We start from the raw sequence: 60,948 nt of genomic DNA on the forward strand, positions 1-60,948 counted from the left end.
CGGGCACCAACTAAATGGCACAGTCACAGTCCCGGTGTGGGGGCAGAGAATCAGATTCCTGGTCATTAAATACATCACGGAAATAAGACAAGAAGGCCGGAACATCAACTGCCTGAGCAGACGTGGAGGACATGGAAAGGTCCTGATGCACACCTTGACAACCCCAACTAGCTACCTTCAAGGATCTCCAGTCAAGAACCGGATTATGGGTCTGCAACCACGGAAATCCCAGAACCAAGGTATCCTGTAGATTATGCAATACAAAAAATGTACAAGTCCCCTGATGCGCTGGTGCAACTCTCATAGGCACCTGGGTCCAAAATTGTGGTTTATTTTCTGCCAAAGGGGTAGCATCAATGCCCCGTAAAGGAATGAGTTTGCAAAGGAACCATGGGGAAACCACAATCCCTAGCAAACCCAAAATCCATCAAATTGAGCGCTGCCCCTGAGTCCACAAAGGCCAATGCAGAAAAGGAAGACAATGAGCAAATCAATGTGACAGACAAAAGAAACTTTGGTTGCAAAGAACCCACAGTAAAAGTGGTGTCACACATAGTGACGACGACAACGACGTCGCTGCTAAGTCGCCATTTTCTGTGACGTTGCAGCGACGTCCCGTCGCTGTCGCTGTGTGTGACATCCAGCAACGACCTGGCCCCTGCTGTGAGGTCGCCGGTCGTTGCTGAATGTCCTGCTTAATTTTTTGGACGTTGCTCTTGTGGCGCCCTGGACAAGCCAGGGGCCACAGAGCACAACACCCACAACACCCCACACTCCCAGCAGGCACACCGAGGTCAGACACAAAACCCTTGTTGCCTTCCTCCAGGGGCTGATGATCACACCAGGGGGTGGGCCAGGTGGTTGGTCCCGCCCACCGAGGAGTTCACAGTCCTGGAGGCGGGAAAACCAGGCAGATTAGTTGTGGAGGTTGAAGTGGAAGGAGGAAAGTGGTAAAAGAGCAGCCTGAAGTTGGTCCGGGTGTGTGGCCCAGACAGATCAGCAAGGTTGGCAGACGGTGGTGACCGTCTGCAGGAGTGGCCTATCCGAGTTACCGTAAGGACCGTGGACGGGCGGTGGCACGGCGGTACTGGACCGGTACACAAAGAGAAGCCAGCACCATCTGGCAGTGGCTTTTCGGACCCCGGCAAGGCTAGGAGTCGCCGTGAATTTGCCGAATCCGTTAGTGAAGGGGACTTCCTGGGTTTCCAAACAGTCAAGTCCCGACAGAAGGCAACAGTCCAACCAACAGAGGGAGACACCGCCACCGCCAAGGCAACCGTTTCTCAGGGCCAGCGCCTGCAGGCAAAGAGGGGCTCCTTCAGCCCATAACCAAGCTGGGGAGCGGGTTACCGGTGGGAACCCATCGGAACCATCAACCGTACTTAGGTGCAGGGAAAGGCAGTCACCATCAACCTGCCGGGAGAAACAACACCGCAGCCATCTGTGGGACCCGTCCATCCAGCCGAGTGTTTTACCGAGAACTGTGTCTTCATCATTGGGCTGAGTGAGTACCACCGTGCCGTGCGGCACAGCGCTGCCCCTGCGACCCTGCACATCGCCAGGCCCCGTAACCCGCCTGACATCCATCCCTACCCCATCACCGGGCCCCGGGACAACCAACCCCTTACCCACGGAGGGGAGAAATAACAACCAGGCTGCTCCCTGTCATCGCTCCCGGGATCCCCGCCCAGAGCAGCGGTGGTGTCACCATTATCACCACAACCGTGGGTGGCGTCACGGACAATAAATCCCCACAATCAAATCCCCTTTTTACTCACGGGCGAGGAACTCCGCTCGAGTCCCCCCCGGGATCCGGCCCACCGCTCGAGCCACCACCGAGCAGCAGCGGCAGCCGCAGAGCAGCAGCACCAGCGGCCGGACCCGAGCAGTGGGAGAGCGCAGCGTCCCCTCCTCCGCTCGCGACACTCTCCCGCTGTGAAACACACATCGCTGTGTGTGACAGCGAGAAAGCGACGAACTGAAGCGAGTAGGGAGCAGGAGCCGGCGTCTGGCAGCCTGCGGTAAGCTGTAACCACGTTAAACATCGGGTAACCAAGAAGCCCTTTCCTTGGTTACCCGATATTTACCTTAGTTACTTACTTACAGCAAGATGGAATTGCAGCTGTATATTGCTCAGGCCAAAAGACTACTGCTACTCCAGCAGGATACAGCTAAACCCCCACTAAGTGGAGGCAACACAGGTGCAGGTGGAGCCATTCACACTCACTTCCAAATACGGAGGAGGTGATGGCTGGATGGTAAAACTGCACACTGGTGGCTTGCATAGAGCACTGTTCACACTAGCAGACGCACAGTCACAAACCCGCAGCCTATTAGGTGACGCCCATACTATTAGATCAGGCGGGCTGCCAAGCCGTACCCCCACTGCACGCTACGTAGGGACAGAAGCTCTGATAGCAAGGCCTAACAAAAAGGGGCCTGGCTGTATCCTGTACAAAAAAGTTTTTGAGGTTTTTTGTTAGTGTTATGGCCATAAGACGTAAGCCTACAACCCTCGTCACGGGAACCACGGGATATTTACCTTAGTTACTAGCGTCCGCCGCTCTCACGCTGCCAGTGCCGGCTCCCTGGTCCCTGCACACGTAGCTGGAGTACACATCGGGTAATTAACCCGATGTGTACTCTGGCTAGCAGTGCAGGGAACAGGGAGCCGGCACTGGCAGCGTGAGAGCGGCGGACGCTAGTAACTAAGGTAAATATCGGGTAACCAAGAGAAGTGCTTTCCTTTGTTACCCGATATTTACCTTAGTTATGCTTACACGCGTCGCTGCTGGCTGAGGGCTGGTCACTGATCGCTGGTGAGATCTGCCTGTTTGACAGCTCACCAGCGACCATGTAACGACGCAGCAGCGATCCTGATAAGGTCAGATCGCTGGTCGTGATCGCTGCTGCGTTGCTGTGTGTGACACCACCTTAACAGAAATAGCCAATCTCCTTTCACGTTTAGGGCAGACAGAGATGTTATGAGAAGCGTCTCCACAATAGAAGCACAGTCTATTCTTCCGTCTGAACCCCTGCCGACTAGCATTAGAAAGGACCCTATCACACTCCATAGGCTCCAAAGGCTGTTCCACAGGCACAAAACCAGCAGGAATCTTCCTGCGCTCACGTAAACGCCTATCAATCTGAATGGCCAAGGTCATAGAGGCATCAAGACCAGAAAGGATGGGAAATCCCACCATTACATCCTTCACAGCATCCGCAATACCCTTCCGAAAAAGAGCCGCAAGCGCGTCATCATTCCATTTGGTAAGGACCGCCCACTTTCGAAATTTCAGACAAAACGTTTCTGCAGAATCCAAACCCTGAGTTAAGGACAACAAGACCTTTTCTGATTGGTCCACAATATTGGGTTCGTCATATAATAATCCCAAGGCCTGAAAAAAGGAGTCCACATCACTGAGAATCGGATCATCAGACGCTAAAGAGAAGGCCCAGTCCTGAGGGTCACCACGCAGCAAGGAGATGACAATCTTAACCTGCTGTACGGGATTCCCTGAGGACTTAGGGCGCAGGTCAAAAAATAATTTACAATTATTTTTGAAGCTCAAAAATCTCGACCTATCTCCCGAAAAAAAATCAGGAACAGGAATCTTAGGCTCTGCAAGGGGAGTCAGTGCAAGATAAGACTCTATATGACGAACCTTAGCATCAAGATGAGCAACACGCTCACCCAATTCATCCATGCTAGACGAAAGGAATCTTCCACGGAACCCAAAGAAAAAGAGGAAAAAATTTAAAAAAAAAATAAAAATTCAGCAGACTTTTTTATTTTTTTTCTCTTTCCTTCTTAAGAGTACCCTTTAAATTTTAGGCCGGTTATACTGTTATGATCCGGAACCATGGAAGACCACCATAACTCATTGGTAAAAAAGGTGACAAGAGCATTGGCAACTAATCTGGCCGCCATCCCCTTACTAACCATCACAACTAGAAGTAGCCGAGGGGTGAACTAACATCCTGTGCACCGCGAACCCAGCCGGAGAACTAACTATCCTAAAGGTAGGAAAGATGAATAACTCTCTGCCTCAGAAAATAGACAAGAATAGCAAGCCCCCCACATTCAAAGACTGCGGTGATATAGGAAAAACACAATACACAGGTAGATGACAGGATTAACAAAAGGTGAGGCCCTACTGACTAAATAGGACAGGACAGGAAAGGGACTGATGATGGCCAGAGAAAAACCCTGCAAAATTCCAAAAACCTGATAGTACAAAAAGCCCTCAGATCGCTCGATCTGAACTCCGTCCTATACCAGGCGCTCTTGTCATACCAATAAACAGAAAGCAGGAACCATTACACATTCAAGAAGCAACAAACACATGGACTTATAGGAGCAATACTCCAAACACAGCTGTAGGGAGCTTCCCAGCTAAGCAACAGAGAGGGAAGATTCCTGCATGCAAATGAACTGACAATAACTACAGTAAATGACAAACCCAGAAAAGAACAAAAAGAACAGAACAACATAAGAAAGAACAAAACACTTATCTGGGGAATATGTGGTCTGGAGCAAGATGAGAAGGCTGGTAAACTAAAGAACAAATGACAACCGGCTCAGACTGCCAGCAGACCAAGGTTTAAATAGGCAGAGAGTTAGCAATGGAAACGCCCATTGCTCCAGCACACCTGGTCTCTGTCCAAACCATTCCTGGCCACAAGCAGCGAAAGCATAACTGACATTCACAACAGACAGGGCAGAAGTGAAATGGAAACACACATAAAGACAGACAAGGGTAAACCAAAACTCTGACACACTGCACACACAGGAATAGACAAAGAGAGACTCAGGAGAAAAACAAGAGCAAAAGGGTGACATAAAAAAGGCAACATGGGTTAACTCCACAACCGCACAAAGCAACAGGTATCACAGCAGATAGTCTGTCTGGGGAGGTGTGCTGATCCAGACTAAGATAAGCTATAGCTGGCATAGATGGAAAGATCAAGCCAGCATATATAGGAGGGGTGCAGTTGTGATTGGCTCCCCCACAGCAGGTGATCAAAGGACACTAACAAGCCGACTAGCAGACATTAACTCCTGCTAGCCTGATTCTGAATTAGCATTCAGCAGGTTGACGCCCGAGTCTGCCTGTGTAGATCACAGACACTAGAGAGAATATGTAGTCTGAACAGAACCCATCTCCACCAGGACAGTTGGAGAAGTTTATAAAAATGTCTGTGTGACAATAACATATCGTCAACTGTAACAGTGTGTTACCCCATTCAGTCTCCATTAGAATTCTCTGTCCTGCATCTGGTGAGGACTTCTGTGCACTATTCCTCTCTGCAGGAGGTTTCCTGACACACAGCCATGCAGACCGAGGTTTCCCTGACACACAGACATGCAGACCGAGGTTTCCCTGACACACAGACATGCAGACCGAGGTTTCCCTGACACACAGCCATGCAGACTGAGGTTTCCCTGACACACAGCCATGCAGACTGAGGTTTCCCTGACACACAGCCATGCAGACTGAGGTTTCCCTGACACACAGCCATGCAGACCGAGGTTTCCTGACACACAGACATGTAGACCGAGGTTTCCCTGACACACAGCCATGCAAACCGAGGTTTCCCTGACACACAGCCATGCAGACTGAGGTTTCCCTGACACACAGCCATGCAGACTGAGGTTTCCCTGACACACAGCCATGCAGACTGAGGTTTCCCTGACACACAGCCATGCAGACCGAGGTTTCCCTGACACACAGACATGCAGACCGAGGTTTCCCTGACACACAGCCATGCAGACTGAGGTTTCCCTGACACACAGCCATGCAGACCGAGGTTTCCCTGACACACAGCCATGCAGGCTGAGGTTTCCCTGACACACAGACATGCAGACCGAGGTTTCCCTGACACACAGCCATGCAGACTGAGGTTTCCCTGACACACAACCATGCAGACCGAGGTTTCCCTGACACACAGACATGCAGACCGAGGTTTCCTGACACACAGCCATGCAGACTGAGGTTTCCCTGACACACAACCATGCAGACCGAGGTTTCCCTGACACACAGACATGCAGACTGAGGTTTCCCTGACACACAGACATGCAGACCGAGGTTTCCCTGACACACAGCCATGCGGACCGAGGTTTCCCTGACACACAGACATGCAGACCGAGGTTTCCCTGACACACAGACATGCAGACCGAGGTTTCCTGACACACAGCCATGCAGACCGAGGTTTCCTGACACACAGCCATGCAGACCGAGGTTTCCCTGACACACAGCCATGCAGACTGAGGTTTCCCTGACACACAGACATGCAGACTGAGGTTTCCCTGACACATAGCCATGCAGACTGAGGTTTCCCTGACACACAGCCATGCAGACTGAGGTTTCCCTGACACACAGACATGCAGACTGAGGTTTCCCTGACACACAGCCATGCAGACTGAGGTTTCCCTGACACACAGCCATGCAGACTGAGGTTTCCCTGACACACAGCCATGCAGACTGAGGTTTCCCTGACACACAGACATGCATACTGAGGTTTCCCTGACACACAGACATGCAGACTGAGGTTTCCCTAACACACAGACATGCAGACTGAGGTTTCCCTGACACACAGACATGCAGACTGAGGTTTCCCTGACACACAGACATGCAGACTGAGGTTTCCCTGACACACAGCCATGCAGACTGAGGTTTCCCTGACACACAGCCATACAGACTGAGGTTTCCTGACACACTAACATGCAGACTGAGGTTTCCCTGACACACAGCCATGCAGACTGAGGTTTCCCTGACACACAGCCATGCAGACTGAGGTTTCCCTGACACACAGCCATGCAGACTGAGGTTTCCCTGACACACAGCCATGCAGACTGAGGTTTCCCTGACACACAGCCATGCAGACTGAGGTTTCCCTGACACACAGCCATGCAGACTGAGGTTTCCCTGACACACAGCCATGCAGACTGAGGTTTCCCTGACACACAGCCATGCAGACTGAGGTTTCCCTGACACACAGCCATGCAGACTGAGGTTTCCCTGACACACAGCCATACAGACCGAGGTTTCCCTGACACACAGCCATGCAGACTGAGGTTTCCCCGACACACAGCCATGCAGACTGAGGTTTCCCTGACACACAGACATGCATACTGAGGTTTCCCTGACACACAGCCATGCAGACTGAGGTTTCCCTGACACACAGCCATGCAGACTGAGGTTTCCCTGACACACAGCCATGCATACTGAGGTTTCCCTGACACACAGCCATGCAGACTGAGGTTTCCCTGACACACAGCCATGCAGACTGAGGTTTCCCTGACACACAGCCATGCAGACTGAGGTTTCCCTGACACACAACCATGCAGACCGAGGTTTCCCTGACACACAGACATGCAGACCGAGGTTTCCTGACACACAGCCATGCAGACTGAGGTTTCCCTGACACACAACCATGCAGACCGAGGTTTCCCTGACACACAGACATGCAGACTGAGGTTTCCCTGACACACAGACATGCAGACCGAGGTTTCCCTGACACACAGCCATGCGGACCGAGGTTTCCCTGACACACAGACATGCAGACCGAGGTTTCCCTGACACACAGACATGCAGACCGAGGTTTCCTGACACACAGCCATGCAGACCGAGGTTTCCTGACACACAGCCATGCAGACCGAGGTTTCCCTGACACACAGACATGCAGACTGAGGTTTCCCTGACACACAGACATGCAGACTGAGGTTTCCCTGACACATAGCCATGCAGACTGAGGTTTCCCTGACACACAGCCATGCAGACTGAGGTTTCCCTGACACACAGACATGCAGACTGAGGTTTCCCTGACACACAGCCATGCAGACTGAGGTTTCCCTGACACACAGCCATGCAGACTGAGGTTTCCCTGACACACAGCCATGCAGACTGAGGTTTCCCTGACACACAGACATGCATACTGAGGTTTCCCTGACACACAGACATGCAGACTGAGGTTTCCCTAACACACAGACATGCAGACTGAGGTTTCCCTGACACACAGACATGCAGACTGAGGTTTCCCTGACACACAGACATGCAGACTGAGGTTTCCCTGACACACAGCCATGCAGACTGAGGTTTCCCTGACACACAGCCATACAGACTGAGGTTTCCTGACACACTAACATGCAGACTGAGGTTTCCCTGACACACAGCCATGCAGACTGAGGTTTCCCTGACACACAGCCATGCAGACTGAGGTTTCCCTGACACACAGCCATGCAGACTGAGGTTTCCCTGACACACAGCCATGCAGACTGAGGTTTCCCTGACACACAGCCATGCAGACTGAGGTTTCCCTGACACACAGCCATGCAGACTGAGGTTTCCCTGACACACAGCCATGCAGACTGAGGTTTCCCTGACACACAGCCATGCAGACTGAGGTTTCCCTGACACACAGCCATACAGACCGAGGTTTCCCTGACACACAGCCATGCAGACTGAGGTTTCCCTGACACACAGCCATGCAGACTGAGGTTTCCCTGACACACAGACATGCATACTGAGGTTTCCCTGACACACAGCCATGCAGACTGAGGTTTCCCTGACACACAGCCATGCAGACTGAGGTTTCCCTGACACACAGCCATGCAGACTGAGGTTTCCCTGACACACAGCCATGCAGACTGAGGTTTCCCTGACACACAGCCATGCAGACCGAGGTTTCCTGACACACAGCCATGCAGACTGAGGTTTCCCTGACACACAGCCATGCAGACTGAGGTTTCCCTGACACACAGCCATGCAGACTGAGGTTTCCCTGACACACAGCCATGCAGACTGAGGTTTCCCTGACACACAGCCATGCAGACTGAGGTTTCCCTGACACACAGCCATGCAGACTGAGGTTTCCCTGACACACAGCCACGCAGACTGAGGTTTCCCTGACACACAGCCATGCAGACTGAGGTTTTCCTGACACACAGCCATGCAGACTGAGGTTTCCCTGACACACAGACATGCAGACCGAGGTTTCCCTGACACACAGACATGCAGACTGAGGTTTCCCTGACACACAGACATGCAGACCGAGGTTTCCCTGACACACAGCCATGCAGACTGAGGTTTCCCTGACACACAGCCATGCAGACTGAGGTTTCCCTGACACACAGCCATGCAGACTGAGGTTTCCCTGACACACAGCCACGCAGACTGAGGTTTCCCTGACACACAGCCATGCAGACTGAGGTTTCCCTGACACACAGCCATGCAGACTGAGGTTTCCCTGACACACAGCCATGCAGACTGAGGTTTCCCTGACACACAGCCATGCAGACTGAGGTTTCCCTGACACACAGACATGCAGACTGAGGTTTCCCTGACACACAGCCATGCAGACTGAGGTTTCCCTGACACACAGCCATGCAGACTGAGGTTTCCCTGACACACAGACATGCAGACTGAGGTTTCCCTGACACACAGCCATGCAGACTGAGGTTTCCCTGACACACAGCCATGCAGACTGAGGTTTCCCTGACACACAGCCATGCAGACTGAGGTTTCCCTGACACACAGCCATGCAGACTGAGGTTTCCCTGACACACAGCCATGCAGACTGAGGTTTCCCTGACACACAGCCATGCAGACTGAGGTTTCCCTGACACACAGCCATGCAGACTGAGGTTTCCCTGACACACAGACATACAGACTGAGGTTTCCCTGACACACAGACATGCAGACTGAGGTTTCCCTGACACACAGCCATGCAGACTGAGGTTTCCCTGACACACAGCCATGCAGACTGAGGTTTTCCTGACACACAGCCATGCAGACTGAGGTTTCCTGACACACAGCCATGCAGACTGAGGTTTCCCTGACACACAGACATGCAGACTGAGGTTTCCCTGACACACAGCCATGCAGACTGAGGTTTCCCTGACACACAGCCATGCAGACTGAGGTTTCCTGACACACAGCCATGCAGACTGAGGTTTCCCTGACACACAGCCATGCAGACCGAGGTTTCCCTGACACACAGACATGCAGACTGAGGTTTCCCTGACACACAGCCATGCAGACTGAGGTTTCCCTGACACACAGACATGCAGACTGAGGTTTCCCTGACACACAGACATGCAGACTGAGGTTTCACTGACACACAGCCATGCAGACTGAGGTTTCCCTGACACACAGCCATGCAGACTGAGGTTTCCCTGACACACAGCCATGCAGACTGAGGTTTCCTGACACACAGCCATGCAGACTGAGGTTTCCCTGACACACAGCCATGCAGACTGAGGTTTCCCTGACACACAGACATGCATACTGAGGTTTCCCTGACACACAGACATGCAGACTGAGGTTTCCCTAACACACAGACATGCAGACTGAGGTTTCCCTGACACACAGACATGCAGACTGAGGTTTCCCTGACACACAGACATGCAGACTGAGGTTTCCCTGACACACAGCCATGCAGACTGAGGTTTCCCTGACACACAGCCATACAGACTGAGGTTTCCTGACACACTAACATGCAGACTGAGGTTTCCCTGACACACAGCCATGCAGACTGAGGTTTCCCTGACACACAGCCATGCAGACTGAGGTTTCCCTGACACACAGCCATGCAGACTGAGGTTTCCCTGACACACAGCCATGCAGACTGAGGTTTCCCTGACACACAGCCATGCAGACTGAGGTTTCCCTGACACACAGCCATGCAGACTGAGGTTTCCCTGACACACAGCCATGCAGACTGAGGTTTCCCTGACACACAGCCATGCAGACTGAGGTTTCCCTGACACACAGCCATGCAGACTGAGGTTTCCCTGACACACAGCCATACAGACCGAGGTTTCCCTGACACACAGCCATGTAGACTGAGGTTTCCCTGACACACAGCCATGCAGACTGAGGTTTCCCTGACACACAGACATGCATACTGAGGTTTCCCTGACACACAGCCATGCAGACTGAGGTTTCCCTGACACACAGCCATGCAGACTGAGGTTTCCCTGACACACAGCCATGCAGACTGAGGTTTCCCTGACACACAGCCATGCAGACTGAGGTTTCCCTGACACACAGCCATGCAGACCGAGGTTTCCTGACACACAGCCATGCAGACTGAGGTTTCCCTGACACACAGCCATGCAGACTGAGGTTTCCCTGACACACAGCCATGCAGACTGAGGTTTCCCTGACACACAGCCATGCAGACTGAGGTTTCCCTGACACACAGCCATGCAGACTGAGGTTTCCCTGACACACAGCCATGCAGACTGAGGTTTCCCTGACACACAGCCACGCAGACTGAGGTTTCCCTGACACACAGCCATGCAGACTGAGGTTTTCCTGACACACAGCCATGCAGACTGAGGTTTCCCTGACACACAGACATGCAGACCGAGGTTTCCCTGACACACAGACATGCAGACTGAGGTTTCCCTGACACACAGACATGCAGACCGAGGTTTCCCTGACACACAGCCATGCAGACTGAGGTTTCCCTGACACACAGCCATGCAGACTGAGGTTTCCCTGACACACAGCCATGCAGACTGAGGTTTCCCTGACACACAGCCACGCAGACTGAGGTTTCCCTGACACACAGCCATGCAGACTGAGGTTTCCCTGACACACAGCCATGCAGACTGAGGTTTCCCTGACACACAGCCATGCAGACTGAGGTTTCCCTGACACACAGCCATGCAGACTGAGGTTTCCCTGACACACAGACATGCAGACTGAGGTTTCCCTGACACACAGCCATGCAGACTGAGGTTTCCCTGACACACAGCCATGCAGACTGAGGTTTCCCTGACACACAGACATGCAGACTGAGGTTTCCCTGACACACAGCCATGCAGACTGAGGTTTCCCTGACACACAGCCATGCAGACTGAGGTTTCCCTGACACACAGCCATGCAGACTGAGGTTTCCCTGACACACAGCCATGCAGACTGAGGTTTCCCTGACACACAGTCATGCAGACTGAGGTTTCCCTGACACACAGCCATGCAGACTGAGGTTTCCCTGACACACAGCCATGCAGACTGAGGTTTCCCTGACACACAGACATGCAGACTGAGGTTTCCCTGACACACAGACATGCAGACTGAGGTTTCCCTGACACACAGCCATGCAGACTGAGGTTTCCCTGACACACAGCCATGCAGACTGAGGTTTCCCTGACACACAGCCATGCAGACTGAGGTTTCCTGACACACAGCCATGCAGACTGAGGTTTCCCTGACACACAGACATGCAGACTGAGGTTTCCCTGACACACAGCCATGCAGACTGAGGTTTCCCTGACACACAGCCATGCAGACTGAGGTTTCCTGACACACAGCCATGCAGACTGAGGTTTCCCTGACACACAGCCATGCAGACCGAGGTTTCCCTGACACACAGACATGCAGACTGAGGTTTCCCTGACACACAGCCATGCAGACTGAGGTTTCCCTGACACACAGACATGCAGACTGAGGTTTCCCTGACACACAGACATGCAGACTGAGGTTTCCCTGACACACAGCCATGCAGACTGAGGTTTCCCTGACACACAGCCATGCAGACTGAGGTTTCCCTGACACACAGCCATGCAGACTGAGGTTTCCTGACACACAGCCATGCAGACTGAGGTTTCCCTGACACACAGCCATGCAGACTGAGGTTTCCCTGACACACAGACATGCAGACTGAGGTTTCCTGACACACAGCCATGCAGACTGAGGTTTCCTGACACACAGCCATGCAGACTGAGGTTTCCTGACACACAGCCATGCAGACTGAGGTTTCCTGACACACAGCCATACAGACTGAGGTTTCCTGACACACAGCCATGCAGACATGCAGACTGAGGTTTCCTGACACACAGCCATGCAGACTGAGGTTTCCTGACACACAGCCATACAGACTGAGGTTTCCCTGACACACAGCCATGCAGACTGAGGTTTCCTGACACACAGCCATACAGACTGAGGTTTCCTGACACACAGCCATACAGACCGAGGTTTCCCTGACACACAGACATGCAGACTGAGGTTTCCCTGACACACAGCCATGCAGACTGAGGTTTCCCTGACACACAGCCATGCAGACTGAGGTTTCCTGACACACAGCCATGCAGACTGAGGTTTCCTGACACACAGCCATGCAGACTGAGGTTTCCTGACACACAGCCATGCAGACTGAGGTTTCCCTGACACACAGCCATACAGACTGAGGTTTCCCTGACACACAGCCATGCAGACTGAGGTTTCCTGACACACAGCCATGCAGACCGAGGTTTCCTGACACACAGACATGCAGACTGAGGTTTCCTGACACACAGCCATACAGACTGAGGTTTCCTGACACACAGCCATGCAGACTGAGGTTTCCCTGACACACAGCCATGCAGACTGAGGTTTCCCTGACACACAGCCATGCAGACTGAGGTTTCCCTGACACACAGACATGCAGACTGAGGTTTCCCTGACACACAGCCATACAGACTGAGGTTTCCTGACACACAGCCATGCAGACTGAGGTTTCCTGACACACAGCCATGCAGACTGAGGTTTCCCTGACACACAGACATGCAGACTGAGGTTTCCCTGACACACAGCCATGCAGACTGAGGTTTCCCTGACACACAGCCATGCAGACTGAGGTTTCCTGACACACAGCCATGCAGACCGAGGTTTCCTGACACACAGACATGCAGACTGAGGTTTCCTGACACACAGCCATACAGACTGAGGTTTCCTGACACACAGCCATGCAGACTGAGGTTTCCCTGACACACAGACATGCAGACTGAGGTTTCCTGACACACAGCCATGCAGACTGAGGTTTCCCTGACACACAGCCATGCAGACTGAGGTTTCCCTGACACACAGCCATGCAGACTGAGGTTTCCCTGACACACAGACATGCAGACTGAGGTTTCCCTGACACACAGCCATGCAGACTGAGGTTTCCCTGACACACAGCCATGCAGACTGAGGTTTCCTGACACACAGCCATGCAGACTGAGGTTTCCCTGACACACAGCCATGCAGACTGAGGTTTCCTGACACACAGCCATGCAGACTGAGGTTTCCCTGACACACAGCCATGCAGACTGAGGTTTCCCTGACACACAGCCATGCAGACTGAGGTTTCCTGACACACAGCCATGCAGACTGAGGTTTTCCTGACACACAGCCATACAGACTGAGGTTTCCTGACACACAGCCATGCAGACTGAGGTTTCCTGACACACAGCCATGCAGACTGAGGTTTCCCTGACACACAGCCATGCAGACTGAGGTTTCCCTGACACACAGCCATGCAGACTGAGGTTTCCTGACACACAGCCATGCAGACTGAGGTTTCCCTGACACACAGCCATGCAGACTGAGGTTTCCTGACACACAGCCATGCAGACTGAGGTTTCCCTGACACACAGCCATACAGACTGAGGTTTCCTGACACACAGACATGCATACTGAGGTTTCCCTGACACACAGACATGCAGACTGAGGTTTCCCTGACACACAGCCATGCAGACTGAGGTTTCCCTGACACACAGCCATGCAGACTGAGGTTTCCTGACACACAGCCATGCAGACTGAGGTTTCCCTGACACACAGCCATGCAGACTGAGGTTTCCTGACACACAGCCATGCAGACTGAGGTTTCCCTGACACACAGCCATGCAGACTGAGGTTTCCCTGACACACAGCCATGCAGACTGAGGTTTCCTGACACACAGCCATGCAGACTGAGGTTTCCTGACACACAGCCATGCAGACTGAGGTTTCCTGACACACAGCCATGCAGACTGAGGTTTCCTGACACACAGCCATGCAGACTGAGGTTTCCTGACACACAGCCATGCAGACTGAGGTTTTCCTGACACACAGCCATACAGACTGAGGTTTCCTGACACACAGCCATGCAGACTGAGGTTTCCTGACACACAGCCATGCAGACTGAGGTTTCCCTGACACACAGCCATGCAGACTGAGGTTTCCCTGACACACAGCCATGCAGACTGAGGTTTCCTGACACACAGCCATGCAGACTGAGGTTTCCCTGACACACAGCCATGCAGACTGAGGTTTCCTGACACACAGCCATGCAGACTGAGGTTTCCCTGACACACAGACATGCAGACTGAGGTTTCCTGACACACAGACATGCAGACTGAGGTTTCCCTGACACACAGACATGCAGACTGAGGTTTCCTGACACACAGCCATGCAGACTGAGGTTTCCCTGACACACAGCCATGCAGGCTGAGGTTTCCCTGACACACAGCCATGCAGACTGAGGTTTCCCTGACACACAGCCATACAGACTGAGGTTTCCTGACACACAGACATGCATACTGAGGTTTCCCTGACACACAGACATGCAGACTGAGGTTTCCCTGACACACAGCCATGCAGACTGAGGTTTCCCTGACACACAGCCATGCAGACTGAGGTTTCCCTGACACACAGCCATGCAGACTGAGGTTTCCTGACACACAGCCATGCAGACTGAGGTTTCCCTGACACACAACCATGCAGACTGAGGTTTCCTGACACACAGCCATGCAGACTGAGGTTTCCCTGACACACAGACATGCAGACTGAGGTTTCCCTGACACACAGCCATGCAGACTGAGGTTTCCTGACACACAGCCATGCAGACTGAGGTTTCCCTGACACACAGCCATGCAGACTGAGGTTTCCTGACACACAGCCATGCAGACTGAGGTTTCCCTGACACACAGCCATGCAGACTGAGGTTTCCCTGACACACAGCCATGCAGACTGAGGTTTCCTGACACACAGCCATGCAGACTGAGGTTTCCCTGACACACAGACATGCAGACTGAGGTTTCCTGACACACAGCCATGCAGACTGAGGTTTCCTGACACACAGCCATGCAGACTGAGGTTTCCCTGACACACAGCCATGCAGACTGAGGTTTCCTGACACACAGCCATGCAGACTGCAGAAATTAGGAGTTCTAGGCTCCATAATCCTCCTCTGACCTGGTGACAGGGGTACACTTGACCAGACAGTGGCCATTGACTGGGCCCGGGGAGATAGATTGTAAGGAGTTTATGGAAACCCAAGCCACAGACCGGACCTTGAAGCTTATCTGTAGTGCGGCTGCCCAACCACGGGAAAGAAATGAGGGGTAGGTGTATAGATGGGAGAAAGGGGCTCAAATTGGGAAAAGCCTGCATCTTGCCCAAAGAAACCCTGGACTGGTGTCTATCAGCTTGTGGTTCTCCAGCAGTTCACTCCTCACCACTATGTCTGTGTAGCTGGGCACATGGGGCAAAAGACTAGGGTCTGTCTGCTGCAAGGAATACATGCTGGCCCTACAGGTAATTTTAGATGCGGCAATTGCTCATTTTGCCAATTTCATATAGTAGGCAGAGCATTTAAAATAGGTGGTCATTCACATTTGGTTAAAAATCTGATTACCTGTAGGTCCAAAATGGTTGTGTATGTAATATTCTGCCCGTGCCAATATTTTTATATTGGCAAAACCATGCGACATTTATTTGTGAGGTTTAGGGAGCATAGAAATTCCATTTCTAGCGGAGTCGGCGCAACAAGACTAATTAATCATATAAAAGGAGCCCATGATTCCGACCCTAATGTATTGTCATTTGCAGGCATTGATTTGGTTAAGATTCCGGCCAGAGGTGGGGATACGCACAAAATTTTACTCAGAAAGGAGGCAGAATATATTATGAAGTTTAATGCTTTAGGTCCATTAGGACTAAATGATAAAAATGAGCGTATTCCTAGGATAGTTTTCTATATTCTGGTTCTGTGTAATGTTACTGTATGTCCTTACATGTTGTACATGCTTATTTTGCACTCCGTTCAGTAGTAATACTGTAGTTTGATTTTAAACTTGTTTTAATCAGTTCTGACATCAGCCACTTGTATTACGTGGTTATAACGGATGTGATGTCAGTCCAACCCAGACCAGCTGAAGCACCAGACAGGTGCGAAACGGCCGCCGCCGTGGTTGGACGTGCATAGCGTCCGCTCCCTCCCTCCACCCCATGCACTTGTAACCTGCACGAATACAACAAGAAACCTGCACAAGCAACAACTGGTGAGTGCCTGAGGTTTTTTCTCTCAACTGCTCTGATGTTCATTTGCTCTAATACATCACGGCACCGCACAGCATGTGCATTTTTTTCGGTCTAATATAGGATGTTCTAAAATCTTTTGGTGTGGGGCAGTGCCCTGATTCCTCCTTTTTTGTATGAAAGACTAGGGTCTGTCTGCTGCAAGGAATACCGAGCCTCTTGTCTGGAGTGTCAATGGATAGGGAACCCCCCCCCCCAACCCCCCCCCCCCCCGTTGGGCCCTGCTCCAACCCATGCCCTTGATAGGAGATCCATTCCAGCTAGTTGCTATCTACTTAGGCCCCATAGCCAGTTTCAAAAGCAGTAAAATAAGGTTCAGCCTCACCCTGGTCAATTGTGACACTCACAACCTAGAGGTCGCTGTCCGGTCATACATGGATGCGTAAACGTGGCTGAAGATCTGCTTGACACCTTTAGGGGTGCTTCACACACAGCGAGATCGCTGCTGACATCGCTGCTGAGTCCCGGTTTTTGTGACCTCATTAGTGATCTCGCTGTGTGTGACACTGGATCTGGCCTCTGCTGTGAGATCGCTGCTGAGTCTCGTGTTTTGTGACCTCATTAGCGATCTCGCTGTGTGTGACACTGGATCTGGCCCCTGCTGTGAGATCGCTGCTGAGTCCCGGTTTTTGTGACCTCATTAGTGATCTCGCTGTGTGTGACACTGGATCTGGCCCCTGCTGTGAGATCGCTGCTGAGTCCCGGTTTTTGTGACCTCATTAGTGATCTCGCTGTGTGTGACACTGGATCTGGCCCCTGCTGTGAGATCGCTGCTGAGTCCCGGTTTTTGTGACCTCATTAGTGATCTCGCTGTGTGTGACACTGGATCTGGCCCCTGCTGTGAGATCGCTGCTGAGTCCCGGTTTTTGTGACCTCATTAGCGATCTCGCTGTGTGTGACACTGGATCTGGCCCCTGCTGTGAGATCGCTGCTGAGTCCCGGTTTTTGTGACCTCATTAGTGATCTCGCTGTGTGTGACACTGGATCTGGCCTCTGCTGTGAGATCGCTGCTGAGTCTCGTGTTTTGTGACCTCATTAGTGATCTCGCTGTGTGTGACACTGGATCTGGCCCCTGCTGTGAGATCGCTGCTGAGTCCCGGTTTTTGTGACCTCATTAGTGATCTCGCTGTGTGTGACACTGGATCTGGCCCCTGCTGTGACATCGCTGCTGAGTCCCGGTTTTTGTGACCTCATTAGTGATCTCGCTGTGTGTGACACTGGATCTGGCCTCTGCTGTGAGATCGCTGCTGAGTCTCGTGTTTTGTGACCTCATTAGTGATCTCGCTGTGTGTGACACAGGATCTGGCCCCTGCTGTGACATCGCTGCTGAGTCCCGGTTTTTGTGACCTCATTAGTGATCTCGCTGTGTGTGACACTGGATCTGGCCCCTGCTGTGAGATCGCTGCTGAGTCCCGGTTTTTGTGACCTCATTAGTGATCTCGCTGTGTGTGACACTGGATCTGGCCTCTGCTGTGAGATCGCTGCTGAGTCCCGGTTTTTGTGACCTCATTAGCGATCTCGCTGTGTGTGACACTGGATCTGGTCCCTGCTGTGAGATCGCTGCTGAGTGACGGTTTTGGTGACCTCATTAGTGATCTCGCTGTGTGTGACACTGGATCTGGCCCCTGCTGTGAGATCGCTGCTGAGTCCCGGTTTTTGTGACCTCATTAGTGATCTCGGTTGTGTGTGACACTGGATCTGGTCCCTGCTGTGAGATCGCTGCTGAGTCCCGGTTTTTGTGACCTCATTAGCGATCTCGCTGTGTGTGACACTGGATCTGGCCCCTGCTGTGAGATCGCTGCTGAGTCCCGGTTTTTGTGACCTCATTAGTGATCTCGCTGTGTGTGACACTGGATCTGGCCCCTGCTGTGAGATCGCTGCTGAGTGACGGTTTTTGTGACCTCATTAGTGATCTCGCTGTGTGTGACACTGGATCTGGCCCCTGCTGTGAGATCGCTGCTGAGTCACGTGTTTTGTGACCTCATTAGCGATCTCGCTGTGTGTGACACTGGATCTGGCCCCTGCTGTGAGATCGCTGCTGAGTCCCGGTTTTTGTGACCTCATTAGTGATCTCGCTGTGTGTGACACTGGATCTGGCCCCTGCTGTGACATCGCTGCTGAGTCACGTGTTTTGTGACCTCATTAGTGATCTCGCTGTGTGTGACACAGGATCTGGCCCCTGCTGTGAGATCGCTGCTGAGTCACGTGTTTTGTGACCTCATTAGCGATCTCGCTGTGTGTGACACTGGATCTGGCCTCTGCTGTGAGATCGCTGCTGAGTCTCGTGTTTTGTGACCTCATTAGCGATCTCGCTGTGTGTGACACTGGATCTGGCCCCTGCTGTGAGATCGCTGCTGAGTCACGTGTTTTGTGACCTCATTAGTGATCTCGCTGTGTGTGACACTGGATCTGGCCTCTGCTGTGAGATCGCTGCTGAGTCTCGTGTTTTGTGACCTCATTAGCGATCTCGCTGTGTGTGACACTGGATCTGGTCCCTGCTGTGAGATCGCTGCTGAGTCCCGGTTTTTGTGACCTCATTAGTGATCTCGCTGTGTGTGACACTGGATCTGGCCCCTGCTGTGAGATCGCTGCTGAGTCCCGGTTTTTGTGACCTCATTAGCGATCTCGCTGTGTGTGACACTGGATCTGGCCCCTGCTGTGAGATCGCTGCTGAGTCCCGGTTTTTGTGACCTCATTAGCGATCTCGGTTGTGTGTGACACTGGATCTGGCCCCTGCTGTGAGATCGCTGCTGAGTCCCGGTTTTTGTGACCTCATTAGCGATCTCGCTGTGTGTGACACTGGATCTGGCCCCTGCTGTGAGATCGCTGCTCGTTACACACAGCCCTGGTTCGTTTTTTTATTGTTGCTCTCCCGCTGATAAGCGCACATCGCTGTGTGTGACAGCGAGAGAGCAACAATCCTGAATGTGCAGGGAGCAGGAGCCGGCGTCTGACAGCCTGCGGTAAGCTGTAACCAAGGTGGTTACCCGATATTTACCTTCGTTACCAGCCTCCGCAGCGCTCACGCTGCCTGTGCCGGCTCCTGCTCCCTGCACACACAGCTAAGCGGTGTGCACTGGTAACTAAGGTAAACGTCGGGTAACCATACCCGATGTTTACCTTAGTTACCAGTGTCCGCAGCTTCCAGACACCGGCTCCGTGCAAGCGCAGCGTCGCTGCTGGCTGGGGGCTGGTCACTGGTCGCTGGTGAGATCTGCCTGTTTGACAGCTCACCAGCGACCATGTAGCGATGCAGCAGCGATCCTGACCAGGTCAGATCGCTGGTGGGATCGCTGCTGCATCGCTAAGGTGTGACGGTACCCTTAGTCAAGTAGGGTTTCCGCAGGATGTATTGAATGACCAGAAGGCCTAATTCCAAAGTGAGCTGATTGAGACCCTCTGGGAGAAACATGCAGCTCACCCCCTACCGCCCTGAAACTAACGGGTTGTATTAGTGCTTGAATTGAACACTCAAACAGCTCATTAGCCGGTATGTGGAGTCCAAGGGGGGAGACTGGGAGAACAACCCGCAGCAGTTCCTCTTCACATACCGGGAGGTGCGACAGGATTCTGCCGGATTCTCCACCTTCGAATTGCTGTACGGCCTAGGAGACAACAGCTTTGGTAACTAGAAAATGTGATGAAGTCATCCAGGAGCTTGTTCAACAAAACTGTCTTTTATTGTCCAAACACAAATAAAGCACTTCCCAACAGTCCTGGAAGGTCTTTCTGGATCGCAATCGGTTCTTACAAGTACAGTCCCATAGAAAGTCCGTTTACCTCTGAAATGAGGTAGGACCCTGTAGATGCAGGGGTCCCCTTGAGGTCTCCAAGGTTCACAATGCTGGCCTGTATTAACTCCACACAGCCAGCTGTTCCGGTACCTGCTGCTCTAGCAGCCTGGCTCCCACCTCAGACACACCTTGGTGTGCACTGCCACCTCAGACACACCTTGGTGTGCACTGCCACCTCAGACACACCTTGGTGTGCACTGCCACCTCAGACACACCTTGGTGTGCACTGCCACCTCAGACACACCTTGGTGTGCACTGCCACCTCAGACACACCTTGGTGTGCACTGCCACCTCAGACACACCTTGGTGTGCACTGCCACCTCAGACACACCTTGGTGTGCACTGCCACCTCAGACACACCTTGGTGTGCACTGCCACCTCAGACACACCTTGGTGTGCACTGCCACCTCAGACACACCTTGTTGTGCACTGCCACCTCAGACACACCTTGGTGTGCACTGCCACCTCAGACACACCTTGGTGTGCACTGCCACCTCAGACACACCTTGGTGTGCACTGCCACCTCAGACACACCTTGGTGTGCACTGCCACCTCAGACACACCTTGGTGTGCACTGCCACCTCAGACACACCTTGGTGTGCACTGCCACCTCAGACACACCTTGGTGTGCACTGCCACCTCAGACACACCTTGGTGTGCACTGCCACCTCAGACACACCTTGGTGTGCACTGCCACCTCAGACACACTTTGGTGTGCACTGCCACCTCAGACACACCTTGGTGTGCACTGCCACCTCAGACACACCTTGGTGTGCACTGCCACCTCAGACACACCTTGGTGTGCACTGCCACCTCAGACACACCTTGGTGTGCACTGCCACCTCAGACACACCTTGGTGTGCACTGCCACCTCAGACACACCTTGGTGTGCACTGCCACCTCAGACACACCTTGGTGTGCACTGCCACCTCAGACACACCTTGGTGTGCACTGCCACCTCAGACACACCTTGGTGACTGTGCACTGCCACCTCAGACACACCTTGGTGTGCACTGCCACCTCAGACACACCTTGGTGTGCACTGCCACCTCAGACACACCTTGGTGTGCACTGCCACCTCAGACACACCTTGGTGTGCACTGCCACCTCAGACACACCTTGGTGTGCACTGCCACCTCAGACACACCTTGGTGTGCACTGCCAGACTAAATGCAAGTCCTCGGAGAGGACAAGATCCTTCCCACTACCAGTTCTACAGATCTCTCCAAAAGTAAGAGCCACAATCAGTTTACCTAAACAAATGACTAAAGGCGGTGTTACACGCTACGATTTATCTGACGATATGTCGTCGGGGTCACGGATTCCGTGACGCACATCCGGCATCGTTAGCGACGTCGTTGCGTGTGACACCTACGAGCGACTCCGAACTATCGCAAATAGCTTAAAATCGTTAACCATTGACACGTCGTTCAGTTTCAAAATACTGTTCATCATTTGGAACGCAGCGGACATATTGGTACGTTTGATACCCTAACAACAACGAACAACATCCACACGACCGCCATGATCAAACAATATATCGCTGAACGATGTTGCGTCGTTTGTGAGATCGTTACGTGTGACCGCTAATAAACGACCTATGAGAGATCTCGGCAAATCGTAACTACGATCTGGGCGTGTCACATCGCTAACGAGATCGTCAGATAAATCGTAGCGTGTAAAGCGGCCTTTAGTCAAATAGATTGACCAAGTTCACACTCTTATTTTGTGTTGTACCCACTGCGGTGACTGTGAATACATCACACTCCAGCAGGTCTCACAAGGTCTCCAGGCACATTCTGGGGGAAACATGGCGACCTTCATATATGACACCACTCACTACCTCACAGGCTGAAAAGTACGAGGGCTTTTAGAAATGGTACGAGAGAGTTGAAAATGCACCTTCACCATAAACAAGCTCCCATTCAGAACTATGTCCACAAGGGAAAAGATGAGATACCTCATGGCCTTAGCCCACAGGAATATGGAAGAACCTCAGGAAAGGCGACAATGATGTCACCACCATACTGCCCGACTACGAGAATGTGTCTTTGGATAGAAGTTTCTAGTACAAGTACTGGAATGCAAAAGCAAACTGGAAGCCATGTGGGCGGGTCCATTCTCCATTAGCAGGGAATACGGGAAGACTGACTACACCATGGCTGGCTACTGGGAATACGGGAATACTGACTACACCATGGCCCTGGATTGAGCAGGAGTTCGTGAACGGATCTACCATGTCAACACTCTCAAAGCTTACGAGGAAAGGGAGGTCACCAACTTAGCAGTTTGTTGTCTCCTTTAGATGACCCAGAAAAGGTCCAGATCCTGGACTTACTGGTGGACACCAAAAGGGAAATTGGGGCATTGGATGTCTTGTTAGGGAAGCAGCAATGTCCATCACAGAAGCTTGGAACATATGGACCTGGGTTCACAAGTCATCCAGGTGGAACAACCCTGGTCCAGCATCACATCAACATAGTGGCAGCCACTGCACTCAGACAGCCCGCCTACCAAGTGAGTGCCTTTATGGTCAAGCTTCTTGTTTCTCCTGTCCAAAATGTGTTTTGCTTGACGTGTGCACCCCCATTTCATGGTCATTATCTGAATTCCTTGGCTGAACATTCTAAAGCTGTTGTTTTGTTTTTAGCCCGCCTACCAAGTGACACCTCCAATGTTGGCAATGATGACGGACGAGGAGCTTGTAGGAGTACACACTACAAACATCTCCTCTCCCGTCAGGCGTGTGTCAGTGCACACAGTACAGCCGTCTCCTCTCCTGTCAGGTGTGTGTCAGTGTACACAGTACAGCCGTCTCCTCTCCCGTCAGGTGTGTGTCAGTGTACACACTACAAACATCTCCTCTCCCGTCAGGCGTGTGTCAGTGTACACAGTACAGCCGTCTCCTCTCCCGTCAGGTGTGTGTCAGTGTACACAGTACAGCCGTCTCCTCTCCTGTCAGGCGTGTGTCAGTGTACACAGTACAGCCGTCTCCTCTCCTGTCAGGTGTGTGTCAGTGTACACAGTACAGCCGTCTCCTCTCCTGTCAGGTGTGTGTCAGTGTACACACTACAAACATCTCCTCTCCTGTCAGGTGTGTGTCAGTGTACACAGTACAGCCGTCTCCTCTCCTGTCAGGTGTGTGTCAGTGTACACAGTACAGCCGTCTCCTCTCCCGTCAGGTGTGTGTCAGTGTACACAGTACAGCCGTCTCCTCTCCTGTCAGGTATGTCAGTGTACACAGTACAGCCGTCTCCTCTCCCGTCAGGTGTGTGTCAGTGTACATAGTACAGCCGTCTCCTCTCCTGTCAGGTGTGTGTCAGTGTACACAGTACAGCCGTCTCCTCTCCTGTCAGGTGTATGTCAGTGTACACAGTGCAGCCGTCTCCTCTCCCGTCAGGTGTGTGTCAGTGTACACAGTACAGCCGTCTGCTCTCCTGTCAGGTGTGTGTCAGTGTACACAGTACAGCCGTCTCCTCTCCCGTCAGGTGTGTGTCAGTGTACATAGTACAGCCGTCTCCTCTCCCGTCAGGTGTGTGTCAGTGTACACAGTACAGCCGTCTCCTCTCCTGTCATGTGTGTGTCAGTGTACATAGTACAGCCGTCTCCTCTCCCGTCAGGTGTGTGTCAGTGTACACAGTACAGCCGTCTCCTCTCCCGTCAGGTGTGTGTCAGTGTACACAGTACAGCCGTCTCCTCTCCCGTCAGGTGTGTGTCAGTATACACAGTACAGCCGTCTCCTCTCCCGTCAGGTGTGTGTCAGTGTACACAGTACAGCCGTCTCCTCTCCCGTCAGGTGTGTGTCAGTGTACACAGTACAGCCGTCTCCTCTCCCGTCAGGTGTGTGTCAGTATACACAGTACAGCCGTCTCCTCTCCCGTCAGGTGTGTGTCAGTGTACACAGTACAGCCGTCTCCTCTCCCGTCAGGTGTGTGTCAGTGTACACAGTACAGCCGTCTCCTCTCCCGTCAGGTGTGTGTCAGTGTACACAGTACAGCCGTCTCCTCCCCTGTCAGGTGTGTGTCAGTGTACACAGTACAGCCGTCTCCTCCCCTGTCAGGTGTGTGTCAGTGTACACAGTATAGCCGTCTCCTCTCCTGTCAGGTGTGTGTCAGTGTACACAGTATAGCCGTCTCCTCTCCTGTCAGGTGTGTGTCAGTGTACACAGTACAGCCGTCTCCTCTCCCGTCAGGTGTGTGTCAGTGTACACAGTACAGCCGTCTCCTCCCCTGTCAGGTGTGTGTCAGTGTACACAGTACAGCCGTCTCCTCCCCTGTCAGGTGTGTGTCAGTGTACACAGTATAGCCGTCTCCTCTCCTGTCAGGTGTGTGTCAGTGTACACAGTATAGCCGTCTCCTCTCCTGTCAGGTGTGTGTCAGTGTACACAGTACAGCCGTCTCCTCTCCCGTCAGGTGTGTGTCAGTGTACACAGTACAGCCGTCTCCTCTCCTGTCAGGTGTGTGTCAGTGTACACAGTACAGCCGTCTCCTCTCCCGTCAGGTGTGTGTCAGTATACACAGTACAGCCGTCTCCTCTCCTGTCAGGTGTGTGTCAGTGTACACAGTACAGCCGTCTCCTCCCCTGTCAGGTGTGTGTCAGTGTACACAGTACAGCCGTCTCCTCTCCCGTCAGGTGTGTGTCAGTGTACACAGTACAGCCGTCTCCTCTCCCGTCAGGTGTGTGTCAGTGTACACAGTACAGCCGTCTCCTCTCCCGTCAGGTGTGTGTCAGTGTACACAGTACAGCCGTCTCCTCCCCTGTCAGGTGTGTGTCAGTGTACACAGTACAGCCGTCTCCTCCCCTGTCAGGTGTGTGTCAGTGTACACAGTACAGCCGTCTCCTCTCCTGTCAGGTGTGTGTCAGTGTACACAGTACAGCCGTCTCCTCTCCTGTCAGGTGTGTGTCAGTGTACACAGTACAGCCGTCTCCTCCCCTGTCAGGTGTGTGTCAGTGTACACAGTACAGCCGTCTCCTCTCCCGTCAGGTGTGTGTCAGTGTACACAGTACAGCCGTCTCCTCTCCTGTCAGGTGTGTGTCAGTGTACACAGTACAGCCGTCTCCTCTCCCGTCAGGTGTGTGTCAGTGTACACAGTACAGCCGTCTCCTCTCCTGTCATGTGTGTGTCAGTGTACATAGTACAGCCGTCTCCTCTCCCGTCAGGTGTGTGTCAGTGTACACAGTACAGCCGTCTCCTCTCCCGTCAGGTGTGTGTCAGTGTACACAGTACAGCCGTCTCCTCTCCCGTCAGGTGTGTGTCAGTATACACAGTACAGCCGTCTCCTCTCCCGTCAGGTGTGTGTCAGTGTACACAGTACAGCCGTCTCCTCTCCCGTCAGGTGTGTGTCAGTGTACACAGTACAGCCGTCTCCTCTCCCGTCAGGTGTGTGTCAGTATACACAGTACAGCCGTCTCCTCTCCCGTCAGGTGTGTGTCAGTGTACACAGTACAGCCGTCTCCTCTCCCGTCAGGTGTGTGTCAGTGTACACAGTACAGCCGTCTCCTCTCCCGTCAGGTGTGTGTCAGTGTACACAGTACAGCCGTCTCCTCCCCTGTCAGGTGTGTGTCAGTGTACACAGTACAGCCGTCTCCTCTCCTGTCAGGTGTGTGTCAGTGTACACAGTACAGCCGTCTCCTCTCCTGTCAGGTGTGTGTCAGTGTACATAGTACAGCCGTCTCCTCTCCCGTCAGGTGTGTGTCAGTGTACACAGTACAGCCGTCTCCTCCCCTGTCAGGTGTGCGTCAGTGTACACAGTACAGCCGTCTGCTCTCCTGTCAGGTGTGTGTCAGTGTACACAGTACAGCCGTCTCCTCTCCTGTCAGGTGTGTGTCAGTGTACATAGTACAGCCGTCTCCTCTCCCGTCAGGTGTGTGTCAGTGTACACAGTACAGCCGTCTCCTCCCCTGTCAGGTGTGTGTCAGTGTACACAGTATAGCCGTCTCCTCTCCTGTCAGGTGTGTGTCAGTGTACACAGTACAGCCGTCTCCTCTCCTGTCAGGTGTGTGTCAGTGTACACAGTACAGCCGTCTCCTCTCCTGTCAGGTGTGTGTCAGTGTACATAGTACAGCCGTCTCCTCTCCCGTCAGGTGTGTGTCAGTGTACACAGTACAGCCGTCTCCTCCCCTGTCAGGTGTGTGTCAGTGTACACAGTACAGCCGTCTCCTCTCCTGTCAGGTGTGTGTCAGTGTACACAGTACAGCCGTCTCCTCTCCCGTCAGGTGTGTGTCAGTGTACACAGTACAGCCGTCTCCTCCCCTGTCAGGTGTGTGTCAGTGTACACAGTATAGCCGTCTCCTCTCCTGTCAGGTGTGTGTCAGTGTACACAGTACAGCCGTCTCCTCTCCTGTCAGGTGTGTGTCAGTGTACACAGTACAGCCGTCTCCTCTCCTGTCAGGTGTGTGTCAGTGTACACAGTACAGCCGTCTGCTCTCCTGTCAGGTGTGTGTCAGTGTACACAGTACAGCCGTCTGCTCTCCTGTCAGGTGTGTGTCAGTGTACACAGTACAGCCGTCTCCTCTCCTGTCAGGTGTGTGTCAGTGTACACAGTACAGCCGTCTGCTCTCCTGTCAGGTGTGTGTCAGTGTACACAGTACAGCCGTCTCCTCTCCTGTCAGGTGTGTGTCAGTGTACACAGTACAGCCGTCTCCTCTCCTGTCAGGTGTGTGTCAGTGTACACAGTACAGCCGTCTCCTCTCCTGTCAGGTGTGTGTCAGTGTACACAGTACAGCCGTCTGCTCTCCTGTCAGGTGTGTGTCAGTGTACACAGTACAGCCGTCTCCTCTCCTGTCAGGTGTGTGTCAGTGTACACAGTACAGCCGTCTGCTCTCCTGTCAGGTGTGTGTCAGTGTACACAGTACAGCCGTCTCCTCTCCTGTCAGGTGTGTGTCAGTGTACACAGTACAGCCGTCTCCTCTCCTGTCAGGTGTGTGTCAGTGTACACAGTACAGCCGTCTGCTCTCCTGTCAGGTGTATGTCAGTGTACACAGTACAGCCGTCTCCTCTCCCGTCAGGTGTGTGTCAGTGTACACAGTACAGCCGTCTCCTCTCCCGTCAGGTGTGTGTCAGTGTACACAGTACAGCCGTCTCCTCTCCTGTCAGGTGTGTGTCAGTGTACACAGAACAGCCGTCTCCTCCCCTGTCAGGTGTGTGTCAGTGTACACAGTACAGCCGTCTCCTCTCCCGTCAGGTGTGTGTCAGTGTACACAGTATAGCCGTCTGCTCTCCTGTCAGGTGTGTGTCAGTGTACACAGTACAGCCGTCTCCTCTCCTGTCAGGTGTGTGTCAGTGTACACAGTACAGCCGTCTGCTCTCCTGTCAGGTGTATGTCAGTGTACACAGTATAGCCGTCTCCTCTCCTGTCAGGTGTGTGTCAGTGTACACAGAACAGCCGTCTCCTCTCCTGTCAGGTGTGTGTCAGTGTACACAGAACAGCCGTCTCCTCCCCTGTCAGGTGTGTGTCAGTGTACACAGAACAGCCGTCTCCTCCCCTGTCAGGTGTGTGTCAGTGTACACAGTACAGCCGTCTCCTCTCCCGTCAGGTGTGTGTCAGTGTACACAGTACAGCCGTCTCCTCTCCTGTCAGGTGTGTGTCAGTGTACACAGAACAGCCGTCTCCTCCCCTGTCAGGTGTGTGTCAGTGTACACAGTACAGCCGTCTGCTCTCCTGTCAGGTGTATGTCAGTGTACTGTTGCGCACAGCCTTCTCTTCGCCTTCAGGGGGGTATTAATGTTTTGGCTGACACGTGACTATCACCTCAGCGGCCTCTCCACGTGACTGCCGCAGAGCGCTCTGGAGATTAGAATGGCGGCGTTCGCCGGGCTGATATGCGGCGATACGGCCTCCAGGAGGATACGTGCGTCCCGCCTCTGACTCCTCAAACTACAACTCCCACAATGCAAAGGGAGCTGAAGTCACGCGGTGCCGGAAGTGCGGTGACCTTGCTGGACCCACAGTATGAGAGCGATGTTACCGGCTGCTGTGTCCCGAGGATTCCTCCGTCATATCGCCCGGGGGTAAGCGGCTCCCGGTACTGGTGGTGAATGTCCCGAAGCTACACGGTCCATTACCCACTAATCGTGTACAGTGGTACGGTCCGCGCGACGTGGCCATTGTGTCCTATGTGACGGGGCTCTACCATTATCCGGAGCTGGGGGAGTGCTGAGGGGTCTATACTCTGTGGAATAGTTCACCCGTGTAATCCTCTATTGGCTGAACCACTGTCATGTGCTGTGTGCAGAGTATATCCTCCTCCGCGTACATAAGAGGGGGATAGTAGAGTGTATATTATATAGGAGGGGCGGCGGAGAGGGGGCGCCCCGCGCGTGGGAGGAGCGGTGGCAGCAGAGAGGGGGCGCCCCGCGCGTGGGAGGAGCTGTCTGAGTCCCGCAGTCGGTCTGGAGGTGGAGGGGGGGTCCACTTATAGGCCTGCAGCTGGACCAAAGGTGATGGAGAGGGCATCCTCTCGCAGACCCGCGGCCCGACTGAAGGCGACGGAGAAGTTGTCCTCTCGCAGACCCGCGGCCCGACTGAAGGCGACGGAGAAGTTGTCCTCTCGCAGACCCGCGGCCCGACTGAAGGCGACGGAGAAGTTGTCCTCTCGCAGACCCGCGGCCCGACTGAAGGTGACAGGAGAGGTTGTTCTCTCGTAGACCCGACTGAAGGTGACGGAGAGGTTGTCCTCTCGCAGACCCGCGGCCCGACTGAAGGTGACGGAGAGGTCGCCCTCTCGCAGACCCATGGCCCGACTGAAGGTGACTGAGAGGTTGCCCTCTCGCAGACCCGCGGCCCGACTGAAGGTGACGGAGATGTCGCCCTCTCGCAGACCCGCGGCCCGACTGAAGGTGACAGGAGAGGTTGTTCTCTCGTAGACCCGACTGAAGGTGACGGAGAGGTTGTCCTCTCGCAGACCCGCGGCCCGACTGAAGGTGACGGAGAGGTTGCCCTCTCGCAGACCCGCGGCCCGACTGAAGGTGACGGAGAGGTTGTCCTCTCGCAGACCCGCGGCCCGACTGAAGGCGACGGAGAGGTTGTTCTCTCGCAGACCCGACTGAAGGTGACGGAGAGGTTGTCCTCTCGCAGACCCGCGGCCCGACTGAAGGTGATGGAGAGGTCGCCCTCTCGCAGACCCGCGGCCCGACTGAAGGTGACAGGAGAGGTTATTCTCTCGCAGACCCGCTGCCCGACTGAAGGTGACGGAGAGGTTGTCCTGTCGCAGACCCGCGGCCCGACTGGAGGCGACGGAGAGGTTGTCCTCTCGCAGACCCGCGGCCTGACTAAAGGTGACAGGCGAGGTTCTCCTCTCGCAGACCCGCGGCCCGACTAAAGGTGACAGGAGAGGTTGTCCTCTCGCAGACCCGCGGCCCGACTAAAGGTGACGGAGAGGTTGTCCTCTCGCAGACCCGCGGCCCGACTGAAGGTGACTGAGAGGTTGTCCTCTCGCAGACCCGACTAAAGGTGACAGGAGAGGTTGTCCTCTCGCAGACCCGCGGCCCGACTAAAGGTGACGGAGAGGTTGTCCTCTCGCAGACCCGCGGCCCGACTGAAGGCGACGGAGAAGTTGTCCTCTCGCAGACCCACTGCCCGACTGAAGGCGACGGAGAAGTTGTCCTCTCGCAGACCCGCGGCCCGACTGTAGGCGACGGAGAAGTTGTCCTCTCGCAGACCCGCGGCCCGACTGAAGGCTACGGGAGAGGGCGCCCTCTCGCAGACCCACGGCCCGACAAAGTGACGGGAGAGGGCGTCCTCTCGTAGACCCACGGCCCGACTGAAGGTGACGGAGAGGTTGTCTTCTCACAGACCCGCGGCCCGACTGAAGGTGACGGAGAGGTCGCCCTCTCGCAGACCCATGGCCCGACTGAAGGTGACGGAGAGGCCGCCCTCTCGCAGACCCGCGGCCCGACTGAAGGTGACTGAGAGGTTGCCCTCTCGCAGACCCGCGGCCCGACTGAAGGTGACGGAGATGTCGCCCTCTCGCAGACCCGCGGCCCGACTGAAGGTGACAGGAGAGGTTGTTCTCTCGCAGACCCGACTGAAGGTGACGGAGAGGTTGTCCTCTCGCAGACCCGCGGCCCGACTGAAGGTGACGGAGAGGTTGCCCTCTCGCAGACCCGCGGCCCGACTGAAGGTGACGGAGAGGTTGTCCTCTCGCAGACCCGCGGCCCGACTGAAGGCGACGGAGAGGTTGTTCTCTCGCAGACCCGACTGAAGGTGACGGAGAGGTTGTCCTCTCGCAGACCCGCGGCCCGACTGAAGGTGACGGAGAGGTCGCCCTCTCGCAGACCCGCGGCCCGACTGAAGGTGACAGGAGAGGTTATTCTCTCGCAGACCCGCTGCCCGACTGAAGGTGACGGAGAGGTTGTCCTGTCGCAGACCCGCGGCCCGACTGGAGGCGACGGAGAGGTTGTCCTCTCGCAGACCCGCGGCCTGACTAAAGGTGACAGGCGAGGTTCTCCTCTCGCAGACCCGCGGCCCGACTAAAGGTGACAGGAGAGGTTGTCCTCTCGCAGACCCGCGGCCCGACTAAAGGTGACGGAGAGGTTGTCCTCTCGCAGACCCGCGGCCCGACTGAAGGTGACTGAGAGGTTGTCCTCTCGCAGACCCGACTAAAGGTGACAGGAGAGGTTGTCCTCTCGCAGACCCGCGGCCCGACTAAAGGTGACGGAGAGGTTGTCCTCTCGCAGACCCGCGGCCCGACTGAAGGCGACGGAGAAGTTGTCCTCTCGCAGACCCACTGCCCGACTGAAGGCGACGGAGAAGTTGTCCTCTCGCAGACCCGCGGCCCGACTGTAGGCGACGGAGAAGTTGTCCTCTCGCAGACCCGCGGCCCGACTGAAGGCTACGGGAGAGGGCGCCCTCTCGCAGACCCACGGCCCGACAAAGTGACGGGAGAGGGCGTCCTCTCGTAGACCCGCGGCCCGACTGAAGGTGACGGAGAGGTCGCCCTCTCGCAGACCCATGGCCCGACTGAAGGTGACTGAGAGGTTGCCCTCTCGCAGACCCGCGGCCCGACTGAAGGTGACGGAGATGTCGCCCTCTCGCAGACCCGCGGCCCGACTGAAGGTGACGGAGATGTCGCCCTCTCGCAGACCCGCGGCCCGACTGAAGGTGACAGGAGAGGTTGTTCTCTCGCAGACCCGACTGAAGGTGACGGAGAGGTTGTCCTCTCGCAGACCCGCGGCCCGACTGAAGGCGACGGAGAGGTTGTTCTCTCGCAGACCCGACTGAAGGTGACGGAGAGGTTGTCCTCTCGCAGACCCGCGGCCCGACTGAAGGTGACGGAGAGGTCGCCCTCTCGCAGACCCGCGGCCCGACTGAAGGTGACAGGAGAGGTTATTCTCTCGCAGACCCGCTGCCCGACTGAAGGTGACGGAGAGGTTGTCCTGTCGCAGACCCGCGGCCCGACTGGAGGCGACGGAGGGGTTGTCCTCTCGCAGACCCGCGGCCTGACTAAAGGTGACAGGCGAGGTTCTCCTCTCGCAGACCCGCGGCCCGACTAAAGGTGACAGGAGAGGTTGTCCTCTCGCAGACCCGCGGCCCGACTAAAGGTGACGGAGAGGTTGTCCTCTCGCAGACCCACGGCCCGACTGAAGGTGACTGAGAGGTTGTCCTCTCGCAGACCCGACTAAAGGTGACAGGAGAGGTTGTCCTCTCGCAGACCCGCGGCCCGACTAAAGGTGACGGAGAGGTTGTCCTCTCGCAGACCCGCGGCCCGACTGAAGGCGACGGAGAAGTTGTCCTCTCGCAGACCCACTGCCCGACTGAAGGCGACGGAGAAGTTGTCCTCTCGCAGACCCGCGGCCCGACTGTAGGCGACGGAGAAGTTGTCCTCTCGCAGACCCGCGGCCCGACTGAAGGTGACGGAGAGGTCGCCCTCTCGCAGACCCGCAGCCCGACTGAAGGTGACAGGAGAGGTTGTTCTCTCGCAGACCCGACTGAAGGTGACGGAGAGGTTGTCCTTTCGCAGACCCGCGGCCCGACTGAAGGCGACGGAGAGGTTGTTCTCTCGCAGACCCAACTGAAGGTGACGGAGAGGTTGTCCTCTCGCAGACCCGCGGCCTGACTGAAGGTGACGGAGAGGTCGCCCTCTCGCAGACCCGCGGCCCGACTGAAGGTGACAGCAGAGGTTGTTCTCTCGCAGACCCGCTGCCCGACTGAAGGCGACGGAGAAGTTGTCCTCTCGCAGACCCGCTGCCCGACTGTAGGCGAAGGAGAGGTTGTCCTCTCGCAGACCCGCGGCCCGACTGAAGGTGACAGGAGAGGTTGTTCTCTCGCAGACCCGACTGAAGGTGACGGAGAGGTTGTCCTCTCGCAGACCCGCGGCCCGACTGGAGGCGACGGAGAGGTTGTCCTCTCGCAGACCCGCGGCCTGACTAAAGGTGACAGGCGAGGTTCTCCTCTCGCAGACCCGCGGCCCGACTAAAGGTGACAGGAGAGGTTGTCCTCTCGCAGACCCGCGGCCCGACTGAAGGTGACAGCAGAGGTTGTTCTCTCGCAGACCCGCTGCCCGACTGAAGGCGACGGAGAAGTTGTCCTCTCGCAGACCCGCTGCCCGACTGTAGGCGAAGGAGAGGTTGTCCTCTCGCAGACCCGCGGCCCGACTGAAGGTGACAGAGAGGTTCTCCTCTCGCAGACCCGCGGCCCGACTGAAAGTGACGGGAGAGGGCGTCCTCTCGCAGACCCGCGGCCCGACTGAAGGTGACAGGAGAGGTTGTTCTCTCGCAGACCCGACTGAAGGTGACGGAGAGGTTGTCCTCTCGCAGACCCGCGACCCGACTGAAGGCTACGTAGAAGTTGTCCTCTCGCAGACCCGCGGCCTGACTGAAGGCGACGGAGAAGTTGTTTTCTCGCAGACCCGTGGCCCGACTGTAGGCGAAGGAGAGGTTGTCCTCTCGCAGACCCGCAGCCCGACTGAAGGTGACGGAGAGGGCGCCCTCTCGCAGACCCGCGGCCCGACTGAAAGTGACGGGAGAGGGTGTCCTCTCGCAGACCCGCGGGCCGACTGAAGGTGACGGGAGAGGGCGTCCTCTCGCAGACCCGCGACCCGACTGAAGGTGACGGGAGAGGGCGTCCTCTCGTAGACCCGCGGCCCGACTGAAGGCGACGGAGAAGTTGTCCTCTTGCAGACCCGCGGCCCGACTGAAGGCGACGGAGAAGTTGTCCTTTCGCAGACCCGTGGCCCGACTGAAGGCGACGGAGAGGTTGTCCTCTCGCAGACCCGCGGCCCGACTGAAGGCTACGGGAGAGGGCGCCCTCTCGCAGACCCGCTGCCCGACTGAAGGCGACGGAGAGGGCGCCCTCTCGCAGACCCGCGGCCCGACTGAAGGCGACGGAGAGGGCGTCCTCTCGCAGATCCACGGCCCGACTGAAGGCGACGGAGAGGTCGCCCTCTCGCAGACCCGCAGCCCGACTGAAGGTGACAGGAGAGGTTGTTCTCTCGCAGACCCGACTGAAGGTGACGGAGAGGTTGTCCTCTCGCAGACCCGCGGCCCGACTGAAGGCAACGGAGAGGTTGTTCTCTCGCAGACCCGACTGAAGGTGACGGAGAGGTTGTCCTCTCGCAGACCCGCGGCCCGACTGAAGGTGACGGGGAGGTTGCCCTCTCGCAGACCCGCGGCCCGACTGAAGGTGACGGAGAGGTTGCCCTCTCGCAGACCCGCGGCCCGACTAAAGGTGACAGGAGAGGTTGTCCTCTCGCAGACCCGCGGCCCGACTGAAGGTGACAGCAGAGGTTGTTCTCTCGCAGACCCGCTGCCCGACTGAAGGCGACGGAGAAGTTGTCCTCTCGCAGACCCGCGGCCCGACTGAAGGCGAAGGAGAAGTTGTCCTTTCGCAGACCCGCGGCCCGACTGAAGGCGACGGAGAGGTCGTCCTCTCGCAGATCCGCAGGCATACAGTGGGACTGACCGTACAATCTGATGCTATGAGATAGGCACAGGGTCCGCTCAGCTCACCATGGGGGGAATGTACAAGTATCTGGAGACCGTGGAGCACCAGGCGGGGGTTGTCCATGTCATTCAGTGATTACTTAGAGGGTGACTCTATGGATTCAGTGTCTCTTTATGGGGTGACTCTATTGATTCAGTGTCTCTTTAGAGGGTGACTCTATGGATTCCGTGTCTCTTTAAAGGGTGACTCTATGGACTCAGTGTCTCTTTAGAGGGTGACTCTATGGATTCAGTGTCTCTTTAAAGGGTGACTCTATGGATTCAGTGTCTCTTTAAAGGGTGACTCTATGGATTCAGTGTCTCTTTAAAGGGTGACTCTATGGATTCAGTGTCTCTTTAAAGGGTGACTCTATGGATTCAGTGTCTCTTTAAAGGGTGACTCTATGGATTCAGTGTCTCTTTAGAGGGTGACTCTGGATTCAGTGTCTCTTTAGAGGGTGACTCTATGGATTCAGTGTCTCTTTAGAGGGTGACTCTATGGATTCAGTGTCTCTTTAGAGGGTGACTCTATGGATTCAGTGTCTCTTTAGAGGGTGACTCTATGGACTCAGTGTCTCTTTATGGGGTGACTCTATGGACTCAGTGTCTCTTTAGTGGGTGACTCTATGGATTCAGTGTCTCTTTAGAGGGTGACTCTATGGATTCAGTGTCTCTTTAGAGGGTGACTCTATGGACTCAGTGTCTCTTTAGTGGGTGACTCTATGGATTCAGTGTCTCTTTAGCGGGTGACTCTATGGATTCAGTGTCTCTTTAGCGGGTGACTCTATGGATTCAGTGTCTCTTTAGCGGGTGGTGGCTCTGCTGTAACTTACCGCTCTGTGTTACACAGGACCCAGGCTGGATACGTCCGGGGGTACGCCCAATCCACAGAGGTAACGCTTGTCCGGCACCCGCTTGTGTCCATGTCGCGTTCTTCTTTATAGCACTTATCTTGTGTATTTCAATGCTTACTTCAGACTGTACTGGATAAAGATGGCGTCTCCGCGTCCACCACCTCCTCCGGTTATGTCCACGAGGCCCAGAAGAGCTCTCCAGTAAGTTCTACCCCAGAGACTGTCCCATATGTAGTGTATACAGAGAGCGGTCATACACCTGGATATATAGTAGTGACGGGTGTAGTGTATACAGAGAGCGGTCACACACCTGGATATATAGTAGTGACGGGTGTAGTGTATACAGAGAGCGGTCACACACCTGGATATATAGTAGTGACGGGTGTAGTGTATACAGAGAGCGGTCACACACCTGGATATATAGTAGTGACGGGTGTAGTGTATACAGAGAGTGGTCACACACCTGGATATATAGTAGTGACGGGTGTAGTGTATACAGAGACCGGTCACACACCTGTATATATAGTAGTGACGGGTGTAGTGTATACAGAGAGCGGTCACACACCTGGATATATAGTAGTGACGGGTGTAGTGTATACAGAGAGCGGTCATACACCTGGATATATAGTAGTGACGGGTGTAGTGTATACAGAGAGCGGTCCTACACCTGGATATATAGTAGTGACGGGTGTAGTGTATACAGAGAGCGGTCATACACCTGGATATATAGTAGTGACGGGTGTAGTGTATACAGAGAGCGGTCCTACACCTGGATATATAGTAGTGACGGGTGTAGTGTATACAGAGAGCGGTCACACACCTGGATATATAGTAGTGACGGGTGTAGTGTATACAGAGAGTGGTCACACACCTGGATATATAGTAGTGACGGGTGTAGTGTATACAGAGACCGGTCACACACCTGTATATATAGTAGTGACGGGTGTAGTGTATACAGAGAGCGGTCACACACCTGTATATATAGTAGTGACGGGTGTAGTGTATACAGAGAGCGGTCACATATAGGGCCGTCTCCGCTTTCTTACTGTTGTCCTTCACCCCTCTCCAGGAATCTCTGTCATTTGCTGTGGGGATGTTCAGCGGACTGATTCATACACAGCAAGTCTTCCCATATCCATCAGGTAAGATACAAGCAGTGTGGATATAGATATATCTAATACTGTGCACATGACTTTCCACTTCTGTTCTGTGTCAGTCCTGTCCTCTCTCATCCTGTCTTCTCTACTTGTAGTGTTGAGTGAGGACCAGTCACAGTTCCTCAGTGAGTTGGTTGGTCCGGTGTCCAGATTCTTCCAAGTAAGTTAACTGGGAGGTGTAGATGGGAGAACATGTAGATGGGAGAACATGTAGAAAGAGAGGGGAGGAGGTGCGGGAAGAGAGGGGAGGAGGTGCGGGAGGGAAGTCTAGGGGAAGAGGCATGGAAGAGGAGGAAGCGCTGGAAGAGAGGGGGCGCGGGAGGGGAGGAGGCAGGAGAGGGAAGGGGAGGAGGCGCGGGACGGGGTGAATAGGTGTGGGAGGGGAGGAGGCACGAGAAGGGAGAGAGGAGAGGAGCCACGGGAGGAGAGAGGAGGCGGCGCGGGAGGGGAGGTGGTCCGAGAGGAGGTGGGGAGGAGGAGAGGGAAGGAGGCCTGGGGAGGAGGAGAGGGAAGGAGGCCTGGGGAGGAGGAGAGGGAAGGAGGCCTGGGGAGGAGGAGAGGGAAGGAGGCGTGGGGAGGAGGAGAGGGAAGGAGGCACGGAAGGGCAAGGGACTGGAGGAGGCGCGGGAAGGGACTGGAGGAGGCGCGGGAGAGGAAGGGACTGGAGGATGCACGGGAGGGGAAGGGACTGGAGGAGGCGCTGGAGGGGAAGGGGACTGTAGGAGGCGCGGGAGGGGAAGGGGACTGTAGGAGGCGCGAGAGGGGAAGGGGACTGTAGGAGATGCGAGAGGGGAAGGGGACTAGAGGAGGCGCGAGAGGGGAAGGGGACTAGAGGAGGCGCGAGAGGGGAAGGGGACTGGAGGAGGCGCGAGAGGGGAAGGGGACTGGAGGAGGCGCGAGAGGGGAAGGGGACTGGAGGAGGCGCGAGAGGGGAAGGGGACTGGAGGAGGCGCGAGAGGGGAAGGGGACGGTGGGGGGGTCGACGTAGGTAGTTAAGGGAAGAGATAGGAGAAGACATTGAAAATTAGGCAAAGAAACAAAACACTACAAAGTACACAAAAGGCAGAAGAAGACTTGGGAGAAGGCGTACGGGAGGCGAAGAGATGACAGATGGCTCTGGAGGGGAAGGGAAGGGAGGCGACGTGGGAGGGGAGGGGAAGGGAGGCGACGTGGGAGGGGAAGGGAGGCGACGTGGGAGGGAACGTGGGGTGGGAGGGGAAGGGAGGTGACGTGGGAGGGGAAGGGAGGCGACGTGGGAGGGAATGTGGGGTGGGAGGGGAAGGGAGGAGACGTGGGGTGGGAGGGGAAGGGAGGAGACGTGGGGTGGAAGGGGAAGGGAGGAGACGTGGGGTGGGAGGAGACGTGGGGTGGGAGGGGAAGGGAGGAGACGTGGGGTGGGAGGGGAAGGGAGGAGACGTGGGGTGGGAGGGGAAGGGAGGAGACGTGGGGTGGGAGGGGAAACGTGGGGGAAAGGGAAGTGGTGAGGGAAAGGAGGTGGGGTGGCATGGGAGGTGGAGTGGGAAGGGAGGAGGGGTGGTGGGGGAAAGGGAGGAGACGTGGGAAAAAAGGGAAGAGACGTTGGTTGGGGGAAAGGGAGGAGACGTGGGCGAAAGGGAGGAGATGTGGGGTGGGGGAAAAGAGGGGAGACATACGATGGGAAGGGAAGAGTCTGGAGACCATGTAGGACGGGAGGGGAAGGAATAGAAGATGTAGTAGTATGGGAGAGGAAGAGACAGGAGAAAACATTGACAGGCAAAGAAACGAAACACAATAAAGGACTGAAGTAAAGATGGGAGAAGACGTGCGAAGGGAAGAGACGGGAGATGGCTCGGGAGGGGAGGAGGCGGGAGATGGCTCGGGAGGGGAGGAGGCGGGAGATGGCTCGGGAGGGGAGGAGGCGGGAGATGGCTCGGGAGGGGAAGGAATGGGACAGGAGGGGACTGAAGAAAGCACTGGAGAAGGCGCGGGAAGGGACAGGACGAGAGAAGGTGCGAGAGGGAAGGGATGGGAGAAGGAGGGGAAAGGATGGGAGAAGGCGCTGGAGGGGAAGGGACGGGATGGGAGATGGTGTAGATATAGTAAAATCATTGGAGAACTTGTTGGTAGGATTTTAGGATCAAAGGGCCATAATTGTTTGCCATGTGTGTTTGGTACTGACTGGGGCATTAATCTGTGTGGGATGTCCTGGAGAATGATATGTAAGAACACCTTATGTAAGTATGTATTCTCCTATTGTAGGAGGTTAATGATCCTGCCCTGAATGACGACCTCCAGAGGGTGGATGAAAAGTCCATGTCTGCACTGAAAGAGCTCGGGGCGTTTGGTCTCCAAGTCCCAGCTGATCTGGGAGGCTTAGGACTGAACAATACGCAGGTACTGGTGTGTAGCGGGGATGTGCTGGAGTGCGTGCAGTGATTTCAGTGTCATGAGAGCATATTAGTGTGTTACTGTGTGTGACTATTGTATTACTGTACTGGAATGTACAGATATCCCCGCCCTCTACCCAGACCGACCCTGACAACCATGATAGTCCGTACACCGTGTGCAGAACTATCAGCAGTGAGTGTAGAGTATACAGCGTGTGTACTCTGTGTGCAGAATTAGGCAAATGAGTATTGTGATCACGATACTTTTTATACATGTCGTCCTACTCCAAGCTGTATAGGCTGAGAGCCAACTACCAATTAAGTAAATGCGGTAATGTGCCTCTCTGTAATGAGGAGGGGTGCGGTGTAATGACATCAACACCTATATAAGGTGTGCTTAATTATTAGGCAACTTCCTTTCTTTTGGCAAAATGGGTCAGAAGAGAGATTTGACGGGGTCTGAAAAGTCCAAAATTGTGAGATGTCTTGCAGTCTTGAAATTGCCAAACTTTTGAAGTGTGATCACCGAACAATCAAGCGTTTCATGGCAAATAGCCAACAGGGTCGCAAGAAGCGTGCTAGGCAAAAAAGGCGCAAAATAACTGCCCATGAATTGAGGAAAATCAAGCGTGAAGCTGCCAAGATGCCATTTGCCACCAGTTTGGCCATATTTCAGAGCAGCAACGTTACTGAAGTATCAAAAAGCACAAGGTGTGCCATACTCGGGGACAGGCCATGGTAAGGAAGGCCGAAAAACCACCACCTCTGACCAAGAAACATAAGATTGTAACGCCTGCCTGGATCCACAGACTCAGATGGGATGTAATGGATAGGATAGAGGGAAGCCACTCACCAAGCAGGACCCCCAGAACCCTGAAACCCTTTAACCCCTATACAGGGATTTGGAATTACACAGGGCCCTGGAGATCACTACCTGTGGAAGGCAGCAGTCCGAGAGAGTAGTCGTCAGGCAGGGTCAAACCAGGAATTGCAGAACAGGGACAGAATCGGCAGGCAAAGACGTAATCCGAAAACAAGCAGTGGTCAATCATGATCGGGCAGCGAGGTACATAAACAGCAGGCAGAAGGGTAGTCAGGAAACAAGCAGAGATCAGTATACAGGAATCACTATACAAATAACACAGAAACCAGGAATAGAACTATCTCTGGCAGTGGTTACATGACCGGAGGGGGAATAAGAAGGGTGTGGTGTCTTCCCATTGGCTGCAGGTGAATGATGGCAACTTTAGCTGGAAGACACACGCCACCTAGGGTGCAGCTGTGCTGGGGCAGAAAATGGCTAGAAGGTTGGAGGAGTGTTTAAACTAGGAATGGGGGGCGAGGGTATTCACTTTATAGAAGGGGAATGTAGTGACCAGGGCACAAGTAATGAAATTGGGGGTGGTACGGGGGGAAGGGTTAGGACAGTTAATACAGTAAGCAGGAATACAGGTACAGAGTCATACGTAGCGTGCATGTACACTAATGCCCGAAGCCTCACAAATAAGGTGGAGGAATTAGAATTAATATTGTTGGAAGAAAATGATGCTATAGTGGGGATATCAGAGACATGGCTGGATGAGAGCTATGACTGGGCTGTTAATTTACAGGGTTATAGCCTATTCAGGAATGGCCGTACAAATAAGCGAGGGGGAGGGGTGTGTCTATATGTAACATCATCCTTACAACCCATCCTGCGTGACAACATATGTGAGGGTACTGAGAATGTAGAGTCCCTATGGGTGGAGATAAGGGGGGGGAGAATGAATAATAAAATACTGATAGGGGTGTGTTATAAGACGCCGAATATTAAGGAAGAGGTAGAGAATCTCCTCATAAAGCAAATTGATAAAGCAGCGAGTCTCGGAGAGGTAATTATTATGGGGGACTTTAACTATCCTGATATAAATTGGGGAACAGAAACTTGCAGTTCCAGCAAAGGAAATAGATTTCTGATAACAATGAAAGATAATTACCTTTCACAAATGGTACAGGACCCCACAAGAGGGGGAGCACTACTAGACCTTGTACTAACCAATAGGCCAGACCGCATATCAAATATACAAGTTGGGGGTTACTTGGGGAATAGTGATCACAAAATAATAAGTTTTCATGTATTCTTTAGTAAGATGTATAGTAGAGGGGCTACAAGGACACTAAACTTCAGGAAAGCAAATTTTAAACGGTTGAGAGATGATCTTAGTGCAATAAACTGGGATGATGTACTAAGTAATAAAAGTACACAAAGCAAATGGGAGACTTTTATGAGCATCCTGAATAGGGCTTGTGCAGAAAATGGGAACAAACATGCTAGAAATAGGAGGAACCCCCTATGGCTAAATAGAGCTGTAAGGGAAGCAATAAAAGAAAAACAAAGCCTTAAAAGAATTAAAGAGGGTAGGTAGTGATGAGGCATTACCGTATTTTTCGGACCATAAGACGCACTTTTTTTCCCCCAAATGTTGGGGGAAAGTGGGGGGTGCGTCTTATGGTCTGAATATAGGGCCGGGAATGAGGGTGCTGTGGTGGCGCAGGTCATCGGGGGCACGAGCAGGCTGCAGCAGAGCCTGCTGTGACCACGTGAACCCGCTTATTTAATATGCACGCCCATCCTCCCGCCCTTCTCTCAGCGCTGAAGCAGGTGGGCAGGATGATGGGCGAGGGATAAACAGCTGGCCCGCATGATCACCCCTGGCAACTACAGCCTGGAGTGATCATGTGCGGCTGTATTCACTGCCCCCCGCACATCATAATCAGCGAGGGGTGCAGTGAATCAGTATATTCACCTGTCACCGTTCCCCTGCAGCACCGCGATGTCCTCCTGGCTGCTGGCGGCCGCTGAGTGAAGCCGTCCCCGTTCTCCTGCAGCATCACTCCTCCTCCCGTCTGTGTCAGCGGCAGTGCCGCTGAGTGGAGCCGTCCCCGTTCCCCTGCAGCATCGCTCCTCCTCCCGTCTGTGCCAGCAGCGGCCGCTGAGTGGAGACTAGCGGCGCGCACAGCGATGACACGCGCACGTGTCCACACGGACGGCTCCACTCAGCGGTGCTGCCGCTGACACATACGGGTGGAGGAGCGATGCTGCAGGAAGTGAGGTAAGGTGAGTATGAATGTTTATTTTTTTTATGTGCCACAGGATGGGGGCGTATAGCAGGATGGGGGTATTTTATGAGCAGGATGGGGGGTATATTATGAGCAGGTTGGGGGTATATGAGCAGGATGGTGGTATATGAGCAGGTTGGGGGTATATAACAGGTTGGGGGTATATAACAGGTTGGGGGTATATAACAGGTTGGGGGTATATAACAGGTTGGGGGTATATAAGCAGGTTGGGGGTATATAAGCAGGTTGGGGGTATATGAGCAGGTTGGGGGTATATAACAGGTTGGGGGTATATAACAGGTTGGGGGTATATAACGGGTTGGGGGTATATAACGGGTTGGGGGTATATAACAGGTTGGGGGTATATAACAGGTTGGGGGTATATAGAAGGATGGGGGTATATAGCAGGATGGGGCCATATGCCAGGATGGGGTATATAGCAGGATGAGGGACATATACTGTATATTCAAGGCAGGAGGATCATTACCAGGCTGGGGTACCTTACTAGAGAATTTAGAGACATTACCCCCATAACAGTGTCACAGCAGATCCTCGCTCCATAACAGTGTCATGACTCCCATTTTTTGCTTAAAATTTTATTTTCCTATTTTCGTTCTCTAAAATCAGGGTGCGTCTTATGGTCCGAAAATATGGTATATAATTATAGAAAATTAAATAAAATATGTAAAAAGCAAATTAAGTTAGCTAAGTTTGAGACAGAGAGACTCATTGCGAGAGAAAATAAAAATAATCCTAAAATATTCTTTAACTACATAAACAGTAAAAAACTGAAAAGCGATAGTGTTGGCCCCCTTAAAAATAGTCTTGGTGAAATGGTGGAAGGGGATGAGGGTAAAGCCAACCTGCTGAATGACTTTTTTTCTACGGTTTTTATACAAGAAAATGCCATGGCAGATGACATGACCAGTGATGCCATAAATTCACCCTTGAATATTACCTGCTTAACCCAGCAGGAAGTACGCCGCCGCCTCGAAATCACTAAGGGTGACAAATCTCCGGGCCCGGATGGCTACACCCCAGAGTACTACAGGAATTGAGTTCTGTGATAGACCATTATTTTTAATCTTCTCAGATTCCTTAATAACAGGGTCGGTACCGCAGGACTGGCGCATGCAAATGTGGTGCCAATATTCAAAAAGGGGACAAAAACTGAGCCGGGAAATTATAGGCCGGTAAGTTTAACCTCTACGGTTGGTAAAATCCTTGAGGGTTTCTTGAGAGATGCTATACTGGAGTATCTCAAGAAAAATAACCTTATGACAGAGTATCAACATGGGTTTATGAGGGATCGATCCTGTCAAACTGATCAGCTTCTATGAAGAGGTAAGTTCAAGCCTGGAGCAGGGAAATGCAGTGGATGTTGTGTATATGGACTTTTCAAAAGCTTTTGATACGGTGCCAAACAAAAGGTTGGTACATAAAATGAGAATAATGGGGATAGGGGAAAATATGTGTAACTGGGTTACAAACTGGCTCAGTGATAGGAAAAAAAGGGTGGTTATTAATGGTACGTACTCGGACTGGGTCTCAGTTCATAGTGGGGTACCACAGGGGTCAGTATTGGGCCCGCTTCTTTTCAACATATTTATAAATGACCTTGTTGGGGGCATGCGGAGTAGAATTTCAATATTTGCAGATGATACTAAACTCGGCAGGGTAATCAATACAGAGGAGGATAATTTTATATTACAGGGAGATTTATGTAAATTGGAGGATTGGGCTGAGAAGTGGCAATTGAAGTTTAATGTAGATAAATGTAAGGTCATGCACTTGGGTAGAGGAAATAACATTTATGATTATGTACTTAATTGTAGAACACTGGGTAAAACAGACACAGAAAAAGACTTGGGTGTATGGGGGGATGGTAAACTTCACTTTAGTGGCCAGTGTCAGGCAGCTGCTGCCAGGGCTAATAAAATAATGGGATGTATTAAAAGAGGTAGAAGTGTTCATGAAAAAAATATAGTTCTACCTCTGTACTAGTCACTAGTGCGACCGCACTTATATACTGTGTACAATTCTGGTCACCGATATATAAGAAGGACATAGCTGAACTGGAGAGGGTGCAGAGAAGACCACCAAGATTATTAGAGGAATGGGACAGTACAGAGACCTTTCCAAAGATCTTTTTACACCTAGGCCTGCGACTGGAACACGGGGGCATCCGCTACGTCTTGAGGAAAGAAGGTTTAATCATAATCACAGACGAGGATTCTTTACTGTACGAGCAGTGAGACTATGGAACTCTCTGCCGCATGATGTTGTAATGAGTGATTCACTACTAACATTAAGCAGAGCCTGGATGCCTTTCCTGAAAAATGTAATATTACCAGTTATGTATATTAGATTTTATGACAGGGTGTTGATCCAGGGAACTAGTCTGATTGCCGGATGTGGACGAAGGAAGGACATTTTTTCCCCATTGGAGCTTGTTTGCCACATTGTTGTTTTTTTTTTTTGCCTTCCTCTGGATCAACATGTTAGGCTACGGGTTGAACTAGATGGACTTAGAGTCTCCCTTCAACCTTAAAAACTATGATACTATGAAACCTACAGTCACCCAGTGGTACTGCAGGTTCCAGGGAAACCCAGCCCAGTGGATGAGCGGAGCCTGCGCTCAGCATAGCCACGGGCACCGTCTACTCTCCCATCACCAGCACTATCCATGGTGGGAACACGACGTCACCTGGTGATCGGATCAGAAGTCGCAGGAGCGGACTCCGGTGGGGACATGACAAAGATAAAACGTCAAGACTGGGCCAAGAAATATCTGAAGACTGATTCTTCACAGGTTTTATGATGAAATGAGAGTGACTCTTGATGGGCAGATGGATGGGCCAGAGGCTGGATCAGTAAAGGGCAGAGAGCTCCACTCCGACTCAGACGCCAGCAAGGTGGAGGTGGGCACTGGTATGGGCTGGGATCATCAAAGATCAACTTGTGGGACCTTTTCGGGTTGAGGATGGAGTGAAGCTCAACTCTCAGACCTACTGCCAGTGTCTGGAAGACAACTTCTTCAAGCAGCGGTACAGGAAGAAGTCGCTATCGTTCAAGAAAAACATGATTTTCATGCAGGACAATGCTCCATCACATGCATCCAACTACTCCACAGCGTGGCTGGCCAGTAAAGGTCTAAAAGAATAATGACAAAATAATGACATGGCCCCCTTGTTCACCTGATCTGAACCCCATAGAGAACCTGTGGCCCCGCATAAAATGTGAGATTTACAGGGAGGGAAAACAGTGCACCTCTAGGAGCAGTGTCTGGAGGCTGTGGTGGCTGGAGGCTGTGGTGTCTGGAGGCTGCGGTGGCTGGAGGCTGTGGTGGCTGCTGCACGCAATGTTGATGGTAAACAGATCAAGCAATGACAGAATCTATGGATGGCGGCTGCTGAGTGTCATCAGAAAGAAAGGGGGCGATATATATATTGGGCACTAATTTTTTGGGTTTTGTTTTTGCAGTCAGAAATGTTTATTTCTATATTTTGTGCAGTTATATTGAGTTACCTGGTGACAATAAACAAGTGAGATGGGAATAGATTTAGTTTTTATTAAGTTGCCTAATAATTCTGCACAGTAATAGTCACCTGCACACATATCCTCCTAAGAAGCAAAATCTAAAACCCCTCCAACTGCCAAAATATTAACCCCTCCAACTGCCAAAAATATTAAGCTCTGAAAGCTCTGATATTTGAGTCTTTTGGGTGACTCGAAATACAACTTGCCTAATAATTCTACACCATCTGCAGAATATCAGTAGTGAGGATATAGTATGTACCGTGTGTGTGCAGAATATCAGCAGTAAGTATATAGGCTACACCATACCGACCCTCACCACCACTACTGCTCTGTGTTACTCCAGTACTGGATCACCAGGCTGATCCTGACCACCACTACTGCTCTGTGTTACTCCAGTACTGGATCACCAGGCTGATCCTGACCACCACTACTGCTCTGTCTTACTCCAGTACTGGATCACCAGGCTGATCCTGGCCACCACTACTGCTCTGTGTTACTCCAGTACTGGATCACCAGGCTGATCCTGACCACCACTACTGCTCTGTGTTACTCCAGTACTGGATCACCAGGCTGATCCTAACCACCACTACTGCTGTTACTCCAGTACTGGATCACCAGGCTGATCCTGACCACCACTACTGCTGTGTTACTCCAGTACTGGATCACCAGGCTGATCCTGACCACCACTACTGCTCTGTGTTACTCCAGTACTGGATCACCAGGCTGATCCTAACCACCACTACTGCTGTTACTCCAGTACTGGATCACCAGGCTGATCCTGACCACCACTACTGCTCTGTGTTAGTCCAGTACTGGATCACCAGGCTGATCCTGACCACCACTACTGCTCTGTGTTACTCCAGTACTGGATCACCAGGCTGATCCTGACCACCACTACTGCTCTGTCTTACTCCAGTACTGGATCACCAGGCTGATCCTGACCACCACTACTGCTCTGTGTTACTCCAGTACTGGATCACCAGGCTGATCCTGACCACCACTACTGCTCTATGTTACTCCAGTACTGGATCACCAGGCTGATCCTGACCACCACTACTGCTCTGTGTTACTCCAGTACTGGATCACCAGGCTGATCCTGACCACCACTACTGCTGTTACTCCAGTACTGGAGCACCAGGCTGATCCTGACCACCACTACTGCTCTGTGTTACTCCAGTACTGGATCACCAGGCTGATCCTGACCACCACTACTGCGCTATGTTACTCTAGTACTGGAGCACCAGGCTGATCCTGACCACCACTACTGCTCTATGTTACTCCAGTACTGGAGCACCAGGCTGATCCTAACCACCACTACTGCTCTGTGTTACTCCAGTACTGGATCACCAGGCTGATCCTGACCACCACTACTGCTCTGTGTTACTCCAGTACTGGATCACCAGGCTGATCCTAACCACCACTACTGCTCTGTGTTACTCCAGTACTGGATCACCAGGCTGATCCTGACCACCACTACTGCTCTATGTTACTCCAGTACTGGATCACCAGGCTGATCCTGACCACCACTACTGCTCTATGTTACTCCAGTACTGGATCACCAGGCTGATCCTGACCACCACTACTGCTCTGTGTTACTCCAGTACTGGATCACCAGGCTGATCCTGACCACCACTACTGCTCTGTGTTACTCCAGTACTGGATCACCAGGCTGATCCTGACCACCACTACTGCTCTGTGTTACTCCAGTACTGGATCACCAGGCTGATCCTGACCACCACTACTGCTCTGTGTTACTCCAGTACTGGATCACCAGGCTGATCCTAACCACCACTACTGCTCTGTGTTACTCCAGTACTGGATCACCAGGCTGATCCTGACCACCACTACTGCTCTGTGTTACTCCAGTACTGGATCACCAGGCTGATCCTGACCACCACTACTGCTCTGTGTTACTCCAGTACTGGATCACCAGGCTGACTCTGACCACCACTACTGCTGTTACTCCAGTACTGGATCACCAGGCTGATCCTGACCACCACTACTGCTCTATGTTACTCCAGTACTGGATCACCAGGCTGATCCTGACCACCACTACTGCGCTATGTTACTCCAGTACTGGATCACCAGGCTGATCCTGGCCACCACTACTGCTCTGTGTTACTCCAGTACTGGATCACCAGGCTGATCCTGACCACCACTACTGCTCTGTGTTACTCCAGTACTGGAGCACCAGGCTGATCCTGACCACCACTATTGCTCTATGTTACTCCAGTACTGGATCACCAGGCTGATCCTGACCACCACTACTGCTCTGTGTTACTCCAGTACTGGATCACCAGGCTGATCCTAACCACCACTACTGCTCTGTGTTACTCCAGTACTGGATCACCAGGCTGATCCTGACCACCACTACTGCTCTGTGTTACTCCAGTACTGGATCACCAGGCTGATCCTGACCACCACTACTGCTGTTACTCCAGTACTGGATCACCAGGCTGATCCTGACCACCACTACTGCTCTGTGTTACTCCAGTACTGGATCACCAGGCTGATCCTGACCACCACTACTGCGCTATGTTACTCCAGTACTGGATCACCAGGCTGATCCTGACCACCACTACTGCTCTGTGTTACTCCAGTACTGGATCACCAGGCTGATCCTAACCACCACTACTGCTCTGTGTTACTCCAGTACTGGATCACCAGGCTGATCCTGACCACCACTACTGCTCTGTGTTACTCCAGTACTGGATCACCAGGCTGATCATGACCACCACTACTGCGCTATGTTACTCCAGTACTGGATCACCAGGCTGATCCTGACCACCACTACTGCTCTATGTTACTCTAGTACTGGATCACCAGGCTGATCCTGACCACCACTACTGCTGTTACTCCAGTACTGGATCACCAGGCTGATCCTGAGCACCACTACTGGTCTGTGTTACTCCAGTACTGGATCACCAGGCTGATCCTAACCACCACTACTGCTCTATGGTACTCCAGTACTGGAGCACCAGGCTGATCCTGACCACCACTACTGCTCTGTGTTACTCCAGTACTGGATCACCAGGCTGATCCTAACCACCACTACTGTGCTATGTTACTCCAGTACTGGATCACCAGGCTGATCCTGACCACCACTACTGCGCTATGGTACTCCAGTACTGGAGCACCAGGCTGATCCTGACCACCACTACTTCTCTGTGTTACTCCAGTACTGGATCACCAGGCTGATCCTAACCACCACTACTGCTCTGTGTTACTCCAGTACTGGATCACCAGGCTGATCCTGACCACCACTACTGCGCTATGTTACTCCAGTACTGGATCACCAGGCTGATCCTGACCACCACTACTGCTCTATGTTACTCTAGTACTGGATCACCAGGCTGATCCTAACCACCACTACTGCTCTGTGTTACTCCAGTACTGGAGCACCAGGCTGATCCTGACCACCACTACTGCGCTATGTTACTCCAGTACTGGATCACCAGGCTGATCCTGACCACCACTACTGCTCTGTGTTACTCCAGTACTGGAGCACCAGGCTGATCCTGACCACCACTACTGCTCTGTGTTACTCCAGTACTGGATCACCAGGCTGATCCTAACCACCACTACTGCTCTGTGTTACTCCAGTACTGGATCACCAGGCTGATCCTGACCACCACTACTGCTCTGTGTTACTCCAGTACTGGATCACCAGGCTGATCCTGACCACCATTACTGCTCTGTGTTACTCCAGTACTGGATCACCAGGCTGATCCTGACCACCACTACTGCTCTGTGTTACTCCAATACTGGATCATCAGGCTGATCCTGACCACCACTACTGCTCTGTGTTACTCCAGTACTGGATCACCAGGCTGATCCTAACCACCACTACTGCTGTTACTCCAGTACTGGATCACCAGGCTGATCCTAACCACCACTACTGCTCTGTGTTACTCCAGTACTGGAGCACCAGGCTGATCCTGACCACCACTACTGCTCTGTGTTACGCCAGTACTGGATCACCAGGCTGATCCTAACCACCACTACTGCTCTGTGTTACTCCAGTACTGGATCACCAGGCTGATCCTGACCACCACTACTGCTCTGTGTTACTCCAGTACTGGATCACCAGGCTGATCCTGACCACCACTACTGCGCTATGTTACTCCAGTACTGGATCACCAGGCTGATCCTGACCACCACTACTGCTCTGTGTTACTCCAGTACTGGATCACCAGGCTGATCCTGACCACCACTACTGCTCTGTGTTACTCCAGTACTGGATCACCAGGCTGATCCTAACCACCACTACTGCTGTTACTCCAGTACTGGATCACCAGGCTGATCCTAACCACCACTACTGCTCTGTGTTACTCCAGTACTGGAGCACCAGGCTGATCCTAACCACCACTACTGCTCTGTGTTACTCCAGTACTGGAGCACCAGGCTGATCCTGACCACCACTACTGCTCTGTGTTACTCCAGTACTGGATCACCAGGCTGATCCTGACCACCACTACTGCTCTGTGTTACTCCAGTACTGGAGCACCAGGCTGATCCTGACCACCACTACTGCTCTGTGTTACGCCAGTACTGGATCACCAGGCTGATCCTGACCACTACTACTGCTCTGTGTTACGCCAGTACTGGATCACCAGGCTGATCCTGACCACCACTACTGCTCTGTGTTACTTTAGTACTGGATCACCAGGCTGATCCTGACCACCACTACTGCTCTGTGTTACTCCAGTACTGGATCACCAGGCTGATCCTGACCACCACTACTGCTCTGTGTTACTCCAGTACTGGATCACCAGGCTGATCCTGACCACCACTACTGCGCTATGTTACTCCAGTACTGGAGCACCAGGCTGATCCTGACCACCACTACTGCTCTGTGTTACTCCAGTACTGGATCACCAGGCTGATCCTGACCACCACTACTGCTCTGTGTTACTCCAGTACTGGATCACCAGGCTGATCCTGACCACCACTACTGCGCTATGTTACTCCAGTACTGGATCACCAGGCTGATCCTGAACACCACTACTGCTCTGTGTTACTCCAGTACTGGATCACCAGGCTGATCCTGACCACCACTACTGCTCTGTGTTACTCCAGTACTGGATCACCAGGCTGATCCTGACCACCACTACTGCTGTTACTCCAGTACTGGATCACCAGGCTGATCCTGACCACCACTTCTGCTCTGTGTTACTCCAGTACTGGATCACCAGGCTGATCCTGACCACCACTACTGCTCTGTGTTACTCCAGTACTGGATCACCAGGCTGATCCTGACCACCACTACTGCTCTATGTTACTCCAGTACTGGATCACCAGGCTGATCCTGACCACCACTACTGCTCTATGTTACTCCAGTACTGGATCAGCAGGCTGATCCTGACCACCACTACTGCTCTGTGTTACTCCAGTACTGGATCACCAGGCTGATCTTGACCACCACTACTGCTCTATGTTACTCCAGTACTGGATCACCAGGCTGATCCTGACCACCACTACTGCGCTATGTTACTCCAGTACTGGAGCACCAGGCTGATCCTGACCACCACTACTGCTCTGTGTTACTCCAGTACTGGATCACCAGGCTGATCCTGACCACCACTACTGCTCTGTGTTACTCCAGTACTGGATCACCAGGCTGATCCTGACCACCACTACTGCGCTATGTTACTCCAGTACTGGATCACCAGGCTGATCCTGAACACCACTACTGCTCTGTGTTACTCCAGTACTGGATCACCAGGCTGATCCTGACCACCACTACTGCTCTGTGTTACTCCAGTACTGGATCACCAGGCTGATCCTGACCACCACTACTGCTGTTACTCCAGTACTGGATCACCAGGCTGATCCTGACCACCACTTCTGCTCTGTGTTACTCCAGTACTGGATCACCAGGCTGATCCTGACCACCACTACTGCTCTGTGTTACTCCAGTACTGGATCACCAGGCTGATCCTGACCACCACTACTGCTCTATGTTACTCCAGTACTGGATCACCAGGCTGATCCTGACCACCACTACTGCTCTATGTTACTCCAGTACTGGATCAGCAGGCTGATCCTGACCACCACTACTGCTCTGTGTTACTCCAGTACTGGATCACCAGGCTGATCTTGACCACCACTACTGCTCTATGTTACTCCAGTACTGGATCACCAGGCTGATCCTGACCACCACTACTGCTCTGTGTTACTCCAGTACTGGAGCACCAGGCTGATCCTGACCACCACTACTGCTCTGTGTTACTCCAGTACTGGATCACCAGGCTGATCCTGACCACCACTACTGCTCTGTGTTACTCTAGTACTGGAGCACCAGGCTGATCCTGACCACCACTACTGCTGTTACTCCAGTACTGGATCACCAGGCTGATCCTGACCACCACTACTGCTCTATGTTACTCCAGTACTGGATCACCAGGCTGATCCTGACCACCACTACTGCTCTATGTTACTCCAGTACTGGATCACCAGGCTGATCCTGACCACCACTGCTCTGTTACTCTAGTACTGGATCACCAGGCTGATCCTGACCACCACTACTGCTCTGTTACTCCAGTACTGGATCACCAGGCTGATCCTGACCACCACTACTGCTCTGTGTTATTCTAGTACTGGATCACCATACCAACCCTGACCACCACTACTGCTCTGTGTTACTCCAGTACTGGATCACCAGGCTGATCCTGACCACCACTACTGCTCTGTGTTACTCTAGTACTGGATCACCATACCAACCCTGACCACCACTACTGCTCTGTGTTACTCTAGTACTGGATCACCATACCAACCCTGACCACCACTACTGCTCTATGTTACTCCAGTACTGGATCACCAGGCTGATCCTGACCACCACTACTGCTCTGTGTTACTCCAGTACTGGATCACCAGGCTGATCCTGACCACCACTACTGCTCTGTGTTACTCCAGTACTGGATCACCAGGCTGATCCTAACCACCACTACTGCTCTGTGTTACTCCAGTACTGAATCACCAGGCTGATCCTGACCACCACTACTGCTCTATGTTACTCCAGTACTGGATCACCAGGCTGATCCTGACCACCACTACTTCTCTGTATTACGCCAGTACTGGATCACCAGGCTGATCCTGACCACCACTACTGCTGTTACTCCAGTACTGGATCACCATACCAACCCTGACCACCACTACTGCTCTGTGTTACTCCAGTACTGGATCACCAGGCTGATCCTGACCACCACTGTTGCTCTATGTTACTCCAGTACTGGATCACCAGGCTGATCCTGACCACCACTACTGCTCTGTGTTACTCCAGTACTGGATCACCATACCAACCCTGACCACCACTACTGCTCTGTGTTACTCCAGTACTGGATCACCAGGCTGATCCTGACCACCACTACTGCTCTGTGTTACTCCAGTACTGGATCACCAGGCTGATCCTGACCACCACTACTGCTCTATGTTACTCCAGTACTGGATCACCAGGCTGATCCTGACCACCACTACTGCTCTGTGTTACTCCAGTACTGGAGCACCAGGCTGATCCTGACCACCACTACTGCTCTGTGTTACTCCAGTACTGGATCACCAGGCTGATCCTGACCACCACTACTGCTCTATGTTACTCCAGTACTGGATCACCAGGCTGATCCTGACCACCACTACTGCTCTATGTTACTCCAGTACTGGAGCACCAGGCTGATCCTGACCACCACTACTGCTCTGTGTTACTCCAGTACTGGATCACCAGGCTGATCCTGACCACCACTACTGCTCTATGTTACTCCAGTACTGGATCACCAGGCTGATCCTGACCACCACTACTGCTCTATGTTACTCCAGTACTGGAGCACCAGGCTGATCCTGACCACCACTACTGCTCTGTGTTACTCCAGTACTGGAGCACCAGGCTGATCCTGACCACCACTACTGCTCTGTGTTACTCCAGTACTGGATCACCAGGCTGATCCTGACCACCACTACTGCTCTGTGTTACTCCAGTACTGGATCACCAGGCTGATCCTGACCACCACTACTGCTCTGTGTTACTCTAGTACTGGAGCACCAGGCTGATCCTGACCACCACTACTGCTCTGTTACTCTAGTACTGGATCACCAGGCTGATCCTGACCACCACTACTGCTCTGTTACTCCAGTACTGGATCACCAGGCTGATCCTGACCACCACTACTGCTCTGTGTTACTCTAGTACTGGATCACCATACCAACCCTGACCACCACTACTGCTCTGTGTTACTCCAGTACTGGATCACCAGGCTGATCCTGACCACCACTACTGCTCTGTGTTACTCTAGTACTGGATCACCATACCAACCCTGACCACCACTACTGCTCTGTGTTACTCTAGTACTGGATCACCATACCAACCCTGACCACCACTACTGCTCTATGTTACTCCAGTACTGAATCACCAGGCTGATCCTGACCACCACTACTGCTCTATGTTACTCCAGTACTGGATCACCAGGCTGATCCTGACCACCACTACTTCTCTGTGTTACGCCAGTACTGGATCACCAGGCTGATCCTGACCACCACTACTGCTGTTACTCCAGTACTGGATCACCATACCAACCCTGACCACCACTACTGCTCTGTGTTACTCCAGTACTGGATCACCAGGCTGATCCTGACCACCACTGTTGCTCTATGTTACTCCAGTACTGGATCACCAGGCTGATCCTGACCACCACTACTGCTCTGTGTTACTCCAGTACTGGATCACCATACCAACCCTGACCACCACTACTGCTCTGTGTTACTCCAGTACTGGATCACCAGGCTGATCCTGACCACCACTACTGCTCTGTGTTACTCCAGTACTGGATCACCAGGCTAATCCTGACCACCACTACTGCTCTGTGTTACTCTAGTACTGGATCACCAGGCTGATCCTGACCACCACTATTGCTCTGTGTTACTCCAGTACTGAATCACCAGGCTGATCCTGACCACCACTACTGCTCTATGTTACTCCAGTACTGGATCACCAGGCTGATCCTGACCACCACTACTTCTCTGTATTACGCCAGTACTGGATCACCAGGCTGATCCTGACCACCACTACTGCTGTTACTCCAGTACTGGATCACCAGGCTGATCCTGACCACCACTATTGCTCTATGTTACTCCAGTACTGGAGCACCAGGCTGATCCTGACCACCACTATTGTTCTATGTTACTCCAGTACTGGAGCACCAGGCTGATCCTGACCACCACTACTGCTCTGTGTTACTCCAGTACTGGATCACCAGGCTGATCCTGACCACCACTACTGGTCTGTGTTACTCCAGTACTGGATCACCAGGCCGACTCTTACCACCACTACTGGTCTGTTTCTCTAGTGCTGGACTGACCGTGACTTGTGGTGACGCGTTCTTATTTTCTTTCCTGGTCAGTATGCTCGGTTGGTGGAGATCGTGGGGCAGCACGACCTTGGTGTTGGTATCACTCTTGGGGCTCATCAATCTATTGGCTTTAAAGGGATCCTCCTGTACGGCACTGAGGAGCAGAAGAAGAAGTATCTACCGCGTCTTGCTTCAGGTATGACAGGAGTACAAGGGCTTGGAGGACTTCAGAGATGTGGAGCTTTACAGAAATTGTTTCTTATTCAATGAGCCAGGTGAAATTATTGCTGCATACTGTCTCACTGAGCCGACTAGTGGATCCGATGCTGCCTCTATCAGATCCACTGCTAAGAAGAGCCCCTGTGGAAAGTATTATACCCTGTCTGGGGGCAAGCTGTGGATCAGGTGAGCCCAATGACTAGATAATATGGGGGTCTCTGCTGTCACATGGCGCCTGGAAATTACCTGATAATATGGAGGTCTCCACGGGTCAAATCCATATCATTGCCAGCTATCCCAACCCCCAAGTGACCGCAGACACTGCTGGGGGCTGGACACCTAGGGACCCCACATGTAATCTGCTTTTTTTTTTTGCTTTGTAAATGCCGTTCTGTGTGATAGTGGAAACCCCTTATTGTGTTGCACCCATGTCACCACAGATAACCCTTTATTATCCTGCCTCCGTGTGACCATAGAGATCATCTTTTTGCCCTGCCCAGTGTTGCCCCCGTATAACATCTGTCCCCTGTCTCGCAGTAACGGGGGCATTGCAGACTTGTTCACAGTGTTTGCAAGGACTGAGGTTCGGGACGCGACGACCGGAGAGATGAAAGATAAGATCACGGCTTTTATCGTGGAGCGTGGAGAGGGGGTGAGCAGGTGAGAGTCGGGGGAGGGGGTGACCAAGTAGGCGTGGGCAGGCGAGTGTCAAAGGAGAGGGTGAGTGAGCAGTCGAGTCAGGGGTGAGCAAGCGAGACTCGGGGGAGGTGATGAGCAAACAAGAGTTAGGGAGTGCAAGCAAGGGAGAGGGGATGAGCAGTCGGGGGGAGGAGGATAAGCACGCAACTCTGGGGAGTGGGGGTGAGAAAGCAGGGGAACGGAGCTGAGCAGGATGATCCAGCAAGAGATGGGGAGAAGATTAAGCAGTCGGGAGGAGGATGAGTACGCAGAGTCAGGAGACGGGGATGAGTAGTCGGGGGCAGGGGGAGTGGGTTAAGAAGCAGGGGAGGCGGTTGAGCAGTAGGGGGAGGGGATGACCAAACAAGGGTAAACAGGTTAGAGTCAGTAGGGGGTGAGTCAGCATGGGAGGGGTGGTGAGCAGGCAAGAGTCAGAGGAGGGGATGAGCAGGCGAGAGTTGGGTAGGTGGGTTGTGCAGGCAACAGTTGTGGGAGGGGTGAGCCGTCTGAGGAGAAGGATAAGCATGCAAGTGTCGAGGAGGGTTGGGGGAGCAGGCGAGAGTCGGGGCTGGTTGGGGGAGCAGGCGAGAGTCGGGGCTGGTTGTGGGAGCAGGCGAGAGTCGGGGCTGGTTGTGGGAGCAGGCGAGAGTCGGGGCTGGTTGTGGGAGCAGGCGAGAGTCGGGGCTGGTTGTGGGAGCAGGCGAGAGTCGGGGCTGGTTGGGGGAGCAGGCGAGAGTCGGGGCTGGTTGGGGGAGCAGGCGAGAGTCGGGGCTGGTTGGGGGAGCAGGCGAGAGTCGGGGCTGGTTGGGGGAGCAGGCGAGAGTCGGGGCTGGTTGGGGGAGCAGGCGAGAGTCGGGGCTGGTTGGGGGAGCAGGCGAGAGTCGGGGCTGGTTGGGGGAGCAGGCGAGAGTCGGGGCTGGTTGGGGGAGCAGGCGAGAGTCGGGGCTGGTTGGGGGAGCAGGCGAGAGTCGGGGCTGGTTGGGGGAGCAGGCGAGAGTCGGGGCTGGTTGGGGGAGCAGGCGAGAGTCGGGGCTGGTTGGGGGAGCAGGCGAGAGTCGGGGGGAGCAGGCGAGAGTCTGGAGAGGCTGAGGGGAGCAGGCGAGAGTTGGGGGAGCCTTTCACATCTGCTGCTGCCTCGTAATACCTCTTTTCGCATTTTTCACCACAGCGGACCCCCAGACAAGAAGTTAGGTATCCGAGCCAGTAACACGGCTCCGCTGTACTTTGATGAGGTCCGGGTCCCGGCAGAGAATGTCCTGGGGGGTGAAGGCAACGGTTTCAAGGTGGCCATGAACATACTGAACAACGGACGGTTTGGGATGGCTGCGGCCTTGTCTGGCACCATGAAGGGCCTGATCCACAAAGCTGTAAGTGCTGTGACCGCTACTAGAAAGGGCATAGGAGAATAGAATAGTGAACCATGCTTTACACTGCAGTCGTTCTTCCTGTCAGGTGGAGCACGCCACAAATCGCTCCCAGTTTGGAAATAAACTTCATACTTTTGGAGTCATCCAGGAGAAGCTGGCTCGGATGGCGGTCCTGCAGTACGTAACGGAGGTAATCTGAAATGAGCTGGGGCAGGGCGGTGTCATGGAGGAGACGCTCCGTGTAACTGGCTCTGCTCTTTATTGTCTAGTCAATGGCATACATGATCAGTGCAAACATGGACTCTGGGGCCAAGGACTTTCAGGTAGAAGCTGCCATTAGCAAAATTTTTGGCTCGGTGAGTATGAGTCGCTGCTGATCATCAGCAGTCATTGATGGCGCTGCCACATGACAGCGGTACGCTTGTGACAGTCATGTGATCAGTGGCTGGATGGCTGTAGAGTGTCTCTGACATCCGTCTTCTCCTTGGCAGGAGGCGGCCTGGTCAGTGGCTGATGAATGTATCCAGATCCTTGGAGGAAACGGCTTCATGAAGGTAAGAAGCGCCAGCCCTGTATGTGAGGGGGTGTCATATGACTTGTCAGGGGCGTTGTGATGCCTGACTGCTCCAGGGCGCTGCGATGGCGCTATGCCAAAGTGCTCTGGGCATTGTGATGGTGATGGTACTGGTGCTGTGCCTGACTGCTCTGGGTGGGGGGGAGGGGGAGGAGTTGGGGGGCTGTGATGGCGCTGTTCATAACTGGTCCAGGTGTTGTGATGGCGGCACGCCTGACTGCTTCGGGCTACTGGTAACACTGGTTTCTCTCACGATCAGGACACCGGGGTGGAACGTGTTCTCAGAGACCTGCGCATTTTCCGCATCTTTGAAGGCGCAAATGATATTCTCCGCCTCTTCGTGTCCCTGTATGGCTTACAGGTACCTGGGCAGGCGCTGTCACTGGGAATGAGTATGAATACGTGCAGTAAGGGGTTCTGTACAGCTGATACTGGGTGGGGAGAGAAAGGGGAGCACTGACCACTGTCTCCTTACTATAGAGTGCTGGGAAGGAGCTGAAATCCCTGCAGAAAGCGCTGAGCAACCCTCTGAGCAACACGCCATTACTAGTGAAGGAAGGTCTGAGACGAGCAAGGAGGTGAGTGGTGGGGAGGTGAGACTGGGTGAGTGGAAAATGAGTTGTGGGGGGCAAGACTAAGCAGACTGGGTAAGTAGAGGACGAGGTGAGGGGCGAGACTGAGCAGACTGGGTAAGTAGACGACGAGAGGTTAGGGGCGAGACTGAGCAGACTGGGTAAGTAGACGACGAGAGGTTAGGGGCGAGACTGAGCAGACTGGGTAAGTGGAAGACGAGGTGAGGGGCGAGACTGAGCAGATGGGGTGAATGTAGGACGAGAGGTGAGGGGCGAGACTGAGCAGATGGGGTGAGTGTAGGACGAGAGGTGAGGGGCGAGACTGAGCAGACTTGGTGAATGTAGGACGAGAGGTGACGGGTGAGACTGAGCAGATGGGGTGAGGGAGGGTGAGACGTGAGGTGGAGACTCAGCAGATGGGGGTTAAAAACAGGGTGAAGGGGGATGAGGTGTAGCTCAAGTGGATGGAAGAATGGATCTGGGACAAGAGTGGAAGGAGGGATGAGGTTGTGATAAGGGTTTAGCCTGGATCCGAACGGATTTAGGAGTTGGGGGACGAGGGTGGAGTCTTGACCAAGGGGATGGAGGGGGATGAAGGTCGACCCGGGGCTGAGCAGATGGAGGAGGATGAGGGTGGAACCCGTGGCTGAATGGATGGAGGTGGATGAAAGTGGAGCCTGGGGCCAAGTGGATGGAGGAGGATCAGGGTGGACCCTGGGACCAAGGAGATGGAGGAGTTGAGGGCCAAAGGTGGAGTCTGGGTCAAGCGGATGGATGATAGGGGAATGAGGGTGGAGCCCGTGTCCAAGCGGATGGAGGGGTGGTGTTACAAGGGTGGAGCCCGGGGCTGAGGAAGGAGGGATTGGGGGATGAGGGTGTAGCTGGGGCCAAGAGAGAAGAGGTTGAGGTGCTAATGAGGGAAGGGGTGGGTGGACATGGGTGAGGACACATTGGGGATGAGGTGCAGACTTTTCATCCAGTGGTTTATCCCTTCTTTCTGCAGGAAGGCTGGACTGGGCACGGGGCTCACAATGAAAGGCCAGGTCCACCCTGAGGTGGAGAAGAGTGCGGAGCTGGTGAGTGGGACGCAGGTCTCGCAGTCTGTAGCTCTGGCCTGCCATGTGGCATGGCCGGCAGCGTTCACGTGTTTCCTGCTTTCCTTCCACTTCAGGCAGTTGGCGCTATTGAAGATTTTGGCAGTGCAGTAGAGGAGCTGCTTATCAAGTATGGTAAAAGGATTCTGGGTAAGATGCCTCGCCAGCCTGCAGCTGCCTGCCGCCTGTTCTGCGCCTCCTCTAACTCGTCTCGTGCTTCTTGCAGATGAACAGTACGTGCTGCAGAGGGTGGCAGACTGCGCCATCGATCTCTACTCCATGGTGGTGGTGTTATCCAGGTGAGAGCAGTGCCAGGACATGGCTGTAGTCTGTGTTCTGCTGCAGACGGTTACATCCCCTGGAGTGCTTCTGTATTCACATGGCACAGTGACCGCTGGCCCAATAGGTTGTTTATGAGAGTGTATGGACCACTTCTGCCCATCATGTATGGACCGCTTCTGCCCATCATGTATGGACCGCTTCTGCCCATCATGTATGGACCGCTTCTGCCCATCATGTATGGACCGCTTCTGCCCATCATGTATGGACCGCTTCTGCCCATCATGTATGGACCGCTTCTGCCCATCATGTATGGACCGCTACTGCCCATCATGCAGCACTGAGATCTCGCCACATGAATCGTGCAATTTTCGTTTCTTACCTATTTGCTTTTTGTGGCAGGTGCTCCAATGCTCTGTCCCAAGGACTCCCAACTGCTGCCCATGAGAAGGTCCTGTGTGACATCTGGTGCGCTGAAGTAAGTGAACCCTCATGTGACTGTTGGTCTACCTGGGGTCATCTGTGCTCACAGGTTTCTGTATTACAGGCTTCCGCCCGCGTGCACGACAAACTGAGGAGCTTGCGGAGCGGAGGAACCGGAACGGCTTTATTTAGAAACCTGCGATCCGCATCTGCGGCCCTGGTTGAGAACGGCAGCGTGGTGGCCTCACATCCATTAGGTTTCTAAGGCTTCTTCTCATACGAGCCTCCAATGATTGTTTAACTAACCTGCCTTACACAAACGTGCCAGAAATAAACATGTGAACTAGCGGTGGAGATGTGCACTCGTTACTGGGCTGGGGCTGAAGAGCGGAAAACTCCCCCACTGCCTGCAGCCATAGCACACACTTCATGTTGTGTCCTCAGTGGCATGCCAGGAGTTAATGTCAGACTCCTCCCACCTCTGAGAGTGGAAAGAAGCCATGTAAAATGGCCAGATTCTCTTTGAGGATCAGAGTGCTAGAACTGGGTGTGTTGTCTGCCG

General features: G+C 53.4%; 1 protein-coding gene across 2 annotated transcripts; it reads left to right on the top strand.

The window, feature by feature from the left end:
• The first annotated feature begins 28,784 nt into the window (after positions 1 to 28,784).
• Positions 28,785 to 60,734, top strand: ACADVL (acyl-CoA dehydrogenase very long chain). 2 transcript variants are annotated; one of them, XM_075346768.1, is made up of 20 exons: positions 28,790 to 28,916; positions 35,677 to 35,719; positions 35,804 to 35,881; positions 36,750 to 36,822; positions 36,933 to 36,997; positions 39,076 to 39,210; positions 55,232 to 55,376; positions 55,456 to 55,585; positions 55,937 to 56,059; positions 57,246 to 57,444; positions 57,530 to 57,634; positions 57,714 to 57,800; positions 57,936 to 57,998; positions 58,278 to 58,379; positions 58,499 to 58,596; positions 59,594 to 59,666; positions 59,762 to 59,834; positions 59,911 to 59,983; positions 60,366 to 60,441; positions 60,511 to 60,734. In XM_075346768.1, the coding sequence occupies exons 1-20, from the start codon at positions 28,858 to 28,860 to the stop codon at positions 60,649 to 60,651; spliced, it is 1,941 nt and encodes a 646-aa protein (XP_075202883.1). In that variant the 5' UTR covers positions 28,790 to 28,857; the 3' UTR covers positions 60,652 to 60,734. The 2 variants fall into 2 exon arrangements, with proteins under 2 accessions (XP_075202882.1, XP_075202883.1); XM_075346767.1 differs by having other exon boundaries at positions 28,785 to 28,916; positions 60,366 to 60,734.
• Positions 60,735 to 60,948: the final 214 nt, after the last annotated feature.

Source organism: Anomaloglossus baeobatrachus, chromosome 4 (assembly GCF_048569485.1).
Source record: "Anomaloglossus baeobatrachus isolate aAnoBae1 chromosome 4, aAnoBae1.hap1, whole genome shotgun sequence".
NCBI classification, from domain to species: Eukaryota; Metazoa; Chordata; class Amphibia; order Anura; family Aromobatidae; genus Anomaloglossus; species Anomaloglossus baeobatrachus.

Bases quoted from the DNA above. Each gene is read 5' to 3' on its own strand.
- ACADVL (XM_075346767.1), top strand. From the start codon at position 28,858: ATGAGAGCGATGTTACCGGCTGCTGTGTCCCGAGGATTCCTCCGTCAT. The intron at 57,999-58,277 runs GTAAGAAGCGCC...TCTCACGATCAG, and splicing joins GAGGAAACGGCTTCATGAAG to GACACCGGGGTGGAACGTGT. The intron at 58,380-58,498 runs GTACCTGGGCAG...TCCTTACTATAG, and splicing joins TGTCCCTGTATGGCTTACAG to AGTGCTGGGAAGGAGCTGAA.